Raw genomic sequence first — 72089 nt, forward strand, 5'->3', positions numbered from 1 at the left:
CAGCCTAGTACTATAATCATAAATTAGTGGCAGGTGTTTATTTCAAATAACACCAATAAAAGTTTGATAGAAGTAAAGTTTAGAATCACAGTATTGACTCATAGTACTAAAGTAATAAGACAACAAGGCAGAGATTAAGAGAAATATATAGACAAACAAATTGATATTTTCAGTGTTTAATGTTTGTGGCTAATGACTTTTTAGTCGGACCGTCCTGCTACCTTCACACAAACATAATTTCACAACTGTATGTTTTTTCTTATTATTCAGGCAGTTTGACATGATTGTTTATAAGCTTAATAAAAAAATTGGAACATATCCTGAGAAATGTTCACAAATACACCTAAGATTTGTTGAAAAATGGAAGATATACACCGGTAGTATAGTGGGGTCACGCTCTGTCGTTCTCAAGTAACTGTTTTTCTGTTTTAACATGTGGACATTGCCAGAGAAAAGAAGGGGTAATGAGATCTAGATAACCATATAATTGGAATACCGCCCTCATCAGTGGCTGGATATGGGTTTTGACGTATTGCTCTAGCAAGGCATTCTGGGGCGCCAGTCAGCCATCTTGTCTGTTATGTTAGGTTAGACTAGACCGTGGACACTCGTTCATGACTTTTTTGCTACGTTTTATCTAAAACTAAAGTCGTCGCCTCGCTCCGATCCGGAGCAATACTATAACCGCGTACTGATCAGCGAGTGCCAGAGGCACGAGCGACTGTGATCGCTTGCTGTATCTCCCTTTCTATTACTTATTCATGATGTGACATCATGGCTATCGTGTGATTTGCATACAGATCACTCAACATTCAACGCGCGCATATACACGTACACCGTAGCGCAAATTTGACCCTGTAAATGTATTTTGATGGTCATATCAAGTAATTTACCTTTCCAATCTTTCTTTGTGAAAGCCTGAAACCGTGTGTTTTTTTTTGACAATTGTAAATGACGTCGTTGGACAACCTCGATGCCCAACATGGCAATTTCATTGATAATGTCATGCTCATATGCTCACTTAGTCAATGTTGCCGTGTACATGTAGGTCGCTGCGAGTCGATGGGGCTTAATTGGCTCCAACTCATGGACTATTATCATGCATATATTTTTTCTTTTCTGAAAGTCTTTCACGTATGAATATCTGTTAATATCCAAATTTCTCCAGTGCGTCTTGATATGTTAACTCGCTTGGTGACTCGGGCGACACCATGTTCAGTTCAGTCCGATTACATTCCTCCACTACCTGGAGAACCACATTAAAAATGTGGTAAAAAAATAAATAGATAAATAAAATAAAGGTAAAAAGTTTACAGTTTAAGTGTTGGTGTACAGGGCAAGGTTATGTGGTAGTCTATTGCTTCATTGGGATTGAGAGTTGCATGCAGCGTTTGTGGTGAATTGCAAAGCACATTCCTCTTGAAATGGTTTCAATTTGGTTGATAATGATTTTTCTTTTTGGTGAACTTGTTATTCTTGAAATGGTAGTAACGTCAAAGATGCGTTGAAGGAGAAGAGTTTTATTTTGATACAGTTCATCTCAATATTCTATGTCAAAATTATTTACAATTATTAGTTCCATTTTTTCACTAGTGAAGCACGTATGTAGTTTCTGTTGCTGGGCAACTACCGGGTATACGGTACTATGGTATAGTATAGTATAAGTACATAGTATAGTCTAGTATATAGTATAGCATAGTATAGTATAGTATATTGTATAGTATAGTATATGGTATAGTATAGCACAGTATATAGTGTATGGCATAGTATAGTGTGGTATAGTATAGTATATTGTATAGTATAGTATATGGCATAGTATAGTGTATAGTATAGCGTAGTGTATAGTATAGCATAGTATATAGCATAGTATATTGTATATCATATTATAGCATTACCAATTCCAGTGAATTTTGTGACCGCTGCACATTATTACTGATAATGTACTCCGTTATTGGGCATCGCGGCCCCGGAACGAGCATAACAATACACGCTTATGTCCGTGTACGTACGTGCGTCGCTATGATTAGTATTCAGCTTCCGGGCCGAACATGGCAGACGATGTTCAGCGCTGTGTATATTATCCGTTGTTTTGCGTTTCTCGGTCTACAAATTCACTGGAATTGGCAAAACTATAAAATAATAACAATAATGTACGCCCTCCCAGTCCATAATGGACTCAAGCAAACTTTGCACTCCATAATGGGCTCGGCTGTCGCCTCGCCCATTATGTCGTTCAAAGTTTGCTTTCGTCCATTATGGGCTGGGAGGGCGTACATTATTGTTTAAGTATAGTATAGTGTAGTTTATAGTATATAGTATAGTATAGTATAGTATATAGTATAGCACAGTATATAGTGTGTGGCATAGTATAGTATATGGTATATTATATTATGCCAGTATATTGATGGCGCAAATCGAGAGATCTGATTGGTCTAGACATCGAACTAGCACGTCTAAAACGAGCGATAATGCACGGTTGGCACGCGGCCAAATTTTGTTCGTCTAGCTACGTGCGTTGAGTTGTAGTCCGCGTGATACTGATAGTGAACTCTGCGAATTGTCAGGATTGAGGAGGATTTTCTCTCAATGAGACAATATTTTATCAGAAATTATGAAGGAAATTTCGAAAGCAATCAAGTCATCGCGTATGTGTACAAATCATCGCCTACTACATGTACTAAGGTCAAGGCATGCACGAGATCGGTCCCAGCCGGCCTCGGCGCGGCTGGAGTAGAAACATTGGTGAGCTGTCCTGTCCTGTCCTGTCATAAAATGAAGCAAGTGTAAGAGCTTACACTGGCTGACTTACCATTAATCTAAATAGAAATTTGTCTGGGATCCTGTCCTAGAGTATCAGTCATCAATCCGAGAGGGAAATCCTCAAACCCGAAAATCTACTGACGTAACTTCCAGTAATATAAATACATTGTAAATATAAACCTGTCGCCATGTCTCACTTCACCGAGTCGCGAATTCGGCCGGGAACGATCGAAGCACGCTGTATTCAATAAACCACTTCAAGTTTATACCTTGAGTCAAACAGGTTGTTTATTCATCACTGTGCACTTTTAATGAGCCGATCAATGTACAGATTATCCCTATAAACGACTAGCAGATAAAATAAATCCAGTCGCTGCACGACGTTCACATCATGGTTGAGGCCAAGATCAGCTGTCTTGAAAGCGGCGTTATTGTTTTGCAAATTAGTCACAGAGGCGCATATGAAACTAGAATCTTGTTTCCGATATTTTCAATATACTAGTATAATATAATAGCGATAAACCACCCCCTGGGGAAGGTATACAACTCGGTTTTGACCAGTGAACTCAATATATGCACTCGCTATCGCTCGTGCATATATTTCGTTCCTACATTGCTACAAAAGTAAGTATGAATTTCATTTCATTCAATAAAAAAAGTTATGCTGTATTAATACTGTTTTTTTTTCATTCACTTCAGGATGGCGCCACGGAAGCTGGTCCGAAGACCGGAAAAACAGATGAATGGAAAGCTGATGTGAAGACCCAAGACAGATGACTGGATAAGAAGACCGAACACGTGATTGATGCCAGATGCTACAAAAGTAAGTATGAATTTCATTTCATTCAATAAAAAAAGTAACGCTGTATTAATACTGTTTTACTTTTTAATTCACTTCAGGATGGCGCCACGGAAGCTGGTCCGAAGACCGGAAAAACAGATGAATGGATAGCTTATGTGAAGACCCAAGACAGATGACTGGATAAGAAGACCGAACACTTGATTGATGCCAGATGCTACAAAAGTAAGTATGAATTTCATTTCATTCAATAAATAAAGTTATGCTGTATTAATACTGTTTTACTTTTTAATTCACTTCAGGATGGCGCCACGGAAGCTGGTCCGAAGACCGGAAAAACAGATGAATGGATAGCTGATGTGAAGACCCAAGACAGATGACTGGATAAGAAGACCGAACACTTGATTGATGCCAGATACTACAAAAGTAAGTATGAATTTCATTTCATTCAATAAATCAAGTTATGCTGTATTAATACTGTTTTACTTTTTAATTCACTTCAGGATGGCGCCACGGAAGCTGGTCCGAAGACCGGAAAAACAGATGAATGGAAAGCTGATGTGAAGACCCAAGACAGATGACTGGATAAGAAGACCGAACACTTGATTGATGCCAGATGCTACAAAAGTAAGTATGAATTTCATTTTATTCAATTAGTAAAGTTATGCTGTATTAATACTGTTTTATTTTTTAATTCACTTCAGGATGGCACCACGGAAGCTGGTCCGAAGACCGGAAAAACAGATGAATGGAAAGCTGATGTGAAGACCCAAGACAGATGACTGGATAAGAAGACCGAACACTTGATTGATGCCAGATGCTACAAAAGTAAGTATGAATTTCATTTTATTCTATAAAAAAAGTTATGCTGTATTAATACTGTTTTATTTTTTAATTCACTTCAGGATGGCGCCACGGAAGCTGGTCCGAAGACCGGAAAAACAGATGAATGGAAAGCTGATGTGAAGACCCAAGACAGATGACTGGATAAGAAGACCGAACACTTGATTGATGCCAGATGCTACAAAAGTAAGTATGAATTTCATTTCATTCAATAAATAAAGTTATGCTGTATTAATACTGTTTTATGTTTTAATTCACTTTAGGATGGCGCCACGGAAGCTGGTCCGAAGACCGGAAAAACAGATGAATGGAAAGCTGATGTGAAGACCCAAGACAGATGACTGGATAAGAAGACCGAACACTTGATTGATGCCAGATGCTACAAAAGTAAGTATGAATTTCATTTCATTCAATTAGTAAAGTTATGCTGTATTAATACTGTTTTATTTTTTAATTCACTTCAGGATGGCGCCACGGAAGCTGGTCCGAAGACCGGAAAAACAGATGAATGGATAGCTGATGTGAAGGCCCAAGACAGATGACTGGATAAGAAGACCGAACACTTGATTGATGCCAGATGCTACAAAAGTAAGTATGAATTTCATTTCATTCAATAAATAAAGTTATGCTGTATTAATACTGTTTTATTTTTTAATTCACTTCAGGATGGCGCCACGGAAGCTGGTCCGAAGACCGGAAAAACAGATGAATGGAAAGCTGATGTGAAGACCCAAGACAGATGACTGGATAAGAAGACCGAACACTTGATTGATGCCAGATGCTACAAAAGTAAGTATGAATTTCATTCAATAAATAAATAAAGTTATGCTGTATTAATACTGTTTTATTTTTTAATTCACTTCAGGATGGCGCCACGGAAGCTGGTCCGAAGACCGGAAAAACAGATGAATGGAAAGCTGATGTGAAGACCCAAGACAGATGACTGGATAAGAAGACCGAACACTTGATTGATGCCAGACGCTACAAAAGTAAGTATGAATTTCATTTCATTCAATTAGTAAAGTTATGCTGTATTAATACTGTTTTATTTTTTAATTCACTTCAGGATGGCGCCACGGAAGCTGGCCCGAAGACCGGAAAAACAGATGAATGGAAAGCTGATGTGAAGACCCAAGACAGATGACTGGATAAGAAGACCGAACACTTGATTGATGCCAGATGCTACAAAAGTAAGTATGAATTTCATTTCATTCAATAAATAAAGTTATGCTGTATTAATACTGTTTTATTTTTTAATTCACTTCAGGATGGCGCCACGGAAGCTGGTCCGAAGACCGGAAAAACAGATGAATGGAAAGCTGATGTGAAGACCCAAGACAGATGACTGGATAAGAAGACCGAACACTTGATTGATGCCAGACGCTACAAAAGTAAGTATGAATTTCATTTCATTCAATTAGTAAAGGTATGCTGTATTAATACTGTTTTATTTTTTAATTCACTTCAGGATGGTGCCACGGAAGCTGGTCCGAAGACCGGAAAAACAGATGAATGGATAGCTGATGTGAAGACCCAAGACAGATGACTGGATAAGAAGACCGAACACTTGATTGATGCCAGATGTTACAAAAGTAAGTATGAACTTCATTTCATTCAATAAATAAAGTTATGCTATATTTTAATACTGTTTTATTTTTTAATTCACTTCAGGATGGCACCACGGAAGCTGGTCCGAAGACCGGAAAAACAGATGAATGGATAGCTGATGTGAAGACCCAAGACAGATGACTGGATAAGAAGACCGAACACTTGATTGATGCCAGATGCTACAAAAGTAAGTATGAATTTCATTTCATTCAATAAATAAAGTTGTTCTGTATTAAAAATGCTATAATCCTTTTTGCCGCCACCGCCGTCAACTACCTCGCGTCGCGTCGCGTCGCAAATTTCACCATCTCCGTCAGCATCCGCGCTGTCAACTACCTCACATCGCGTCGCGTCTCAAATTTCGCTGTCTCCATTTTCACCGCGCGCGTGTCTCCGCCAGCGTCCGCGCCCAAACATACAAACTATATGTTTGTATGTTTGAGGTTATAGGGGCCCATGCCCTTATAACTTAACACTATTTGCTGTCAAGCATAGTGTGTGTGGAGTTGCCACACCCCCTCCCCCACCCCACCCCTCCCCTGGTATATGGCATCTCAAAGAGGCTACATTGAGTTGCTTGGCAGCAATGACACCCCTAGCTTTGACTAGATAATATAGAAATTAGACTGTTAGAATAATGTTAGTATACATTATTCTAACATCGAATTTCTAGGGGACCTTATGCCAGAGATATGCCATATCATAACCTGTTTACAGCGCTCACAGCAAATTCCATTTTATCTTCAAGGATGGGAATTTAGCTAAAATGTAATGTAAGTTCCATAAACAGTCTATACATAAATTAACCAACTGAAAGTACTGTTGTCTGGCTGTTGTGGATGTCAATCAAGGCAATGGCTATTATATCTACAGCATATTAAGTGTACATCAGCTACACCTGACGGCTAAGAGTGGTAAGTGCCATCTATAAGTTACTCACTTTATGTTATTCATCTACATTTGATATGCAATGATGATGAATGTAAAATAACTTTTAATTTATACATGCTAACATAAGTGACACATAAGGCAAGTAACGCATGTGTGAATATAAATGATGCACACATAAGACAAATGATGAAAATATGAAAATGAATTACACACGCATAAAGTAAATGGTTCATCATAAAAATAAATGACACATTTAAGGTAACTGATGCATGTGTGGAAATAAATTACACATATAAGACAAATGACATGCCATGTAAAAAGTGATATACAAAGCAAGTGATATACGTATGAAAGAAAATATAACGCTTAAACACACAACTACGACTGCTTGCTGGAGAGTTTGATGTGCCCTCTACGACAGTTTTCCAAGTAATACTGCATTATATAGTAGGAGGGTCGGACGTACAAACATTGAGTACTTTAGATGTCTGACTAAATGTTACAATACGAATACTGTGTAGGCATTTTGTCAACCGTTACCAAATTTGAAAGAAAATGTCATGGTAGGTAGGATGGAAGTGGTTGAGGGTTCATCGAGGGTTACAGACTTAGGCAGTATTTTGACAGAATCAGGTGAAATGAGTTAGGTTTCAATTGAGTCTAGTACTACCCCAGTGTCAGTAGCCGGCCCTCACTGGCTAGACTACTGCCACATTAGCTAGCCATTCCTCGCTGAAACATCTCGTGCCACTACTAAAATACCTCGAGCCACGATATATCTCATTTTCCAACTAATAAATCACACAAAACTCTTCAAGCGCATAACCACTCAAAAGAGTTTTGAGCGGTGGTGTCGTTACACATGTTGACCAGTATTATTGAGCATATGCATGACACCTGTTCACCCTGCATGCCTGTCCAAATGGCTGATGATGGAGACTTTTTGAGTGGTTGTGTGTTGCATGAGAAATGAATAATTGGTGTGCATTTGTTATTTTAAGGGAGAATGGAAGAGGTTGAGGAACTCTGCGTAATTTATTTGTTGGGAAATGCGTCACAAGAAATAGCGCGGGTGGTGGCACTAGCTGTTCCACATGATTGCCTTTGAAGACTCGTACAGAAAATCAACTCTCTAATGCTCCCACTACCAATTACACAACCATCAGATGTGCTGACTTTTAATAAAATGCCATGAACATAATTCAACCCTATGTGTAAAGAATAGTTTCTGATACATGATAGTGCTACTGTCTTGTGAAAACACCATATTGCTAATTACATGATTACTATCTTCTACAGTTTGGAAAGCATATCTTCCTGTTATAGTGGCTTTAAAAGTCAAAAAGGTCAGAGCTTCTTGGGAGAGAACCTTACCCCCCTCATCCCATGATATGCGTACATATCCCAATCTCAAGCTTTTTTCCCTAGTTTATAATGCCAAGATGCCATTAAGGTTTTCATTTGCTCATTACATGATGTGCTGTGTGATAAAGTATTACGATAGACTCTCTCACAGTCCTCGTAGCTTCACATAAATATCTAAAACTTGGGTTGTTTTGTATGTACGATATCTACTCTATATAATAGTACTTGAATATGTCTGTACTGTGTGCCCTCGTCATATAGGGCTGACCTTTTGTTAATGTGTTCACACGAACCCCTAGCCCCTCTCAGTTTGAGTATAAAAGCCCACATGGGTGTAGAGGATGCATCTATTACACTATTTAATTTAATAGAACGTAAGAATGCGTACATATGGATTCTTTTCATAGACTTCTTTTGGTACATTCAATACTATAAAGCCATACAATCTATTAAAGTATTTGATTGAGTTAAATGTTAATAATAACTTAGTTCTTTGGATCGGTGACTCTCGTAAGGATAGACCTCAGCGAGTTTGCGTTAATGGTTAAATGTCTGATGAAATTGTACTGAACGTTGGAGTCAGACAGCTTGTTAGAAATGAATGTTACAAATACAAAAGAATTAGTTGTAGCTGGATGATGTCCAATATGTTGGTACTCCATGACAATTCTCCTCGCGCCTAAAATCAGTTGTATCAGAGCTAACTAGCCTTAAGATTGGTGAGATTGATATCATTCCATCTTCTTCAGTTCGGAATCTAGTTGTGATTCTAAATAGCGATGGCGCCATGTCTAATCAAATTGGTCAGATATGTAGAAATGGTTATCATGTTGCACATAATTGGAAAGATTTGTTGACTTTTGGACAAAGCAACCACTGAAAAATTAATCTACGCATTTGTAACATCCTGCCTCGATTACTGTAATACTCTCTTGTACGGAATAACTAAAGTTCAAATTAACCGTCTACAGACTCTTCAAAATGTAGCTGCACGTCTTGTCAACTGCCCATGCAAGTTTGATTACATCACTCCAGTACTTGTCAACTTGCACTGACTTCCAGTTTAAGTAAGGATCAAATTCAAAATTCTGGTAACCACTTTTAAAATAATAGATCATGCTCAATTTCTGTATCTGATCGAACTAATTCGATTGTATGTTCCTACTACAGATCTTAGATTAACCTTAGATTGATTTTCAGATTAATAATGATGACAGCACATAATGTACATTCTAACCACTCAGTTACTTTTCACGTTGTCGCTGTCTTTCTTGTTCAGGAAAAAACAGTTTCAAAGTCAAAGTAAATGGCCGAAGTGTGTGGACATTGTGCTTGGGGTATCCCGAAAAGCGTCGAGTATCTTCAAACAGAACTCTTGGAAAACGTTGTGGTCCGCTGTCAGAAGCAAATTTCGACCCCACCCCCCTCAAGACGAAGCAGACGGAAACAAAAATGATAGTAGGGCTATTGATTGCGATATTGTTGGTGGTATGATACCTTCAGGTGATCGTGTAAAAGAATCTCATGACTGTAAAAACAAAGTTTGTTGTCAAAGAACTTCACACATATTTCTTTAACACTTTTATGTGAAATTATTCGTTTTCATCAAATGTTGCATAATACTAACCCGAGTTCCATGATGGTTACAATATTCCAATGAACTAAATGTTCAGAAAGTCATCTTTGTCTTAGAATGTCGACATCATAATTTTTTCTCCTTCAGTTTACAGATATACCCTTGTCCCTTACGACAGTTGGGAAATGGTTGATGTAATTTACAGTGGTAGTTTATATCTGTACATAAAGTTAAATATGACGTGAAAATTACGTCGATGAAACGCATCAAACTTGGTCATGAATTGAAACTTGGTGATATTCATAATGAATTGACCTGTGGATTCTTAAATCGGGTCGACAAAAAGGTCACTGAACCAAAAACAAGCTGACCCCCCTATCACTTAATTCTAAAACATGATGATCCCCCATATATAATATTTTATCATGACTCGGTGTGGTTTGCTTGACTGTCTTGCAAATACTTTATAAGATCCCAGGATAGCATTATCATAATTATAATTATTGACTACACAGGGTAAATATATTCCAAAAGGAGTTTAGTAGCACCTTTGCAGTGAAAGGTAGGGGGAAAGCTTGAGAGGGGAATATGTACATCTCTTATGGGGGAAGGGTCCTAGGGGGTCTTCCCCTTGAAGCCCAGGAGGTTTTTAGAATAGGGTGAAAGTATTTAGGGAAAGTTTAATACCATTATGACTGTAAAAAGGTTGTTGGTGCATCTGATTGTTGATTGAATGCATGAATGACCTCTGGGGTGGGGTTTTCCCCCTGGCATATCTGGAGTTTTTTGCTTCTATTTAGGCAATATTTAGATTATTCATAGCCTGTGAGGTAATATTTCCAAGCTTCGAAAAGCTAATGTAAATGTAAGTTTCACATAAAAATGGGCCCATGACATTGTTATAGGGCACCAATATTGCATGCATAGTAAAGTCATCGGTATGTTAGAGAACTTTAGGTGGTCATACCTCGTGTATAATAGAAACTGGAATCTGATGAGATGTGGTGATTTGTGGTGTCAATAACATGTAGTTTCCAAAATAGAAAGTGTATTAATCTCTTCTGACAAGTTCAGAACAATTTAGATTATTAAACTTCTTTTATAAACTGTCTATGAAAATTACCATTACGAAACCTTCAAGTTCACTTTTGCCCCAAGTTACAATACAAGTGAAGCATTGATTGTGGAACAGCCAAGCATTTACATGACATGTTCTGTAACTAGTGTGGTAGCTAGGTAATACATGTATATGTATAGGTATATATTGTTTGAACTAATAAGTAATACTATTAAAGAATTCATGTAAGAAACAGGGACAAGTTGAACAAATATTTACATGTACCACATTTCAGATAAGGCTATATGCCATTGTAGAAAAGGATTTTTTTCTTCCATCACATTCCAAAACACAATGACCCCCCCCCATCCACAATTTCCAAAACAGCATGACCCCCTACTGCTAATTTCAAAAACAGGGTGACCCCCTACAAATCCACCCCACCCCCCAGGCCAAAGAAACTGACTGGTCCCCTATAGCAACACAACCGCCGTTTATACTTCCTCAACTCCATTGCAGCGTATGCATGCAAACACATATGAATCAAACGATTCGAATTGCGAACTCTATCCTACAGGTCCCCATTTATACAACTGGGTTGACTCAGGCACAATCTAGAACTTACCCAAGGAGTTTAGCCATTCAGAAACAAACAGCAGCGATGAGGCTCAAACCTGTAACTTGTAGATTCAAAACCACTCGGCGACCCACATGACATTTTCCTGTCTTCAACTGGAAATGTGTCACGAATATCGTATCTACATGTGCGCCTAAATTTGATTAAATTTTGTACAATAACGGTTCATCATTATTCTCTCTTTAGGGATATCACTTGTGACGAAAGTGACAAGTTTACTCATTTGTACGGAGTAGCCACCAACATATTTACAGTATCCATATTTATGACATACATTTCTGGTGAGAAAACATTAGGTGATATAATCTATGACGAAAACTTACAATTGAGTTGGTGACCTGTGACCTTATGACATCATCAACATTTCATGAATATTGAATTTCATTTTCAAGATATGTGAAATGACAAATATGTATTTCGTTTCTTTTTTTGGACAAACAGGTTGACTACACTGTCAGAGTTCGGTTGGCCATACCAATTTTGAAGTCCCTTCCCAGAGAAGCCAGGTCTTTTCAAACAGTAAGTTGAGTTATACAGAGCAGTCTGCACATTGTGTTCGCGTCTTCTTCACATAATTGTGTTCAACCTCTTTCAAATTCACATCTCATCAAAGAGGGTGTTGTCACCAACAGTATCTTGTCTCTTGGCCTGAGCACAAAACAAAATTAAATGTTCACCTGACTATCCTATTTTTTGAACTCATGTTTATCGGAAACGAACTTGTGTGTTGTTTTTGCCCAATTCAGCAAACAATTAATTCGGGTTTTGTTTGTAAATTATTGGTAAAATTGAGACATTTGGTTTATAAAATATCCGAAAGCGACCTTTCTATTTAAAAATGACGCCTAAATCATGATTAGCAATTGCGTATCTGTAAGTTGAGAACTACTGTATATATCAAATATTAACAGAAAAAAAGTGGGAAATACAGAAGAAAGACACGGTACCGTTTGAAGATTTGGTTGAACAACATTTGTGTATTCACGATTTACAGGTTGATGGTGTCAAATTGACGCTATGTGATTTTGGATTTTCTGGTTGTATTGGATAAACCGATAATATTGGTAATGGAACAATGCAATACGTGGCGCCTGAAGCAGTCCTGATAATGTGTGAAACTTTACAGCCATCGCTTGACATATGGTCGATAGCAGCAACTATTATAGAAATGTTTATAGTAGACCTGCCATGGCCACAAATTAAAGATGGCGATGATATTGAAGTCATATTTGACCATTTTACTCAAGAAATATTCTAATGTACACCTCACTGGATTCAACCAAATTGATGGTTATACCTTGGTCGAGATACTAGAGTCATGTTTATATACCCCTAACATGAGAGCAGGTCTGGGAGAATTAATTCAGAAGTTTGAAAAGTTAATTGTCGAGTATGAGGATGAACAAGATTAACAGAATTATTTGTGTTTAAATTTTGAGACTTTATTGTAGTTAAAGTAATAAAGATTAATTTGTAACGTTTTTATTGTAATTTTGATGGACTGTGTATCAATTCTTGTCATGTCAAGAAACTGGTTTAATACCATTGATGATGTTTCATAAAATCACCATCTGTGTGTGTGTGTGTCTGTGTGTGTGTGTGGATGGATGGATGGATGACTGCAAGATGGATGCATGGATAAACGCATGCATGCATTGATTACGGACTAGCAGTTTTCCATAAGGACCAGCAGCATTATGCTACCTGTCGGTCTTTATGACCAGTAGTCGTTTTCCTTTAATTTCACACACTGACTGGAAATGGAGCTTGATATGTAGACTTAGATAGAAGGATAGCTGACTTAGGGATTCTCTTTTAACCTGAGATAGAATTTGACTACCTAGGCACATCATCTTGGGTTGATGCCACAACTTCTGCTTCATATATGATTCACGCATTAATCTTGGTGCCAGTGAGAATAAGTCAACGTTCTTGTTCTATTTTGACTCTCGAGTAAGATATAAAATGCTATGACAGGTACTTAGAATTGAGTAGTAGAGGGGAAGTCAAATTGTGATTATAAATAGTAGTAGTAATAATAATAATACTTTTTTATTCACCAATATAATAAAAATTACTTAAAATTAAACTAGATACATATACAGAATACATGGCAGAGTGGATCAAGAAATAGCAAAGCTAGTCAAACTTGTATCCCCTTAGTGACTAACAAGCATACTCTTACTTTTAGGTGTATATATACAACATTACAGATTGCTATAAGAACTATCACAAATAAGAAACATTTAAAAAAAGACAAAGCACAACAAACAACAATGGAACAGTAAAATTGATACACATACAATTTCCACTATCAATTTACGAAAAGTTGTACATGACATTACAGTTATACATATTCTGAGAATACATGTAACAGCTTTTTAACTGTCTTTTTTAAAAATTTATGCATGAACCAATAGACTGAATCTCAACAGGCAGATTATTCCAGGCTTTGACGCCAGAGTATGAAATGGAAGATTGACCAAATGTTGTATGATTATATTCTAGAAAAAGTTTACGACTATGTCTTTGTCTTGTATCATAGGGATGATCTATAAGAGTAAAGTAATCTGTAATAGAGTGTGCAGACTTGTGATACATCAGATTATGTATAAAAGAGCTAACTTTAAATCTGTAAAGTTTGAAAATATTAAGGATTAGTGGAATAGGTATTTTCAACATTTGCTATGGTGGCGCTCTACTTCCTGTCTGTATGTATCTTGGGGGTATACATGGTATAGGTTACTTGTTGCTTTCCTCAATGTCTGAACAATATGAAAAATATCCCTGATTTACACTTCTATAGTCGATTTTCCGGTTCCAAGATGCATTGCACGAGAGGACGTCGCTTATGTTGTTAGATTTAGTCTTTATTACATTTGAAATAACATTTTCATCAGGAAATGATGGTAAGACATGTTGACCTCTTTAATTATGGGTGATTTTACAGAACAAAGACTGAATGCCATCGATGACAGAGTTGGATTTTACTGGAAAACCCAGGGTATGGTCAGGTGACAATCATCCCCCTCATTAGCGCGTGCAAACCCCACCTGTGCATACAGAATACATGGCATTGTATAGAGAGACGCGCAATGAATCTTGGAACTGGTAACAGGTCCATTGGATGATAACCCCAATTTGAGTGAGGGCGCTGTATTTTCAATTTCCTGTTTGCAGTCTGGAATGGCCTATTGAGATTGCATGTACCACTGATGTTAGTGAGTAGTGTGCAAAAAATCAAAGAAGTTAAAAGTACTTCTGAGAATGTCGAACCACAGCATACAAAAAATAAAACAAAAAAAGAAAACCGACATTTGTTATACAAATGAGTTTATTGAATATTTCAGTGACAAGAAACAGACAAATTTTGAAATATACACAGTATTATATCATTCAACCTTTTCATAAATTTATTACATTGTCTTTAATATATGTCTAAAAAACAGCTAAACCACCAAAAACACACAATATTTTCTTCCATAGTGTCAGTTTCATGGTATGATATATTTCGGATGAATGAGTCAGCTGATAGGATATATAGCATGTGTTGTCTATTAATAACACATAGAGTAGTAGCACATTAAAATACAAACATTTGTTCTGGTTTAAAGCCACTGAAATTATGAAACAAACAAAATAAAAAGTCCTGTTCAATTTTTTCTTCTTATATATACATACAGTCTTCAAAAAATATCCTGCACAATGGTCTTTGCATATCAATTTATGGACGATTTGATAATTTGTAAATGTGTGATTATATGGATGGACTTTTCGACAACCTGGTAATACACATTTTTTGTGATAATTCAGAAAGTACTTTTTTCTTTTCTGGTTTATGGTTTTCTCCACTCAAACTTAGCTAACGGATAAATAGCATCACAGAAAGCGATGTAATTAACGTCGTCTTTGTCGCCGATTTTAACATGGAACTGTTCATATAGAAGTTGGAATTCTCTTTCGCTGACTAAACTGTTGAGCTCCAGTTCACTGAGGACACGTCTGAATTGGGATCTAGAGACTGTACCGTTATGTACGCGGTCATAATCTTCAAACAGTGGGAACAACTGCATACTCCTTGTACGAACCTACCAAATATACAAAACAAAGGATTGATTTTAGATGCATGTAGGCTGAGCAAGATAATTAATAAAATATGCTCTGCACTTTGATATATTTTCTATTATATCATACAGGAGCCAAGATGTGGGATATATACTCTGGTCGTTCTACATCACGAGAATGCATGTCTATGTCACTAGTTCTGCTGTGTTCAAAATATGAGTCAAAAAGTTCAAAATTGCTTTCCTAATTGATTGTGTCAGATGCAGGTATCATGTGTCGACAGAACAAAAAAAGAATAAATGACAATACAAGTAGGTGGTAAATAACAAAATTTTGACCAGTTCCCTACATCAGATTTTAATGAGATTGATTTGCACCCAGACTGCAGCTGTACTAGGCAAATGAGATAACCACTCCCCAACTGATAATACGCCTTTCCAAAAATTTGCCATGGTGTGCTCTACTTCCTGTGTGTGTACCTTGGGGGTATACATGGTATAGGTTACTCGGTTAATCATAGAGCACTGCTGCTTTCCTTGATGTCTGAACAATATGAAAAAATCCCTGATTTACATTTCTACAGAATACCAAGGGATAAAGTTCTTAATAACCAGTACTATGAGGTGATGATACGCTCAATATGAGCGAGGGCGCTGTATTATCTATTTCCTGTTTGCAATCTGGAATGGCCTATTAACCATTAATTAAATTGATTACATACCCTATTAGCTAATCTTTCCAGTGTCTGCTGCAAGCACATTTTTTCTTCCGGAGGGAGAACATTCTGTTCCACTTCTACGGGTACACGGTATTGTTGTGGTGTTAACAACAGTGCCTTCTCTAAATTCTTCACGGTAAAGATGCCTTCTATCTCATCATTGAATTTCAAGTATTCCACATAGTTGGGATCTACTGGAGACTGGAAACTGAAGGAGTAGAGATGAATAGCGATTAATTGTCAGTATTGTAACTTATTGCATTAAGAATTTACCATGCTTGGGGTAATGGGTGGCTGAGTGGTTAAACCACTTGCCTCTTATCACTGCGGCCGGGGTTCGATCCCATTCAGGGTTTGATTAAATTTACCACACTGTAAGAAGAGTGTCGTTCAGTTTGACTCTACCGAACAACGCAGGCTTTCCTCAGGTACTCTGGTTTACTCCTACATTAACACTGAACCCATGAGGGATGGCCCTCACTGGACTTCTTGGGAGACAAGTGTTTATATACTTAGATGTTTATGATATCGATGGTCTATCTATTCACTACTTGAAGGTCCTTAATGATTTCAATGATGAACGTTTCAATGATGTTCGTGTTACGTACGACTGTGCATTCGTCACTATTTTAGATGTCTTAGTTTGTTGTCTTGACCAATCAGATCTCTTGATTTGCACCATCAATATACTGGTATAATATAATGCCATTTACTAGTATTTCATTTTGCCAGCCATCGACAAAATCAGAGAATGTTGAAGGTATAGTTGAAATGAAGTTGAAACGTGAATTTTTATAAAGGAGGGCACTCTGATGAGCAATATTCACATGAAGTTTGTTGTTCATAACCTCACTGGATCAACTGTAGCAATGTTAGTCTATGTATAAGGTACCCAGTGACAGAGCACCCTCACTCATCTATAGTGTAGTTGGAGTTAAACATTGAGCATACTTACGCTTGTTCAAGAATGGCGACCTCTGACCCCTTTAAACCAAGATTGGCAGGATCCAAAGCACGACGGAATGTCTCCTTCTTCATGCGTCCTGTACGAAGTTTGTCGTAATCACGTAGGAATTCCAAAATACGAATCCTCTCTTTCATCACCTGAGAAAATAAGAACAGATGTTAGAATTTTCAGAAATCATGTCAAATGATAGACTTGAATTATTTTAAATATCCAAGTTCAATCATAATGTACATAACAACTGCCGACATCAGACCGTGGACAAACGGAAACTGTTACAAACAGGGAAAGTAAACAAATGAATTGGATTAATAATACTTGGCACAGCATGTTGGAACAGCAGAGACTTGTATTACATTTCATGGTTTAATAAGAACAGTTTTATGGCCTCTTTATGTGTATGTGATTTGTTTGTGAACATAAACTATTGCCAGTTATGTGACATGGCCATAAAATTGTATTTATTGGTTAGAATTTTGAGATTGATTAACAAAGACATGATGTTAATGACTGTGTGGGTGGCTGTGAATGAATTTTAAATTTCATCTCATGCATCTCAGGACTTCTAGAGTAACAACTTTGACATACTGTGAGTGGAGGTGTAAATGGTAACGATACTGTATAGGAACTAGACTGTGAGTGGAGGTGTAAATGGTAACGATACTGTATAGGAACTAGACTGTGAGTGGAGGTGTAAATGGAAACAATACTGTATAGGAACTAGACTATATCATACTGGAAAAAAATGGTGTACATCATGTAAATTGAGCTTGTGGAAGTTTTCAAGAAAAAAAATGACAGGTTCATTTACTCTTAAATAGTAGTCCCTGTTGTATTAATACTAATACCAAAATATTAAGATATAAGTTATAACACAGACTGATATTTTTATAGTTCATGTATTAATTTGCAGGAACTTCATTTTGTCAGTTTGTTGCTGATTTCACTCACCTTGGACTTGATTTTGGTGAGAACACTGTCGACGTCTGTGCATGCATTCTTCTCTAGATTAACCACTCTACTGTTGACAGCGTGTAGTTCAACCAATCTTTCCTGATACTTCATGTCTTGTTTGACACCTGGTTGTAACTCTTCTAAGAACCTCAAATAATTAAACCCAAAATTATCTGCAAATTTCATTTCCAAAGCAATCATTTCATCTTCTGTTGCGGTGAGGCTGAGATACGTCAAACACTGACGAAATTGTGAGTTGGTCACGTGGCCGCGATTATGACGATCGAAGTCCTGGAAACAAGGCTTTGCGAGAACTCGTCGTTGCATGGCTCTCCATTACGTTGTCTACGATTGAAACCACCATTCCATCGACGTTGTTCCAGTTTGTTGTACCAGGTTTATCCATTAAGAAGGTGTCTTGTGTAGGAACTTCGTTTGTTGGGGTCTTCTCTAAGTTTGGCTCAACTTGAGTAAACACTGGTAATAGATAAAAAGATCCACAAACCATAAATCCTACTTAAGCAACACAGGAAACAGTATTTTTCTGTTTTAACCAAGTGTTGACATACATTTAGCTTTATCCAAGGAATTCAAAATAAGTTTGACAACTTCTCATTTTGATATAAACGCTGATTTCTAAATATCAAATTTGAATCAAAACACTAATGAAAAATGAAGTTACTAATTATTAGTTCGGTATTCACAGAACATCAAATTTTTATTTTCATGTACATTAATTTGATAAAAGACAACTAATTTTGAATAAATTATGACATTTATAAGACACAAATATTTCTCTGTAATTAATGCGATCTAGCAAGTTGGTCAAATACAGTTTTAATAATAACAATAGAGTGAATTTATAATGTGCCTGTTTTTTGAAGAGCTCCAGTTGCAGACACAGAACTACTAACAGAATGAGAGGATACAGAGAGACAATTTGAAAATATGGTAAGGATGCAGAGAGAAGTGTGTAAGTGAGTGAGAGTTAAGATTGAAATGGGTAGGTTTTAAGGGCAGAGTGGAAGGAAGACTTAGAGTTAGAGTGACAAAGAGCGAAGACTTCAAAACTGAAGCAGTGTAAGAAAGGGAACGCTCACCGAGCTTCTTTAGTGACAAAAATTGCAATCTATTTTTCATCTTGATGTAAAAGCCCACATTAGATTAGGATTTTTAAGTTTTTCACTTTAGTACAGTCACTATAGAAATCTTATATCATATTATTATTACTTTTCAATATCTTAAAGGCCTATGTTTCAATCCTAGGCCATCACATCAGTGTTAATTATCTTAATGAGGATTAATTGAGATCATTCTTTTGTTCTAGACCAACTTTTTGAGGCAAAAAAAATAATTTTCAAACCTAAATTCAAATCCTACTTTGCAGTGGGCCTTTACACATCTAAACGAAAAATATATTGCAATTTTTTTTAACATTACATGGACACTGTTGCTATAGTTACCTGTGTCGACATCTACTGAAGTTTGGCCAGAGTACTCTACCGGGGTGTTTAGGATCATTATAGTAAGCACACAGAGCAAGAAACTCTGCCTCGGACAAGTTACTCAAACCCATGGCTGTTAGACCAATACGGAAACGGGTCTGTGAGATTGAACCATTGCGTAGCGGATCAAAGTCTTGGAAGTATTCATTCACCTGAAAGATAACGAAGAATTAGTAAATAAAAAATACCACATAAATAACGTCATACTAAAGTACATATATCTATCACACATTTTGATTTTAGTATCCGGTAGGTTTTTTTCCAGTGTACAAGTGTGTATATATTTTTTATGTAAACATGTACACATTATTTTCTTGTGTACAAGTTTATACATTGTTTTCTAGTGTACAAGTATGTATATTTTTTCAAGTATACAAATGTATACATTTTCTAATGTAAAAGTTTCACTTTGTACAGAGGCTGGTACTTGTTTTCAACCACACAGTGTGCCCTCTAATGATAGCTAAAATTTGTTGTTGTGAGTCAAAATGAGAAAAACCGAGATTTCTTGTGAGTCACCACATAGTATAAAGAGATAGGGGAATGCCAAATTTTGGTTCGTCACTAGATATTGTGTGCATCAGTGGCGTGTCAAATTGGCTGAGAGGACACACTAATCACACATACATGTATGTTTGTACCTTGAATTTTTTTCCCTTCTTTTGCAGTGAACCATCACTTAGCCCACCAGTGTACTGGTGTACCTACCACCGTTCCTTTTTACATCTTAGATAAAAAAAATAAAGTACATGTTCCTACCCAGATCCTATTAACTAATGAATGATGTCGTATTCTGCCTAAAACTTCTTCAAAGTTGACTTTACTGATATCAACAGGTTTCTTGGTCACAACAGAAGCATCTCCTGCATCTTTCATTTCATCACTTCCAATAGTAAAGCCAACAAACTCTGCAATAAAATAGACAATGTATAACAATCATTAACAAAAAATATGAGTGTGGCAGACAAATCTCAAATTTAAAGTTTAAAGGACTATGTTTCAATCCCAGGTCATTGCATTAGTGTTATCTTAATAAAGTTTGCATGAGTTTTTGGGTAAGGAACACAATTTGAAAATGAATTATAGAAAGAAAACAAATTAACTTATCATAGTGAAGAAATCATTTTTTTTTACCCTTTCTTCTTCAACAACAACAACAACAACAACAACAACAACAACAACGACAACAACGACGACGACGACGACGACGACGACGACAACAACAACAACAAGGTAATATTAGATATGTACCACAAATTACTTGCACTGGTGCACACACATACTAGTGGTATTTTCACTGCAGTGCAATATCAAAAACATTATTGCATACCTAGCTGTATACAAATGATATACAAGTGAGGACGCAATCGTTCACTACACACAAAATCATGTGATTGCACTGTATGATTTTTATGGAAATTTGCCATATCAGATAAACATATATAATAACAGAACCCCATGCCACATGAGTTCCAGTGTGGGTACTCAGGGTATCTGCACTCATGCTTTCTGCTGCACTTTCACAAGTGTGGTGAGTGAAAGTGCAGGTGCAGAAAACACTGCAAGCACTCATACAAATACACTGAGTACGCCACACTACACTCGCTATGCTCGTGAGAGTACGGGCGCAGAAAGTTAACTGAAGTAAATTTCTGGATTGAATGATTGTAACTTGACAAATCAGATATATTACCTCTGTCCACAGCTTGGACAAATGCTGGATAGTTGACATCTCCACGGCGTTCTGGGTCTTCAAATTTACGACAAAGTAACTTGAAGTCTTCTGATTGCACATTGAGACTCAAGAAATGTAAGATACGACCAAACTGGGAAAATGTGATGTTTCTTGTATTTGCTTTGCTCTGTTGAAAAGACAGAAATTAACTTGTAATGAACCTCATGGTTCTTTGAACTGGGACTGAGTGTCACAGAGTTTTGAAACCTACAAGGCCTTAAAAAACAACTTGTTTGGTTCCGGTTCCCCGACCCCACCTAGTTTTTTACGCTGACCCTAAACTGTTTTTAATGTATTCGAGAAAAATAAAATAAAATCGCGAAAATTGTGAAGTCTCGCAAGAAATAGTGGATGTGGAAAATGACATCAACTTAAAAAGACAATATAAAACTGTTCTTCCAATCTGTAATGGCTGTACATCTGATGAGATGAAGCCAATAACACAGAGAGAGACCATATGGAAAACTACAGAAAACATAACTACCTGAACTAGTCACACATGAAAAAAAAAATCCAAAAAAAACTCCCAAAACATCTACCTACCCCACCTATTCTAAAATTGAGTGTAATCGGAACCGCACAATTTTTATTTTTAGGCCTAACACCCAAGCAAAATGATTTCACTTATATACCTGATATTCATGCTATAAATGATAGTGGTACACACTGAATTTGCTTTTCTGGGATGTAACAGATTGTATTGTCTATAGATAGACAAGTATTGAAAAGATTTTATAATAGGCCTTTCCAAAATTTGCCATGGTGGCGCTCTACTTCCTGTCTGTGTACCTTGGGGGTATACATTGTATAGGTTACTCAGTTAATCATAGAACACTCCTGCTTTCCCCTATGTCGGAACAATACGAAAAAAATCCCTGATTTACACTTCTACAGAATACCAAGAAACAAAGCTCTTAAGAAACGATACTATGAGGTGATGATACCTCCAATTTGAGTGAGGGCGGTGTATTCTCAATTTCCTGTTTAAAAACTAAGCCTCCTTCAAAAGAAAAAAAAAAAGAGTTAAAAATTGTACATACTCTGTCATAGTCTTTGAAATAGGCATACATCACGATACGTCGTTCTTGTACGGTTACTGACAAATCCATCAATACCTCAGCTACTCTGGCTTCTTCTACATCACTCAATGGATTGAGATATCTGGACAAAGCACCTAGTGGTGGTCTTTTCACTTCCATTGTTGGTTTCTTCTCCAAGTCTGGGTCATTAAATGCTGCAGATACAAACAAGTGAAATGATGACGGTATCCCATGTTATTTATCAATTATATATATAGATACATGTAGCAAGTTGATTGGTAAGAATGCACCATAAAATTAAAATATATACACCAACATTTTATGCTATGCTCCTTTATTTTCTTTAATACAATTGTCCGATTAAAATTGAATTTCAAATCTATTTTCGTCAACAACTTGCAGAATTGTAATTCCCCCCCCCCCCCCTCCCCCCCTGGATATGGGTGGGCAGGGGGCGGATGAACATTTTTTTTTTTTTTTTTTTAAATATTTTTTTTATTTTCCAAAAGATTTTTTATTTAGTCATCTGACAAGAAAGCAATCAATATGATCCAGTTAACTGCCTCGTCTTCACTTGTCATTGAATGGGTTTACTGTGTTTATACACTCCTACTTATCCCTTCATGAAAAGAGTGAAGAGAATTTTCATCAAAGCTTGTCCCCTTGTGCTTGGCAGATGTTACTGAGTTAGCTTATGTCTATATTCTTACATTGAAATTTTACCTCCCTCCCACATACAATCTTTTTTGTGACGTCACCTAACCATTTCACTTCATTGATCTCTTTCAACAAGACTTACCATTTTCCATCAGGTCACAGAATTCCTTGTATCGTACTCTGCCGTCTTTGATTTTGTAGTAATCCACCACTTTCTGTATATCACTGCGTGATAACTGTGCCTCCTTGCCCACAGCCAATGACAGACCACAGATGAACTGGTTCTCGGTGATAATGTAGCTACGTAGTCTGTCGTGATCATGGAAAAATTCAGTGGTACGGATACCATTTTTGTACACAGCTGTACGGATCTTGTCAAAGACATCATCAACGGACCGTGGTGCTACAGTCTGAATTAGAAAAAAAAACACATTAAGACTTTTATAATCTTGATTTGATCACTGAGCAATATCAAACCTTCTGATTTTTTGATTTTTTTTTTTTTTTTGGGGGGGGGGGGTAATTATACCAACCCCTAATCTACACAATTCATTGAACCAATATAGAACCAAACAACAGAAATCATAGTTGATAGAAGTAGTTTGCAAATGTGATATTTTCCTATAACTAGATATTATGCCCCAATATTTTTCTTTGTTCAGCCAAGGAAAATACAAGTGACCTCAGGGCACTTGTTACTTCTCGGCAAGTGACTCATAGTGACAACCCTTAGGTCATGAGTATTTTCCAGCTGAATGAAGAAACAATATTGGGAATAATATAATTATACCATCGCCAGTGATATAAAAGTAAAATTGGGGAAAGTAATGGCACTTTTGAAAGTTTTTACTCATATTTCGAACACAGCAGAACCAGTGACATAGACAATGTGTTGTCGTGACATAGGCATGCGTTGTTGTGAGGTAGAACGACCAGAGTATATATTCCATATTTTTTTATTGAACCTGGCTTGCGCATGGTACAATACTACATTTTATCTGTCTCAACTACCCATTTCGAGTACCACAGGAAGGTCTTGTGTATTGGTAATAGCCAAACGATGTAATTTGAAAACAATCTATTGGATGACTAATTTTCTTCTTCATAACAGACATTTCCAATGCCTCATCAGCATCACTGATGAGACAATAATGATAAATTAATCCTCTGGGGAAAATACATCAAATCAGAAATTCCTACACGTTGACTTACCTTGGCTGGTATGTTATACTCAGCTTTAGCTGGGCTACCTGGATATTCTAAATCCTCAACCAAGGTGTCTTTGATAGCCTCTACATCATGGTGGAAATTCAAGTAGTTACAGAGACTAGCTTTACTTGGATCCAGGTATTTCTGAGCCAGTGTTTGCATCTCATTCTCTGTCACGTCTGGTGGACCAGGAAAACTACGATAGAACTGTAACACAAATGAAAATAAAGTTCAACGTCTGACCGAAAAAATAAAGATCTACAGATAGGACGATATTCCAACAGAAAATCCTCGCATCAATAACTATACTATACTACGCTGTTTTGATTTGTGATATGTAACTATATCAGGTATCTATGTTACACTGTGATGTAGCGTTTAAAGTCTAATTTCAAACACAGTATGTATGTCACATGACTGTCACATGATGTCCATGTGATTTCTTCCTTTCATGACTTTCTGTGACCAACCCATTGTGGTGACTCTGTCAAAATCTTCATAACACATTTGTCATGTGACTGTCACATGATGTCCATGTGATTTCTTTCTGACATGCCTTTCTGTGACCAATCCATTCTGGTGTCTGTCAACATCTACATAACACATTTGTCATGTGACTGTCACATGGTGTCCATGTGATTTCTTTCTTACCTGGCTTTCTGTGACCAATCCATTGTGGTGTCTGTCAAAGTCTTCGTAACAAGTTCTGACATTGATTCCATGGTATTTATAAAATGGTGCAATTCTCCTCAGAATATCAGTACATCTACTACGAAAGGATGGACTGAGAGGACGTTGAGAGCGATGTGTCCCCAGACTAAAGGATATAAAGAAAATAACGTTTTGGAAATGTGTCACATAACAACTATATAAAATCTCGACTGAGAGCAATAAATATCAATAGCGACTTCACAATAAATGTCAGTATGTGTCAGATGATAAACACATCTAATTGCATTTTGGAAAACAACAGCCACTAGTATTGAGGGTGATAAATATTTATAACGACCTTATAATAAATGTGTCTAAAAGATAAACATAATTCTGAAATTGTCACTGAGGGTAATAAACATTAATAATGACTCCACAATATCCCATGGTGATTACATCAACAATATAAACTTCACCATATCCCTTCATAATTATAACAATAGCAATTTCACTATATTCCAGGGTAATAATACCAATAATGACTTTGTCATATCCCACTATGATTATATGAGTAATAACCTCATTATATCATTAATAACTTTGTGACATCACAGGTTTATAATGCTACTTATGAAATATTATCATACCAGGAGAATAATCGATATAATGACCCAAGAATTTCAAAAGGTTAACAATACAATAATGACTTTGTGATATCTGGGCAATATATTTCATTATCTCATCTGTAATAAGTATTCAATAGCAAAGTGATATACTTACTATTCTGTGACTTCTACTTTTCTTGCTTGTGGTTCAGTCTTCAAATCATTTGGTTCAAAAACTGTGAAAAATACAATTTTAGATAAAAAAGTTACCACTCACTTTTAAAATAATGTCACATAAATTGTTCTAAAATTACTGTCAATCAATCAATCATTCAATCAATCAATCAATCAGTCAATCTATCAATTAATCAATCACGCAATCAATCAATCAATCAATCAGTCAGTCAGTCAGTCAGTCAATCAATCACTCAGTCAGTCAGTCAGTCAGTCAGTCAATCAATCAATCAATCAATCAATCAATCAATCAATCAATCACTCAATCAATCAATCAATCACTCAATCAATCACTCACTCACTCACTCAATCAGTCAATCAGTCAATCAATCAATCAATCAATCGAGTGCCTGTATCCAATACAAAGTAAAGTTCAGAGGCACTGTACAGTTAAATATTGAAAACCTTCGCGTTTTAAGGTTTTTCCTGAAGGCATTGACTGTGGGTGTCTGTCAGAGCTCCGGTGTCAATTTGTTTTAAAGACGAGGTGTGGCATGTGAGAAAGCATGGCCACCAAAGGAATTAATTTTAATATTGTCACTGAAAACATTTCATTTTTAGTGACTCTCATAATGTCAGTAATGCAGGTTTAATGAAAAAAAAACATACATCGACAGGACAACATCTTTTGAACAGAAACATGTGACTACTCCAAAATTTGTGGTCAATATGTGTTATTGATTTTGATTTTACTAGTTCATAACCCTGTTACCCAATTAAACAGATATTCTGTGTACTATCCCAGAATACTCACCACAATCGATGACATCAGAGAATTTACGATAATTAATCATTCCATCGTTTTTATCTTCGTATTTATCTGTCAGTGCCTGCTCATCTTCGGGGAATAGTTGTATTCCAAAGCTTTGATCCAGAACACACTTAAATTGTGATGCTGTGGGGAAAAAAATGCATACTTTTAATTACAAACATCTGTTCCCAATGTAACGTTCGATAAAGATGCACACAGACACTGTAGCTGAAGTCATCAATACCAAGTTCTTTTATTTCCAAGTCCACATTAAATAAGGCGAAATTCAGTAGTACATACAGTAGAAGAAAAGACCTGTGTATAGGAAGTACAGAAAATATCCGTATAAATAATACAGCTAGGCAGTATATTACAATACAAGCAATACAGCAACAAATTCAATGTATTGTTACATCAGAGAGATCACATGCTGAGCAATGAATAGACTAGATGACTACACCATTACAGCATTACAATAATATAAAGATCTGTTGATTGCTTACTAATAATACACAAAACTCACCCTGACAGGATGCAACCTGAATCTGTTATCCTAAACAATTCTCTGTGCTTGTCACACTAAAACACCTGTTTAAGTAATAAACAACAATGTCAGTGTCTTACAAAATTGTACAGAACACTCCATAAATCGTACAGAACACTCCATAAATGCAAGTTACATGTGCGTGTAAACATAAAATTCATCTGACGTGGCCTCACTAAACGTACGCTGATGAAACTATCCATAGAAAATACCTTTACATATGGAATGGCTATGACTGGAAGTCACTTCATAAATGGTACTAGACTTGAATTTATGTCAACAATAACGTGAAATATCAAAGTTGTAAAATTACTGTGGCGATGAACGGTAATAACTGAACAATAAACACTTGTCTGTGCGTCGGCAAACTGCTGTGCACGTACACAGTACAATAGCATAGCTGCCGTGCACACAAATATGCATCTAACAATGTAAACCAAAAACGTTCATAAAATTGGCTGAAAACTATTACAAAAATCTACAAATATAACCCAAGGACGCTTACCAAGCAGGGATTCATGCAGGTTTTCCATAAGTTGTGGCATAAGCACTCAATTCTGTGATAATTTGACAACAAAACTTTCAGTGAGCGCGCCAGAAATCACAGCGACCAATAGTTTAGTGATATACGCATGCCCGGGATGCATGCACAAACCAAAGTGCGCCCTCAACACATGGATGAGTAAATTTGCAGTCTCACACACTTCCCTGCTTGCTGGTTGATGTCCCAGCAACCATTTTAAACAAAAAAAAATCAATTCTGAGAGTTTAATAATTGTGTCATTAATAAATGTGATTGAACTAAGTTAGCTAGAACTTGTGGATCAAGTTTGGGCAGTGTGTTAGTATTAACATCACCAGAATTTGACTCACTAATTGCTGATTGTGGTAAGTGATGTGGGTTTGAATGTAACCCAGCGTTCACCCTTGTTGATCGCCTCAACTGTGTACAATCATCATCTGTCGAAGATTGGTTGGGTTCTGCATCAGAATGTTCAGGCAAACCTGTCCTGGAGGGCTGAGGTGACTCTTCACGGACCATCAAGGTATCGTCCTGACATTCTGTCCTTGGTTTGTCACCTTTGACATCTGTGGAGATGCAAGTGGGTGCTATCTGTTCCTCTGGTTGGCCCAGGATGTGATCCAAGCTTTTACTGTCTATGCAAAAGTCATCATGGTCATCTTCGCTATCACTGTCCTCCGTCTGTTCATTCAGGGGCACTGTTTCCTGCTTACAGCTGTCCATGACACCCTCATCCATCTCCTTAATCATGTGTCTAGCATCTAGCAACTCACGTCTGTGCACAGTTCTCACTGGTCGTTCTTTATCAAAGGGTTCAACGACATAAGTGTGACCACCCGTGTGCAACCTATTGATTACACGGTATGGCTCGGAGTCCCATGTATCCTGTATCTTGTTCCTGCCTCTAATGGCTCTGTTCCTACAGAATACAGTTGTGCCCACAGGCAAATCAGTTTCATCTGCCTTAGCATCATTCCTGTCACGCCTCCTTTTGGCTTCTCTCTCAGTGTTTTGTGATGCCACCTCAAAAGCATCTTTCAACCTCTTCTGGTGTTCTAAAACCCAATCATCCATCTGGCTCTCTGTGCTTTCACGACCCTCTGTACCAAGCAGGTGATCTATTGGAAGGGTAGGCTCTCGGCCAAAGAAGAGATAGTGCGGGGAATACCCAGTGGATGAATGTGGCGTTACATTATATGCGTGGACAATCTCTGGTAAGTGCTCTGGCCATTTCCGTTTCTTCTCCGGAGGGAGAGTACGCAGCCTATCATGAAGTGTACGGTTATACCGTTCACACTGTCCGTTTCCTTCTGTGGTATGAGGTGGTGTGACTCTTCCTCATGCCATAAACTTGACACAGCTCTTGTATTACCTTGCTTTCAAAATTGCGACCCTGGTCGCTATGGATCCGTTGTGGGACGCCAAATCTCACAAACCAGTCTCTAACCAGAGTACGGGCTACAGTAACAGCTTTCTGATCTCTTGTTGGGATCGCCTGAGTAAATTTTGTGAATATGTCGGTAAGTACAAGAACGTTCTCCGTGCCATTGGAACTGGGTTCGAGCATGGTGAAGTCCATTGCAAGTACTTCCAGCGGTCTTGAAGCAGTTAAGGAACCCATGGTAGGACGCAATCGCTTCCCTGCTTTGGCCAAAGTACACCGCGGGCAGGTGCGACAGTAGTTGGCAACGTCAGCTATCATACCAGGCCAGTAACACCTACTCCTCACCAGTGCAGTAGTTTTCTCTGCAGCCTGATGTCCAACTTTGTCGTGAACAGCGTTCAGAACCTTCCCTTTCAGAGCATCTGGAAGTATCAGCTGGTTCACTTCCCTCCCTGCATCATGCACAACTCGATAAAGAGCACCATCCTTTTCTCGGATTCTCTTCCAATTCCGCAGAAGTTTGCGAACTTCTTTTGGCTCCTTCATCAGTTGGCGGTTGGTTGGGGGATGTTTAGACTTCCAATAGAACCACAGTCTACCCACAACATCATCAGCAGACTGCATCAGTTTAAGGTCACTTTCTTGTATCAAGGGGAAAGTAGAACTCGCTTTCGGTTCTATTTTGCTCGACTTGGACCTAATTTCGTTGAGCAACACAGTGGCTGTCTTCTGTTCAGCTGCAATACGGACAACACGAGGTACAGCAGTAGACAATCTAGCACTTGAAGTGTCCTTGGTGACAAAGTCTATGTTGGTTTCTTCTAGTCTAGCACACCTTGCCTGATCAGTGTGTCTTGTTTTACGACTCAATGCGTCTGCGTTTCCATTACTTCTACCAGACCTGTACTTTATACTAAAGTTGAACTGCGCCAACTCAGCTGCCCATCTTGTCTCGGTGGCCCCTAGCTTGGCAGTGGTCATGAGGTAGCTCAGTGGGTTATTGTCTGTGAAGACACTGAATTCGGCACCAATAAGCAAATCACGATATTTCTGGGTAATAGCCCAACGTAGCGCTAACAGCTCAAGCTTCATGCTAGAGTAGTTTGACATATTTCGTTCGTTAGGTTTTAGACTCCTGCTGGCATAGCTGAGAACAACTACTCTATCACCTTGCCTTTGTGATAATACAGCCCCTAATCCATGGTAGCTCGCATCTGTCTCCAGGATGAAAGGTGATTTAAAGTCTGGATACCCTAACACTGGTGGCGACACGAGAGCTTGCTTCAATGCTGAAAAGGATTTTTCGCATGTCTCATCCCATGACTCGGTGATCATCCTGTGTAAGTTTCGCCTGTTGGTGTGCACTTTCGTTCTCTTTTTCTTACTTGGTGTGTCTTCTGGTTTCTTCAACAAATTCTGTAGAGGTGCAGCTATCTTTGCATAGCAAGGAATGAACCTCCTATAGTAGCTAGACATTCCTAGAAATCCACGCAACTCACGCTCTGTTTGGGGTCTGGGCCAGTCTTGTACTGCCTTAACTTTCTCAGGCAATGGAGCTGTACCGTCTGCACTCACAATATGGCCCAAGTAGCGAACTTTGTTGTGGAAAAGCTGGCACTTTTCTGGTTTCACTTTCAAATTGAGATTGGATAATCGTGACAGGACCATCTCAAGACGCTCCAAAGTTTCCTTGAAGGTCGATCCAAACACTAGGATGTCATCTAGATATACGAGAAGGGTTTGAAAGTTTTGATCACCAAACGCCTTGTCCATTAGTTTCATAAATGTAGCCGGTGCTCCTGACAAACCGAACGGCATCTTGACGAACTCATAGTGGCCACCCGTGCCAGATAGGAAAGCAGTTTTCTCAATGTCTTTTCCAGCAACTGGTACCTGATGGAAGCCATGGGCGAGGTCAAGACTACAAAAGTACTTTGCCCCATTCAACACGTCCAGGGCCTCCTCTATTCTTGGTAGCGGATATGCATCTCTGCGTGTCTTGGCATTCAGGGCCCGATAGTCCACACATAAACGCAGTTTCCCACATTTCTTACGAACCAAAACGACAGGAGAAGCATATGGACTGCTTGACTCTCTTATAATACCAGCATCCAAGGATCTTTGGAGGTATTCCCTAACCTCATCCCACTGGTGTGGTGGTACTCTCCGATAGGGTATTTTAACTGGAATGTCATCAGTAGTGGCTATTTCATGTTCAACCAGATCACAGGATCCAATGTCATTTTCATGCCTACTGAAGGTTTGACAGTACTTGCTGACTACTTCATTCAAGTCACTCTGTTCTGCTCCACTAAGTTCACCAACATCCATTTTCGATACAATGTCCTTCACAATGGATGCAGTTGTCTGATCCTCACCAGACATTCTTACTTGGACAGAATTCTCATCAATCTGGTGAAATGTGACAGTTGGCTCCAGAGCAGCTGACCTAGCAACTCCAACTGGTGTACGGGGCTGCAAATAGAGATCAGTATCGCCGAAATTGGCAATTTGCATGGGAACTCTGCCATCACAGCCTACAGACACATATGATGCTCCAAGGGTCAGTCCATTCTGTAGCTCAGCCACACGAGTTTCATGTCTTTCTATTAGGGCATGATATACTTGTCCTTTAACAGCAGGCCGGACAGAACCTTCAACAACGTTGATCGATCGAGCTGGGACTAAAATAGGTTTCCTACCAGCAACACGAACAAGGTGCACATCGGAAGATGTTGCAATTGTCTCTTGATTCATTGCCAGTGGTCTATACATTTCTATTGCGTGTAAAAGTCTGATCTCACCATCGCTTGGTGACGCTGACAACTTCTCTCGGTAATTCTCACCATATTTATGCACTAACTTTTGCCTGATATCTCGTAGTACATTAGATCCAATCACGCCAGGAACTCTCTTCTTCCGGGCTTCAACAGGGGTATTGACTGGATCTCGCACCACCAGGAATCCAAAACCTTCAAATTTAACACCGAATACAGTCACAGAAAGCTCCACATACCCACTGTAGGGGATTTCCAACCCTTGCGAAGCTGTAATTGTGATGCACGAGGACACATCTACCAATTCTCCTTCCTGGGTCAAATGCTCCCTGAAGAATCGGTCTGTTATAGTTGATACCTCTGCACCAGTATCAATCAAACATACTGCCTCTGCACCACCTAACTTCACCATTGTCGTTGGACAATCACCAATTGCTTTAAGTATGATTGAGCCTCCATTAGTTACAGTCTCGCCTACCACATGGCTCGCGGTAGTAGGCTTGTCTAGTTTGACTTCTCAGACTTGGTTTTCTCAGCAGAAATGGTAACATTTCTGCCACCCTGATTGGTCTTCTTAGGGCACTCCCGGCTCATATGACCAACATCATCACATCTCCAGCAACGCCTTTTACCATCTGCAGACACGGTAGGTTTAGACGATCTCGTCCCGGTGTTTCTATTTTGTACCATTGACGTTAACAACTCCAACTGTTTTTGTTGGACTGCAACCTGCTCACCTTGTTTGATGATCAGAGTGCGCAAATCTTCCTCTGCTGCCATTTCACACAGAATGGCACCACGCTTTGCCCTTGAGCGTTTTTCATTCCGTCCCATCAAAGTCATGACATGGTCTCTAGCATCAAAGAATGACAATTCAGGCTGGTCAGCATTCAGGCGTCTGAGTTCAGTCCGTAAGCTGTCATCTAACACTGCCTCGGCTAGTCGACTTTTAAGTTGGGACTCTCTACCCGGCTTGAATGACGTATCCAACTGGATAATCCTATCATACAGATTCACCAACTCTAGCGAACATGCAACCAAATCTTCGCCATCCTTCTGGTGGTAAGCAAAAAAACGCTGCTGTAGTTGCGGCAGTGTATCACCATCACCAAATACTTTAGTCAACACACTAAATATCTTATCGGGATCTGAGCCTATTGTACTACCTCTACCCAATATTTCACGTCGCGCTTTGCCAGATAAGTTTTCAATCAGAAAAGCTGCTTGTTCATGACTGGCGAGACCCCTTGACGCTATTACTGCTCTTGCGTCTTCAATCCAGTCTTCAATGGACAGTCCTGATTCACCCTTGCCATCAAACCTATCCATCTTCCGGTTTGGCGACACATATACCATACGTGCAGCTGCATTTTTATTGGCGTCGCTTGAAGGTGACTCAATTTTCGGGGCAGGTTGATGTCTCTCAGAAACCAGTCTCTTGATTTCCTTTTCGGCTTCTCTTGCATCAGCAACTGCGGCTGTAGCTTCATCATCCTTACGAGCTACTTCCACCTTCAGGGCTGCTATGGTATCCTGTAACCGTTTCAAATCATGCTCAGTGACCTCTTCCTTCGCTACCGCAGGGCTGGCCATTGTGAACATAAAATACTTCACCTGAAAAGTATACTAGTATTACATATGATTATCACTACACAGGGATCGATAATGACATTAACATTTACATGCAATGACTAAATCTATCATGCACAGTTTAAAGCATTCCAACCTATACTTAGGGTTTCTATCAGTGTTAATAGTAATATTGTTCAATGCGAGCAGTCACTGTAAAACAGTTCTGTATATTCACAGCACGGCAGCACTTCTCCCTCAGTGGCAATTCGGCATTACAGTTCGAAACAGTTCAGTAACACAGCATAATCTGTTCTTCCATACAACAGCAAAACCTGGATACAGTCAGGGTCTTTAATGTGGACGTTGATGAGGAAATCCTGCCGACTACGCCATGTGTAACGTTCGATAAAGATGCACACAGACACTGTAGCTGAAGTCATCAATACCAAGTTCTTTTATTTCCAAGTCCACATTAAATAAGGCGAAATTCAGTAGTACATACAGTAGAAGAAAAGACCTGTGTATAGGAAGTACAGAAAATATCCGTATAAATAATACAGCTAGGCAGTATATTACAATACAAGCAATACAGCAACAAATTCAATGTATTGTTACATCAGAGAGATCACATGCTGAGCAATGAATAGACTAGATGACTACACCATTACAGCATTACAATAATATAAAGATCTGTTGATTGCTTACTAATAATACACAAAACTCACCCTGACAGGATGCAACCTGAATCTGTTATCCTAAACAATTCTCTGTGCTTGTCACACTAAAACACCTGTTTAAGTAATAAACAACAATGTCAGTGTCTTACAAAATTGTACAGAACACTCCATAAATCGTACAGAACACTCCATAAATGCAAGTTACATGTGCGTGTAAACATAAAATTCATCTGACGTGGCCTCACTAAACGTACGCTGATGAAACTATCCATAGAAAATACCTTTACATATGGAATGGCTATGACTGGAAGTCACTTCATAAATGGTACTAGACTTGAATTTATGTCAACAATAACGTGAAATATCAAAGTTGTAAAATTACTGTGGCGATGAACGGTAATAACTGAACAATAAACACTTGTCTGTGCGTCGGCAAACTGCTGTGCACGTACACAGTACAATAGCATAGCTGCCGTGCACACAAATATGCATCTAACAATGTAAACCAAAAACGTTCATAAAATTGGCTGAAAACTATTACAAAAATCTACAAATATAACCCAAGGACGCTTACCAAGCAGGGATTCATGCAGGTTTTCCATAAGTTGTGGCATAAGCACTCAATTCTGTGATAATTTGACAACAAAACTTTCAGTGAGCGCGCCAGAAATCACAGCGACCAATAGTTTAGTGATATACGCATGCCCGGGATGCATGCACAAACCAAAGTGCGCCCTCAACACATGGATGAGTAAATTTGCAGTCTCACACCAATAACTATCAAATCTACAGAGTAATCTACCGTTATGGTTCAATCAATACCAGCTGCTAACAATAATGATACAATAAATATGATAATATCTCTTAAATAAATAGTTCAATATGTACATCATTTCTTATAAAAACATTTCAATTTTAATGGTTCATACAAATATTTGTGTATGTTATGATACATTTAGATGAATAACAATAAATGTGACTCGCATTATTTCTGTATTATTCATTGCTTAGGCTTAAAAATGAAAATTATGTGGTTCCAATTATGCTCAATTTTAGAATAGGTGGGATAGGTAGATTTTTTATGTTATTTTTTATATACCGGGGGTATATATTTTTTCATATGTGAGTGTCTAGTTAAGGTAGTTATGTTTTCCACTGTTTTCCATATGGTCTCTGTGTTATTAGTTTCTTCTCATCAGATGTACAGCCAGTACAGACTGGAAGAACAGATTTGTATTGTCTTTTTAAGATGGTGCCAGTTTTTGCATCATCCACTATTTCTTTGCGAGAGATATCACAATTGTCCTGATTTTTTCCCTTGAATATGTAAAATAATGTTTAGGGTGAAAACCTATAGGTGGGGTTCGGGTAACCAGAACCAAACAATTTTTTTGCCTTACAACAAGTCTATAGGTTTTTTGCTTTGAACTCCCTATCAGTAGAATGAATAACAGACTACGTTACTTTAAGGAGAGTTTAGCCTAGGAAATAGTCATCAGGGATTTTTGGCTCTTGTCTATGTAGGGAAGGCAAGAGCCAAAAATCCCCACATGACAGTCTAGAAAATTGATGATTATGTGGAGTTAGTGATCTGAATACATAACGTCATGCTGACCATGTTGGATTTATCTACATTTTTATTTGCCATCATGTGAGAAATATGTAATACGTAGAATAGCAATATAGATATGTTTTTTAATAATAATTTTCTGAATAAATGGGTCAATCTGTTGACAAAGACTGAAGTACGCAGTCAAAAATATCAGATAACAATTTTCAAGTTTGTGTTTGGATCAAAAGTTTAAAAATTACCAACACTGAATTACCAACACAGATGAACTTTCATTTAAAGATGTTTTTTATTGTTCAACTCAGGCAAATAATTATGATATCAACTCTTTATTTAGTTAATGACATTAACAGTAACAGCATGCACACTACTACAATTACACTAGACATGAGGTATAATTTCTTGAAGTTCAAACAAAATCCATGGTCAGCAATCAACTGAACTGTTTCTTTCATGCAGTTACTGTTCATATCATTAAGTTAACTAAATAAAGAGTCTACACTGTGTATGTGATATTTGTCTCTTATCTTTCTTGTGTCTATCTCAACATGAAACCTTGTGATCAGACTCACTGATCTTAATAGTTCATTTAACAGCTTGGGCAAGCTTTTCTGCAAAGAGCTGTAATATGTGGTATGTAGAGAGTGAAAGTCCCCACACTTCTGAAACTGTGTACTGCAATGTATGTTATGTAGATTATTTCAACTTACTTGAAATGTAACCAGATCTGAGTCTGTCATAGTCTTTGAAGAACTCGGTCACACGAGCTCGTCTGGAGAGAATCTTAGTTCGGATCTGATCCTCCAACACATTGATAGATCTTTCAGACATCTTGAATGATGTCCAGTTGTGCCCTTGTGGTCAGATTCACGTCAACGGTTTTCCCTTTTTATTCTAGTAAACATAAACAGAATAAATACATTGATAGTTCTTTCAGGCATCATGAACGATGTTCCATTGTTTTCCCTTTTATTCAAGTAAACATAAACATAAACGAATAAGTATTTGGAAATAGCTCATTAGGTGATGAATTATAAATATGCACAAATTTTGACAATAAAATTGAATAATATTATGAAATAAACTGTTGATCTTTCTGTATTACATTCAGCTCAGAACAAACAAAATATTAAATGGCTATCATAAAGCTGAACATCGTTGAGATTTGAGACTGTTTTTAGTATGTTTTCCACTAGTAGTTTTTATCACTTTTGTAGTGTTTCAGTGCCTATGGACTTTTAGGATATATGGCGCTTTACAAGTGATATTATTATTATTGTTATTATTATTATTATAGATTAGTAATTATGCAACAATTTTAGTAAAAAAAATATGTGAAAAATGTGTGTTTCGATCAATCTCGCCTCGATGGTGTACGTCCTTGACCTTGTTGCGATCGGCTTTGTTTATCTTCAAGTTGTGGGTAAGGCCATGGAAGTATAACCCACGATAACACCTATATGTTTGTTTTGACATGCCTTCATTGCTTCATCATTGGCAATATATTACAATGGTCACCGTGCGTACGCGTGATTACATATGAGCAGTTCACTTACAAGGTAATGTTTACAGTGATTTTTTTACCTGTCTTGTTTCCAGAGTTTGATTACGTCTTGCCGACGCCTAACATGCTGTGGTAGTTGCAGTAAATTAGTTTTGAAAATGTTGCTTTCAGTCTAGTCATTGCTTAGTTATTTTGTAATCCAGCATATTTGTTTATGGTCAAGTTTTCCCGAATAATAGTTGTAACATTTGTTTATGAAAAGCCGGCGGAACGTAGTGCATGCCGGGGCAGTGACTTTATTATATGCAAGTTGTCGTGAATTTATTACAGGTTCCGGGGCCATGCGTGAAGCAAGTAACTTTGCACTCTAGACTAGAGCCTGTTCAGAAAATGTATCGGCTGATATAAATTTACCGGTTTAACTTCACACACACACTTAGGCCATTCTCATTTTCGCGCCTTTTGCAAGTTTCCAGTCACGTAAAACACTTTGTAAATACTTGTTAGTATGTGTCAAAAGTATTAATTGTTGCATTTTTGGTGTGCAACAGTACATTCCATACATGAGGTTTATTTTCAGTGCTTCTTTTATTTGTCATACAATAAACAGCTATAGACTAGTTAGTACTGTTTATTTCTTTTTATTTTATAAAATGCTATTTTCAGTCAATCTTGAAGTGTCAATTTTAAACAAATGTTTATGGCCCCCCCCCAAAAAAAAATAATTAAATAATTAAATAATTAAATAATTAAATAATAAGTATATAGTAATAATAATTTTTATAATAATCAAGTTTATTTCAATACTAACCACCCTACCTGGGGTAGTTTTGTATGCTGAGTTCAAAATAGGGGGTCATTTTATGAACATCTGTTGCCATGGTAACCAAAACCACCATAATATGTTAACCATTTTTTCCAAAACTTGACATAAAACATTGAAAAAAAAGATAATACAGTGAAAAAATGCCCTTGTATTAGACATGTATGAGTTAGTGCTACCTGATGTAACATAAATTGTATAAAATTGGATAGCTGTTTCCATGGAAACGTATGGTAGACGTGAAAATTATGTTTTCATTATATACACATACATCTCACAAACAACATTCTAAATCTGATAAATATCTTCTTATTTGCACATTGACCCTACTACCAAGGGTACTTTGTCATGCTGAGTTCAAAAAAGTGGTCATTCAATAACATCGATTGCCATGGTAACCAAAATAACCATATAACGTGAATTTTTGACAAATAAAACACTTTAAACATTTCAAATTTAGGAAAAAAACATCATTGCTGTTGGAATGTATGGGTTGGTGATATCTGTTGTAACAAGGTTTCATGATTTTTGAAATTATCTGTATCAAACCTATGCAATTCTAAAAGTAAAACTCTAAAAATCGAGGTATGTACGAGGTACAAAATATGCATGATGCGAGTGAAAGTCGCGAGTAGCAAATGGCGAAATACACCACTTGCGAGTGGTGAAAAGTGACGCTTGCGAGTGGTGACAATGTATCACTTGCGAGTAGTGAAAAGTGAGGCTTGCGAGTGGTGAAATGTATCACTTGCGAGTAGTGAAAAGTGACACTTGATTGTGAGTGGTGACAATGTATCACTTGCGAGTATAAAACCGTGTCTCTGTGGCACAGCTCTCATATCAACCTCCTTCCAAACACAACAACCATGGCTTTCCTCCAAGACTCGACCGATCCATTTGATATATTGTTGAATAGCGACCTCCGTGCGAAAAATAAGAAGAAGCGAAGAAGAGAACGTACAGAAGAACAACCGAAAACTAAACGGTGAGTCGTCCTAATCTCATAGTTTATTTTGAACCATGACACGGTACCTTTGTTTTGCGTACTAGTATCTCACATGCAATGGAAATTGATTTATTTTTTGTGTGAGTATATCGTGGTTAAAGAAAGACTATCATGGCGATGTTACCGAGTAAACTTGGGATCGAGTTCAGGTTGCGATACGCTAGGCTGGCTATCAGGAGAAACCGGCCACACATCGAGAGCGACCCCATACGGGAATACTCCGTGTACTGTACATGTTCAAGTTTTGCCCCTAAACACAACAAATTTCACGTTAATTGTCAATATATTGCAAATGTTTATGGAAGGAACTTTAGCAAATGCCAACACAGTGTGTTTAGAGGCAAAACTTGCTACATGTAGGCTGTACAGTGTACATCAATCGCTCGCTGGGGTCGTCGTTTAATTTTTAGGTCGGCGACGTATGTAGAGTACACGGAGGAGGGTGACGTCGATACCGATCTTTCAAGAATATCGTCAATCCCTATAATAACGTCATTGTTTTGTATTAGGACCATTATAAATAAGAATAAAACAATTCAGGAAAGGAATACTAGCTTACAAGTGACTGTGACGTGACACGTAGACGGCGAGCACGATCAAATTATCTGCATGATCTGCGTCGGCTTCACTCAATGGTTTATCAAAGTTTATGCGCCATACTAGTCGGTAGAAATACAGTTACAAGTATAGCTTGAAATGAATGCACTGTGAACTTGTAAAAGGGTTGAATAAAGCCCAAGTGTATAAAAAGGGTATTATATCGAAATTGATTGATCGATTGCCGTGTCGTAAATGCGGAAGTAAGTAACACATGAACCCTCCTTATACGCGAGACTTGAAATAAACGTAAAATGCGAAATATGGCATCAACCATTTTCCGATGAACTCGTATGTTTATAAATGCTTTAATCACTGATTAGGACTCCCTGTAATCTAGCGATTCGGCTATTTACGTTCTCTTTGTGTTCTTTCATTAATAAATACTAAAACAGTCACATGTAAAACGTTGTTTGTGTTTTGAATCGTTTTACAAAATTTGACAATGTCAAAACAGCAGACCCTTCTCGACCTTGGGGTCAAGCAATCGTACATCGTCTGATGAAATTCGATCGCGGAACAACCAGCACTAAAGCGTGATATAGCATGGATCATAGAAGTATAACACAGGATTTGTACTTCCATGATTGGATGTACTAGTCATGGATATCGGATAGAGGGACTGTGACTGAGGCTGATTTCACAAAAACTTGTTGGGGGGGGGGGGGTCGGGAGATTTTTTGTAAAACCATAATTTTTTTTCAAGTACTCCCCCACCCTGCCATATTCCAATTTTTTTTTTTTAAACTTCCAAGAGCTGCAAATGTAAAATGTTGTCTGTCATATTTGTCTGTTATTTAATACTAGTAAGAATTTACATGAAAAGGTTACATATCATTGTGATTACCACAAACCAAAACACAGTCATGTCACAAAGAATATTTTCAGTACAGTGTAAAGGTAATTTCACACATTAAATGAACCAAATTTCAGTAGATAGTAGTGTACATGAATGACACTGGTATTTTCAGACAAAAAACAATCTGTACCACTCAATTTTCCCATTTCAATTTATCATTACATTAACAGTTTATTAAAAGAAAATTAAAATTTGACTGTTTTTGTTTTTCATTTTACTAACATGTGAGCAACTGTTTGTAGCTGCTGTTTTTGTTGTTGTTGTTGTTGTTGTTGTTGTTGTTGTTGTTGAAAAAGGAAGACCAACATTTTAAAAGCTTATTTTCCCATGTTTGAAAAGTCATGATGTCAATTTATTTTCAGGTACCCCCCCCCCCCCCCTACAACCTATAACATTTTTTCAGGTACCCCCCCCCCCCCCCACACACACACACACACTATCCATATATTTTCAAGTCCCCCACCTCCCCCCAAGTTTTTGTGAAAGCAGATTAACAGGAAAAAAGTATCGGTTTCAAAAAAATTTCAAAAAGATATAACCATGGCTAGTGTTCGATGAAGAAAATGTACTAAAGTTCCTTTCCAAATAAAACTGATCTGACTTCATTTTTTGCCATAATAGTAATTGTCTTATTCAATTCATTTTTCAGCATGGTTACGAGAGAAAGTATTTGCAGTCCAAGTGCATCAGATGAATACATAAGGCAGTTAAAACTCACTGATCAGTACTGGAAGCTTTCAAGTGGTGATACCTATGTTGTTGTAGATTGCAACAAGTTTGGCATCATTCAAAAGGGCAAATATTGTGTTGTACAGTGCAACGTGTGTTTCACATCGGTCACCAATGAACAGACGACAGTTATTGTCACCTGCAGTTGTCAAGAGGGTGCAGTACAGGCTAAAAGGTTGAAGCAAACTGTGAAGATCATTGAACGAGATTTTGATGATTTCGTAGCAACTGAGAAAGGAAAATTTTGCATCCATGCAGCAGCAGTTGACAGACTGCGGGATAGTACAGCCAATGTGACAGATGAGTCGGGTAAGCTGTGTATACTTTTGCTGAAAGGACTAAACAACAATTAGAACATAATTATCATATCTAGCATTTAGCCTGAAAAACAGATTGTTTTTGTAATATTGAAAAAATTCCCAAAACCTCTAGCTGTAGCTTTTTTATAACACTTCATTACACATTTGTCACAGGTGCTCATTCATACCCCATGATAAATTATTTTAAACCTGGTACTTGTCCTATTGGGTGGAAATTTCAGAAAATGTTCTTTTTAATAGCATTGGAGGCATCTTTTTGGTACAAGCTGGGGACAAGTTGTTCATGGATAATTCAAACGTGCTGATAACGAATATGTCTGTCCCCTAAAAATCTTTCCATATTAAATTTTAATGTCAAAATGTACCTAAACCATATAAACCCTTTGTAACACCACTATTTAATAGTGTGTAATATTGTCTTGTTTTTTTTCTATTAATAGCTCCTGTGATGGTTGATCTGCTTAACAAGGATCCGGTTTTAGGAGCAGTAACCATGGGAGCCTGCGTTCATCTCATTCATCTGAGAAGTAAGCAACGTGAAAAGAAGTTGGCATGCATTACGTGTAAATATGGTGCCACTGAGTGTGAGTGTGTAAGCAAGTTTCGAACATGGTGTGACAGCACAGCAGAGTTGGTGGTATCAGAGACAGAAGAAGTGGAGCCACCTATCAGCAAATTTAACTACATTTCATACAAGCCTATCCCCTATCCGAAAACACCAGCCATGTCATCAATATATACACAGCATCAATGTGGGCAATATACATTTCCAGAGTATCTAATTCCAGCTATACCAAATTCTGATGATGTCATGCACACATGTGAACATGGTTATGTATGGGATGATGCTGATCCAGTCAGCAATAGGTGGTTTATCGGAAATGGAGTAATATACAAGGAAGGTGGAACTATATTGGAGGTTTCCCATCAAGGTGAATTCAAGACAATAAAGGGTAAGTCAATTTTGCATTCCAAATGTCCAAACAGAGGTTGAAATGTACATCTTTTAGTATACTTTAGCTGAATACGCTTAACTGGAGTGTCTATTTTCTCCTTCACAGTGCATGGTTCGTTGTAGAAAGAGAACAACGTTACACCACTATTATATAATACTAATTTTACACAAATATACACTTACTGACAAAATGCAGAAGAAAATATACTTTTTTGTAGTAGTTTTTATTTATTTTTAAAACTTTTATTTTTATTGAATTTTATTGCAGTTTGCTTCCGCCCTTGCACTGGCCCATGTAACTGCCGCCTGTTTTATGATGGCCAAGAAGACTTGCTGTTTAACTTAAACAATAAGATTTGATCCATTATAGTTTACTGTACCCATACTTGAACCTGATGATTCAATCTAGAAACCCCTTGGCTGCATTTCATAGGTATGTTTTATTTTACAATTACATTTCTTTTAATGTAACTATTTACTTGCTATTATGTATTACTATTACATGTATGTACATGTACTCTCTTGTTTAAAGGGGTGTGGTTTTTATTGGTATAATCTGACAAAACAATGATAAACTCAGAACCCATGAGGGGCTTGAGAGGGGCGATGCACTCCTCCATTTGTATTGGCCACCCCTCTAACTCATATCCCACCCCACTGTTTGGTTGCACCGCCCCTGTTTCCAAATTGACTTCATATATACTTATCATATATAACACTAAAACAAACTCTCTGTCATTCATTGAAATGTGCACCTTTAAAACTTGGCATGTCTCAGATAATCATTGATTCTTATAATTATGTCGTCTCTCGTTTCACTCTACAGTGTACCTGCTTAAGGCTGAAGTGAAAATGACTTTTCTTTAATTTGTATTGTATTTCAGAGCTTATGCAGACAACCTAGAATCACTGTATCGATCTGCCTCTTCACAAATTCAGGCTGGCATGGAATGGCTTTGCGAGACTCCTAGACATTTCTTGGGATAGTGCTTTTTCCTGCAACGTATGTGGTGATATGCCAGACGTTGTTATCTGTGATGGTACAGCAGTTGGAATGAACAAACAACTCCTGAAGTGTTTTGCATCAGGTCAGAGGGATCTTAGTGGTTTACCAACAATTCATGGCAGTAAACACAAAGATAGAGTTTTCATCCCGAGTCCTCAGGCAAGGAAGCTTTTAATGCAGTTTGCTGGCTTACATACAGAACATAAACACCAGAGACAATTGTCTGTTGATCCTCTGTCAGAAGAACAGTACGGCCAACTCATCAATCTATTAAAGAAACATGAACATTTGCTACCACTTGCTGATGTTATTGAACGAATAGGGGACAATCGAGTTGCACCCTCAACATATCAATCATTCTTACAAGATCTGTCAAGAAATTCACCAGCGTCTTCACTGTTGCAGATTGGTGAAAATTCCTCAGTTCGACATATCATAAAAGAAATTGCGATTTTGGGAATCAATATTTTTCTCAGTTGCCATCAAGAAAAACTGGAAATCCTTCAGCGAGAAGCACCAATTATAAGTAATTTTGTTGAGGCTGTTTACACTGAGGGCTGCCTACCAGTTGATGTCCGCAGGTTACTTCGCAATTTGTTGCAACGATGTAAGCTCAACGTTCCAGAGCAGTCTTCACAACAGTATCTACCTCCCACACAACAGGAGTTATTCAAAGATTTGAGTTTCTTCCCAAATCTGCCTGAAGTACGAAGGTGAGTAATGTTGTTCATACTTGATCCCTATCCCAACGCTAGGTTTGCTGATAAAAGATACTGACACATTGTTGATACACTGTCATAGGTGATCAAATGTTTTTTCTTCTTCAGAAGTTAAAATAATATACCATGAAAATAATGTGTATGTCCTTCATCAGTGATGCATATTTCTTGGAGAGATTTCCCTTGAATTTAATTATCACATTTTTTGATAATTTACAAATGTAGACACTTGATCATGTGTCACTCATTCTCACTTTCAGACTTTGCCATGTACTTATTCAGTGGGTTTAAAACTTCTGTGATTGAGGAAAAAATAGAGGAATTTTTGGAACAAAGATACACAATATTAGGAATGAAAAGACTTCATTATTTGTGTTACTGATACTCCTTTTCTATCATATTTCCAGTATTGGCAACTATGTAATTGACAGTGATGCAGAAAACAGAGCATGCAGAGGGCCAGATACATGTAATAAGTTTTCAAAGGGACATCCTACCCTGTCTCCTGGACTGTTCACCATGCACTGTCCACATAAAGTGTGTTTTGGATTTCATGTTATGGATGCCCATGAGTCACCAGCTACCCCTTTTCGAATCCTGATGACACGAATGAGAAAAGCACCGAGAATGGTCATATATGATAATGCATGCAAGCTGCACCAGTACTGCCTAAATCGGTGAGTGATCTCACAATATCCCTGACTGTCATTTTTTTGGGTATGTCACTAATATCAGTGACTACTGACTTTGCAACATGGTAGTCATACATGTAGCTGAGTGCTCATGTCAAGCTTTCAATATTATAGTTGCTACAATCACTTACAGAGTAAAACTTAAAAGTAAGTTGCAATTGAAAAAGTGACAAGTAGAGTGAAAAAAATACACCAAACTCCTTTGATTTCATAAGAACATGTTTTATTATATAAATAAATTCTGACTACCAATTTGCTTGGCTGGCTACCAATTTATAAATGTGGTAGTCAGAACTGACTACAAGAAAAAAAAGTTAATAGATAGATATCAGGGATAAATGGCAGTTATTTACACAATTAACCTATAATATACTTTTGTTGTTTTACAGTGAGCCAGATTATTTCAAAAACACAATGTTTTTGGTTGACAGACTGCATTGGAACAATCACACTGGGTAGGTTAAGTTTCCTGATTCTACATCTCATTACAAAACTTGAATACAAACAAATCATTTCAATATTTTCCATCAATATTGGTATCATTCTCTATGTGTGTCATATTTCACTAATTAATGTTACTTGTATGTATACATGTATGGTCCACTTTTACATAAAAATTGCACAATTCTTGTGATTAAAAAAATGAATAGAAATCAACATTTTTTAAAAAGTGGAAAAAGTTTATTGCTCTTAGGGCCTGTCATTAATGGATATCCAATGATCGTGATGAGAGATGTCTTTGTAAAAACATTGTGTCATTGTAAATGTACTAGTATTTGATTTTGCATGGGTGAATGGGAACGATGATAATTAATGTCCATACTTAAAAACCAATTTTTTATCTATTCTGTAGGTGTTCCAGTGGTTACAGCATGAATACCTACAATGCAGACAGATACATAGCAGGACTAAACTCACAGGCATCAGAACAAAGTAATGCATCAATCAGCAGAATCAAAGCCCAGTTGTCATATATGCTACCAGACAATTTTATTTTTCATGCTGCTCTTTTCATTGGGGTTACAAATATGAAGCTAAAGAAATCAAATTAGCAAGGAATTTCAATGAGGGGTTTATTAAAATGCCTCAGATAGAAGAATATAACATGACAGATCAATAGCTCCCAGATCAGTGTAAATATGAGGACAAACACTAGTTCATTACATTCAAAGTTAATTGGTGTCAAAATTTCAGTTTTAGTTCTTCTAAATGTGATATTAGGCATGGCAGGAATGTGTTATAATTGTTTTTTAATGAAATATAGGGTCATAATGTTTTTATGTAAGTTGTAATCAGCTGGTGTTTTCTGTATACAGTGTTGCTTTCAATAATGATGACATTCTATTTCTAATTCAAACGATTCTATCATGTCATGAACCTACCATAAAGTTCAAAGTTCTTTTTATTATACACACACTTACAACTGATAATCATAACAATGTAAATAAATGGTATTACTGAATTGAAATGTAAATAATTTAGTGAAAAATGAAAGTGAAGAACTTGAATTGAATACAACTGAATTGAAGAGGAATGTAAATAATAAACAGTCAAAGTTCACTGGCTATGTCCGAAATCACTTGCTGCAGTTATGTATCTGACGATGTTGGATATCAATGAACTTGTGACATAAAGATACATTTACTAACAGTCAAACTTAGCTGGTCGTCTTCTGACTCGTCTGCTTCTGACAGAGTTTGATTGTGAGGCTCTGGTACGCTTTGCGGGTGGTTCTGGTTGGTGATGTTGTGGTGGAGCAGGTGACAATGTGGGTTGATGTGGTTCTGGTTGGTGATGTGGTGGTGGAGCAGGTGACAATGTGGGTTGATGTGGTTCTGGTTGGTGATGTGGTGGTGGAGCAGGTGACAATGTGGGTTGATGTGGTTCTGGTTGGTGATGTGGTGGTGGAGCAGGTGATAATGTGTGTTCTGGCTCTTGGTGAAATGGCTGAGGTGATGGGCTACAGATTGTTAAATTTGACTGGATAGATGTGTTTCTCGTGGTCTGCTGTACTGTTGGTTCTGGTGTGGATGTAAGGATGCCTGTCATAGAAAAAAACATACATAAAAATATAATTCAGAATACATTACACATGAAAGTTCAAGTCATTGGAACACACTTACACACCATGCTGTTGGTTCAATATGTAGAGCAAAACATTGTATCTTGATTAACTACATATGTATTGAACAACAACATAGCATGGAAGTGTGTTCCCATCACACAAAGTTACTTCTATTTCAAACCCATTGTAATATTCACCTCCCACAAATATATACAGTTAAAAGAAAAGTCATGGGGAAAGATTTTCTAGGACTTCAATAAAACATTTTAAGAAAAAAAAAGATCATTAGAATTTAGTGGGTAAAAAAGGTGATAAAAAGTGGGGCTTACAGCTAGAGCAGGTAGATCGAAAGAATGAATAATATAACTCAATCTTCAAAGCCCTCCCCCTCCCTAATTAAAATATAAAATGTTCTGTGTACTCACCCATTACTTGCTGAATAGAATCCCCATACTGCTCCATAATATATTGCATTGCGTCTGGCATGTCATGTACATCTATGGTAACTCTCTCCTCAGCTTCCATATCATCACCTGCAAGGGAACACCAGTTTTAGAAAATGATCAGCATATTAACTATTTAAACACAATAATAACCAAAATGTGACATTTAACTTAATCTATATAGTCACAGAAAGAAATAATAAAAATTCCTTGATACTTAGCTGACAACGAATCGACAGTGTTGCATATTGTTTATACCCCATCGGTTCAGTGTTCTTTTCTTATTAGTAATAGTATCTTTCCTGTCAATTCCTTTTTTGTGTACACCGGTAATAAATTAATTGAAATACTAAGACTTATGACTATTTTGGTGATATATCATAAAGTAACTGTGGATGAAATCTTGAAATCCGGAGAAAGTAAGATGCTTACCAAGTTTTCCAAGTTCATTGAAATGGCCGTAGCATGCTCTGATGGCTGTTCTCATATGATCTGTCCAGCCTGGTCCACCATAAACACCCGGACGACTGGGACTTACGTATGGTACACTAGCGGCAATTGCCACCATGTCGGTTTGTTTTCAGTGCGTCCCCAATGTGGCTCTCCTTGCAGCGACAGTCTTACACATCTAGTGAGGAGCTTACATACTCTCGTGTGGTTCAATTTGCTCAGTTGTTTACCGGCCGATCGAAGATCTGGTAGGATAACGCCAGCGTCGTCTTCCGTCTGCTGCGGGGCTGGTACAGTTGTTAATACCGCTCGTGGAGGTTGTGAGGAAAGCAAATTACTAGAACTGTCCATGTCTGCCGACAGGGACTTGGCCAGGAGATCGGTCCCGCTGGTTAAATAGTGCCGCTTTCCCGTAACTTTATCGATATAGCTAGTGACTACAGCGACTTCGAGCTTTGTCTTACTGTGGAATGATGCTACCTTGCGCTGAAGGACAGCCCAAGCTTTCTGCTGCGAAATGGTAAGGTTCTCCATGGTACGTTCACGTTGGAAACAACGAGAGAAATGATCTTCCTCACCCTACAGTCAAACTTTTATACCATTTCTTCGTTATCACCCGGAATAATAGCGTAGTTGTTTTATAAATTGGCATAATAACATTAAAAAAATACCGCAGAGTTGACTATTGTCTGCCGGTAGCTTTTTAGAGGTTGGAGGCGTGAATGGCAATTCTTATATTGTTTCACTAACTTTCATGCAACCGAAACGTAAATTATTCCGTAGACAGAAGACCCTTTTACTCTCTATGGTTATTCAGACAAGAAGCTTGGATTTAAAAAAAATAATTAAAAAAATGAATAATTATATCGACGCTGACAACACGGAACTTCGGCTGAAATTCAACTGCGGTCGTACGTGATCAAATAGGTCACTTGAGGTCATTTGCGTTCCGACAAGTTTTACCCATGAGTTCGTGTAAGCATGGAAGTATAACCCCACGAGGTTTTGAAACAAATATTCGTGGTCTTGTAACAAAACGTAGAGTTTATTTTCGTCATATTCTTAAAGTCATTGTCTGTCTCGTCTCACGAGTCACATCAAATAAAATCGTCGAACAAACTCGCACATGTACGCATCTCTGTGCTCGGCAGTAACACCGACTGGGAGCTGTTAATTGGTGGTGTGATAATTGATATTATCAATCATCACACCACCAATTAACAGCTCCCAGTCGGTGTTACAGCCGAGCACAGAGATGCGTACATGTGCGAGTTTGTTCGATGATTTTTACACCTCCTTTAGGCGGAGTACTTGACACCTGCTATATGAAAGTGTCCTTTGACAAAAAATTATTTCGCGAGATCAAAGAAATACCGCAATTTTGAAGTCAAATATGATTGGATTTACCGATCAGATACTCGAAACTGGTAGTCAACGTAGTGGATCGAGTACATTGATTAGCCTGTTCCAAGCTTGAGTGTTACCGTTCGTACCTCGAACGGTAATTAGAACAGGCTACGAGTACACTGACACACTGTACTGGTCATGTGTACCACTGTCAAAACTGCAATGTAGTACTTCTTTGAATCATTGCTAGTTTCCCGGGAATAAACCATCTTTCATACACGGTCGATAATGACGAATTTTAATATTAAATAGAAACGGAAACTCACGCTGTGAAAAAGGCTACAATAAACTTTCAATTATTTTCATTTTCAAGTATATTAGAAATATACACAATTTATACAAGTTACAACATCGTCCAGGCACCGTCCTCCATGAAGGTGGTAGAGACGCTTGCAAGTAACATATACATATGTACATTGACCCAGATGCAACTACAGTATTGAAACCGTCGGTTATCCGAACATCGATTATCAGAACTGTTTAGTCATCCGAACTACCATGTCAATGCATGTACAACCCCTTTACGTTTCAAGCCGAATGGCATGATAGCATCGTAAATATAGTGTAGAGAGAACTAAATCTATATTTGTTCAATTTATCCTTATCTGATAGAATCATTGCCGACCATTTACAATTGCCGACTTCCATGTCATGTCGACGAAGCCTTAGTTGATTGACAGACAGCTGCCAATGTCATGGCTTTTTCTATTCGTTGAGATCATTCACACTCCCCTTTGACGGTATGCCGTGATGAACCAACATGTCTCTATGTCAAGCCGACAGTCTGATTGTTGTTACGTCGTTGTCATCATGTCAGATAGTTATCACGTCTTTAGAAACATTGTAGCAAACAATGGAACGACGACAACAGACTTAACTAGCGGCGATGTTGTTGTTGTTGTTGTTGTTGTTGTTGTTGTTGAAAAAACTTTATGATTTGAAGTAACTTTATAGTAAGACCGCCAAACACTGGCCGTAGTTTAGTCAAAGCAGTGTATACAATGAATAAAACTTGGGAGATACGAAGGCCTTGCCTTGGTGCGAATTGTCAATCGACTACTTGATCGCGATAAAACTTGAGTGGAGTTCGTGGAGTTGGGAAGACAACAATTTTGGACATCAAGAAATTAAAAGACAAGTTACATGCATGTACGTGAATTCGCAACTAAGATGGAAATGACCATACATGGCTAGAACTAGCTCTGGGTGTACGCTGGGTTTTTCGACACGTCTCCAGAGCTACAGTAGAACCATGGATGTATTAGTGAGATACATCCATGGATGTACAAAGCCCAACGGGTCTTGCTCCGGATGTTTACGCAGCGTTGATCGACTCGTGTAGCGTTGAGCTATCGAGTAGCGTCGTAAATTCATTCAGTGTTCTTGGTCGAACGCGACTACTAATACTTTCCCCATCCATAGGAATTTCATTTTTTATTCATCTAAAAAGCATGTCCCCCAAGACGTTCGGATAATGGACGGTTTACACACGGTGGCTTCGGTAAGTACAACGGTAACTACAACGTTACTATCGGTACTATCGTACTTACCAAAGCCACCATGCATTGCTGCTACCTAGCTAGCGAGGCCACGATCACTGGTAACTCTGTCGATGTCATGCCATCACGATCATCAAACATCAAACCTTTAACCATTAGCCACTCGCAAGTGATACATTGTCACCACTCGCAAGCGTCATTTTTCACTACTCGCAAGTGATACTTTTCACCACTCGCAAGCGTCACTTTTCACCACTCGCAAGGAGCACATTTCGCCACTTGCTACTCGCAACTTTCACTCGCATCATGCATATTTTGTACCTCGTAGATACCTGAAAAATCACCAGAATAAATTGTAAATTTACTAAATACCTAAATACCAGCAGTCCTTGAGAATTCGAACTACACTTGTCAACTTGGTTCAGTCTTTCATCACAAAATCTCCAAATGTGTACACATACATTTGAGTACAAGTTGACATAAGCGACTCCATACTGTATATCGTTTGTTTATGGATAGAAATTCAAAATCCGACAGTTTCAAAGATCGTCTGCTGCTCCAGCTGACACTGTAGTTAGTATTGTGAAACTTGATGTGTGTACATGCGTATGTACGTATTTCTGGGTCCCAAATTCAGACGATAACATACACCGATATCATTCATGTCATCGGGGACAAGTGACATCACGGTAGCATTCATTGTTACAGGAATACTTATAAATTATCCAGAAATTCTCGATCATAAAGGCTTGCGAAGTGTCGAGTGTGAGAAATGGCGTCCGTTACTAATACTACTGTGTGTGCGCGAGGTGAATGACGTCACTAGAATTGAATACAATGTAGCAAAGTGCGTTACACTAGCCCCGTCTACACGGCACTAAAAATCCTCCCTGAGGTAGGATTCAGGATAGTTTGAAGCCCGTGTAGACGCAAACGCGTCCTGAACCTGTCCTGAAACCGTCCTGACTTAGGACACCTTTGAGAGGTTTCCTGAAACCCTCCTGACTTCGTCCTATATGTATGAGTCAGGACGGAACGCGCGACATCCACGCTGTAACCTTCCTACGTGTAGACACAAATCTATCCTACCTCAGGTATGACTTGGCCCGGCTGCCTCAGGTAGGACGACCTACGTGTAGATGGGGCTATTGTCGTATGTTTGCATATGCGGTACCGCGGTACACACATCACATACAAAGTGAAATAGACAACGATAGAAACAAACTCGCCAGCTTACAAATGTATTGTTTACATGACTTTGCCGACGATGAGGAATAATCATCATTAATTTACATTAAACTTAGTTGCTAAAATTATGGATGAGTTAAAACAACAAGGGACATTGCATATATTTTTTCCGACATTTCATAGGCGAATGTTAATATGCAGTGTTTTTTCGGAGTGTCTGTTGAGGTGTGGGATATTTATGACATCAATTTGAGGAGTATTTATATGAATAATAAGTACTGGTTACCTTTGATAAACAGTTGCCTAATAAAGTACACTGAATCCACTGATCTTTAATGATGTCTATATCGCGAGCAAACGTGAAACTGAGATGATGTGGGGGAACGGTTATTTACGTATACTTTCTAGGGAATTGCATAACATACATGTATATCCATGGCCGATACATGTATTTGTCCTAAAACCTGTTGTTCTGTATCTCTTTGTAACGTCGTTATTGTTGCTGTTGTTGTTGTTGTTGTTGTTGTTGTTGTTGTTGTAAAGATTCAGTTTGCTTCATCGTACATTACAGTATAGCAAGTATAGTATAGTATGACAAGTTGAGAACTACACGACACGTCTGTTTACATGTAATACAGGCTTCAACATGTGCCTTATGCAGGAGTCAATGTCACCCCCCCCCCCACCTCGGGGCATAGTGGGGGATTTGGAAATTAGTCTTATAAAATTTGTCAAATTCCCCACTCCCTGGGGCAAGACATTCTGGAAAATCACCACCTAAAAGAAGTAATACTCCCAACATTTCTCCCACCCTAATGGGTGGGGCATTCACAAATTCTGACTGACACACAACCACTCTTTTACGTCCGTGAAAATGACTAGGGGGTGAATATGAGGCAATTGCCCCACCCCCTCGGGCATTGTTTCATGGCAAACACATTTGTCTCGAATCGCCCGAGGTGGGGTCCCTCGGGCATTCATACATTGACTCGTGCATTAGTAGGAGTACGTTGCGTTAGACTGGTTAGTACCTTGCCTTTACCACGTTTCCAACCCGAATTAGCAATTACGATTTTATGTGCATTTCACCTGTTTCTATTTCAATCGTGCACAATGAACCAAGAAACACAACACTCTAAAAAATATACACACTATACTTGCCAATGGTCATCACAATAAACTTTACCGATTCAACGAACGTTTTGAAGGCCAGCAGTAAATGTAACTGGTTCCCTGACCAATTAAGTAGTTCCCCGCTTGTGGCTCATGATCAAAGTGAAATCGAAAATTGTGTTTGAACTGATATAAAGGCAAGTCAGCTTCATGATGATAGCAGACTACCGAGAGTTGATTGCTTTTATTTTGATACATAATTATAACATGTATCATTGTCGAAATCAACATAAAAAGACACAACGCTGTACTGATGTTGCAATTCAGTGTTGCCATATTGTTGTGTCTACCTGGATCATGGCAAACACAGATTCATATAACATATATGGTCATAACACAGTACAGTCAATACGTCAAAACAAAATGATAAATAGATAAAACAAAAATAAGACATTCCTAGCCATAGTTCTCTTCAGCATGTTCAAATTTTATTTTACAAGACAAAAATAGTCATAGACGATACACCATGCCACATGTACAGTGAGTCTTCAGTACACGCACGGGACGGGAAGTTTTTTGAAAGACAACGAAAATGCTTCGTGTCACTCTGTGGATGGTAATGAACGCAATCAAGAGAAAATCAAATAACGTGAGTACATAGTTTTCAAGGTGGCTGGTTATCAGACAAAACTAAAAAGCCCAAAGTGTAAAATAAGATATCTAGAAAATATTTGACGATTGCGCGGCAATCACGAGCGAAAGTGTTCTAGGTGAATTTAACCCTTGACCTATTTTCATAAGGACGTCGAAGTTAACGAGGTCAGTGTGACATCTCAAGCATGATCAACAACGTTTGCATGAGTGAGTACAACTAAATGTTGTCTAAACTTTAGTGGAAGAGAAATTCTGTTGATCAGACACAGACTATTTTCAAATTCTTACAACATCTTGACGATAAGAAGCAAATGTGACACTGACAGACAGGCCAGTCCGTCCGTACACCATACAGGAGGCACAAACATACCACATGTGCATCTGGTTGACTGCGATTGATTGTGATCACGTAATATTTAGCACTAACTTTATGCTGTTGCTTCCAAATATTATTGAACTGCAATCTTTCTAAACAAGTCATGGAAATTGCCAGAAACCTGATTAGTTTATGACTGAATATGTTACGATCATAAATTCCCTTACTTTCAGTTAAATTTTCTGATGGGAAGCATTTAGTGTGAAATCTGATGAGCGACATTGATGGGTACAGTGACGTAATTCGTAAACAAATCTAACGTTGGTAACTTTTATTTTTGTAAATGGTCCTTAAATATCAAGTACACCTGTCTTCATAGCAAACAGAAATCTGAGGCCAAATTTTGCCACGAATGGATACATCATTTGACTCCACAATATAATAAGCACGGCAATAGCTCAAAAACCTGGCTCAAATTTTATAACACTCGCACAGCTCAGAGCGCCTGTAGGGTGTCGGAAAAATCGATTATCTTTTCAGTAAACTTTGCAACACTGTATTATCAAAATTTTGTACCTGTCAATGTACTGCTGCATACAATGTAGTAGAAATACTACTACTAAACACTTCATGGAATATTTGTAACAGTATGTTGTGAAAGTCTACGATGATTTGAAAACAGCAGTGGTTTCGGAATAATATTACAAATATTGTGAGACGCATTGCAAATATTGTTTTCAGGGAATGTCATCAGCAACTTTATAAATCATTACAGAACAATGTATTTGTCTGTACCTTGCTCGGTCGTGATGCGAGCTGTTCAGACAAATATCGGGGGGGGGGGGGCGGGGGCGGCCTCCTCTCACACAGTTAGGGGTTGGCCGATGGTTGAGGGCGCCCCGTCACGGCGTACCTTACAGACTAAGCTAATATATGCTCAAACGGATGCATTTTATTGACAATAGGACCAAAAGGCACCATTCCTCTAAATTGTTTCTCACACAATGCTTTATTATTATATACTTTTTAAACCCCTTCACTTGTAATAATAATAATAATAATAATAATAATAATAATAATAATAATAATAATAATAAATAAAAACATCACATTTGGTGTAAAAATATCTAAGAATAAATCTAGGTTTTCTTGCACCTAGAAAGTTTGAAGTACTAGTGTGTGTCAATTAAGCAACATAATCCTAATTTAATCATAAATTGACAGTTTGATTTGCTGTATTTTATTTCATCGAAATAGATGAAAATAACCAACTGCCTTGCTACATCATCCATTAAATCCCCATTTCAGCATTCTTGAGGAAACTAAATTTGTCCTGTACTCTTCTAATGGAAAGTGTGTTTGCTAAGGGTTTGGAACCCTGGTAACAATTCAAGAAGTAGTAAATCTGGTAAAACTGACAGTTACCCCATACACTATTTACAAGGATTGTGGTGGGATGGGGAATCCTGGTAAAATGAAAGGGGAACTCAGGTAGATTTTGCCTACTTACCGCCCTTAACAAAAAACACTGAAACAACACTCCCACAGCTCTGTCTCCTTCCTTTTACCTGTGCCAGAGCCTCTACATGTAGGTTATGAAGTATGTAAATGTTACCATTTTTCTCACACATTTACCATATATCTTGCTAAAATACAAGGGCAAGGTTCAATTGGTAAATCATAAATGACTGAGCATGTACAATTGCAGGTCATTCATTGAAATAAATTGACATTTGAAAAAGTTTTTTTTTGTTTGTTCTGTGCCTGAAAAAAAGGGGTGGGTGCTATTTCAATGTTTCCAAGGTCTGTCTATGTAAAGCCATATATCAAACATGCAATGGCCAATTTTATTCAAAACCTTGATGATTTCACACCCAACATTTGAGAATTTTTATTTACACACCAAAACCAGTCAAATGTCTCTTGTTGAGAAAAATGTGTTGATCACTTTTGCAATTATTTGTAATTTGTGATGTAATTTTATTTGAATTGTCGATGATATTCTTCAGTGGTAAAAATATCAAATTTAGTGTCATCACTGGCTGCATCAGAACACTACATTGTGAAATCTTTGTAAATTAACAGCTCTAGCAAAAAAAAGGTTATGTCAGTATTGATTGTGTGTGTATTGATTGTATTTTTTCACTTTATTTAATCATAGCATTTTGAGTAGTGCCTGACCATTTCTTGTTTATTGTCAATTATGTTTTTTTTTGTTTCTCTTGCAGCCTGCATGTAGCAGATCCATGGAGTATTGCACACTTGTTTTTTAGAACCTACATGTGTTTCTCTATTCATTTCCTATACCAAGCTGAACATTAGTAGGACAGGTTGAAGGGGTGAAAAAAAGATTATGAAAACTTATCACTTGTCCAGTGAGTCCACATAGTTGATAATTTTTGTGGTCTAAATATGCACCTTTGCAATCGATTTATATTTTCATTTGCTTATTGCCATTATCAACAAATATTACTCAGCAAGTTTCTGTAGGTACAAGACAGTTCTGTCCATAATATACCGGACTATATTAATTGTCATGGCCTAATTAAAATCAAAATTATTATATTCATATATAAAAATAATATAGCATAACATGATTTTTTTGGCTCATGATCAGTTATTATAAGTAGAATCACATTATATTGTGACATGTCAATATGAAGAATTTTTGTTCTAACCTTTATATAAATATCAATATTATTTTTTTTAATTTCAACATTTATATAAAATCTTGCTAAATATTTCCTCTTGTGCATGTCCCATGTCAATATATTTCTTTTACTTCCACTTGCACATCTACTATATTTCCTCCAGTCACTAGTGTTTGTTTCTTTTTTCACAGAACTATTTTAAAATAAAATCATGGAAAAATTTGCAGTTGATTCGATGACCTAACCTAAGAAATCATGCAATTTATTATTGACCAGTGATGAATGATGTATGTTTTCTTGATAGACTAAAGCAAGATGTATCAAGGACAGCTGGTCCAAATTGTTTCTCGAAAGACGTCTCTCTAACTGCTACATTGTTTATAGTTTTCAAGACTTGTTGGCACCATACCATACAATGTAACCAAAATACCATCAGACACGTGAATAAACACATACTTGGGTCCTTACATTATTAATCTTTCTACTAAGTTTCATGTAAATTCATTGATAATTCTTTGAGATATTACTGCAAAGTAAACAAGCCAAGGTGAAATGATAATCTGTCTAGTCAGCATATACTTTTACTGTATTGTTCCATAAACAAGGCTTTTTCCCCCATGTCTTTCATTGTGCCGTACTCAGATTAGATGGTGTTATTGTGAGTGTAAGATTGATTGTTTCAATAGATTTCAACCGAGTGGTGTTGCTGAAGAAGTTGTTTAGAGCTCAGCACCTCCTTGTAAGTTGTACACCCATCAAGATCGCTGTCCAAGCTATGTCTCGTCTAGTCTCGCTTCACTTCTCGGGTCATTTTTGCCTTGTAAATATTTGGCATGAAGGAAGGGTTTCGTAGCCGCCTCGCAGCAAATAATCAGACAGACTATTTGTATCTCAAGATTTAACGAATACATTTGTACTTCTGAATCAGTAAACAATTATGGATTTTAGTAATTCCTTTATTTTTTGGCACCAACATTTAATTAGTAATAAAGACATTCCCATCAACTTTTGAGGTACATTGGAAATATTGTTGTGACGTGTTTTATGTTTGTGTGCTGGTTATATGCCAATCTTATTAAAATCCGATGTAGATGTCGGCTAATCGTTCATTGCTATTTTACATTCGTTATATTGCCTGAATTGACCTTCATGGTACATGTTTACGTTTTTATTCTGGTCGCCTCCTCTACTAGAGAAGGCGATCAGAGGAGGCGATCAGGATAAAAACGTAAACATGCGTACCACGAAGGTACGTCAATTCAGGCTAAATAACGAAGTATTATAGCAAAATGAACGATTAGCCGACATCTACATCGGATTTTAATCAGATTGGTTATAGGCAATCCTGATCACAAAAGAAAATTCGGCCGTTGTGGGCGCTCTTTTGAACCCTTTATTATAAGGATGCCACCAGTGATGTAGTCTACAGTCTAGGGAGGGATGACGACGACGCCCCCGACGACGCATTTTATAGTCTGGTACAGTCTAATCTCGTTTACCCTGACTCTCAACCTAGGCTATGAAGTGAGCCATCAGCGGTGAGGTTAGGTAACCGAGACTAAGTTAGTCGAGGGAGGGATTATAACGACGCACCCGGCGACGTCTTTATTTATTTATTTATTTTATTCACATACCATCCAATAGGCATAGTCCAATAACAGGATGAGAAAAAAACAATAAAAAATAGAATACAAAGAAAATAGTAAATAAAATACACAAATAAAACAATATACATACACTAATGACAAAATGTAATATTAAAACGTACACACAAAACATTCTTGGGAGGGATGATAAGCACGCCACCAGCAACGCATTTTACATTGTAGGGAGGAGTGCATTTTTACACCATAGGTAGGGGTGAAAAGGGCGCCCTCAGCGACGCATTTTACAGTCTAAGTATGTCATTGTTTAGGTTTTATTCCAAATCAACACTCTTATCACTCACCTTTACTATTACAATAAAACAGTACGTCACTGAATAAAATCTATCGGACTCGTCTGGAAAAATATTAACAAAGTCAAGGATATTTGCCGTTTGTATCACTATCTCCCTGATTTCAATGAAATCATAGTCGATAAATGTCACTGTATTCCAAGATTTACACGTACCACTACATGTGGCTTATAAGCTGTAGTTGGTACATGACAATACTATCCAAGGTTAGCCAATTATCTAGACTGTAAGATACATAGTGACGTTTCGCCCTCACCGACCTCGTCTAGGTAGGGGTTGGCCGATGTGTGAGGGCGCCCAGACGGTCACGGCGTACCTTACAGACTACCAATTATCTAAAGCTCTACAAACTGTATCACACCATTATTAGGTTCATTATATTTACATGTCATGCCATACAAAAGTAGAGTTTTTAACAAACAAAGAAACAATTACCTAACTATACATAAACAAGGCTACAATTTTTTTCAGAAACCGGAGAAAAAGTGGGATTCTGAGCAAGTGTGTCTACGAATTAAAATATAATACATCTACTAAATGCAGCAGATTTCGATGAAATGATGTAAAATTTACACCTAATCTATTTGTTATTTTGATTTCTTCCACTTTTTTGATATTTTGCAATTAAAATACAACATTTCAAAACCTTGGATAACAATTATTGTTTTGCAGTAGTTTCACCTGTAAAGTGTAATATTGAAAATTATGATGTAAAATTTATCACATTGGCTGATTTCTTGGTAGGTAACAAAAATTCAAAATATATCAGAAGTGTTAATTCAAATATTTCTGGATTACACAGATATTACTAATGCCGACTGCACCTCTAATAAGTCAAAGTTTAACCACATTGTGTTATTATATGCCAATTTTAAAGTACGCATCGTCCCAGTACTATAGTTACACCAACCATTTAAACAATGCACATTATACATGACGAACGAGTGAGTGAGTTGTTGTTGTTGTTGTTGTTCCTGTATTCCTCCTCAAAAAAGAGAAGAGTTACACAACAATAAAGCAAAAAACTATCAAATCAGATCAAAGAGGAAAAGTATAAATAATTACAGAAAACTAATTGCAATATTCATGTTTCAAATAAACATGGCGTAGGGTTCGTTTCTAAATGTCCAGGCACATATGCATAAACTTTAAGATGATATCTTGAAGTAGTTCTGTGTTAATGAGGAGATTGTCGTTGCAAAAGACATCTCCTAAAATTCTGACAATGAAATCAAACTCATCTAGGTTGAATAAAGCCACAGAAAAGTCTACATTGAGTTCATTGAAGAGACTTGTCCAGAAATAGTCTCTAGCAGTGGAAGTTTGGCGACATGACGTTGTTAGATGAATGAGAAGGTTATCAGCAACGTCTTCACATTTGGAGCATTTTATATTGCATGGAGTGGCAAGAACTTTCATGATTTTGTAAACAGTTGACTTGTATTTAGGGAATTTGCGTGAGTAGGAATATAAATGAAACGGCAATATATGTTTATGTAACTGAGAGAAGAGCTGTAGTTCATCTCTAGTTGCAATTCTATCTCTCCAAAGATTGCACTCTTTCTCATATATAGCATCTTTTACAATAATTTTCCAAAGGAATTTAGGCGGAAAATAACCAGTTGCACAGAACTCGTCTAAGAAGCAAAGTAATCCGTATTTCAAAAGAATGTTCATAATGTCAGGTATAAAGCCTAAGCGTTTCTTTACAGATGAAAACTTAAATTCAAAAAGTCGTTGTAAGAATACATGTTTTCTTACTGAGAAATTATCACAGTTACATAGAGTTCCAAAAAAACGCAATTTACAATTGTCAATGTATGCCTCAATTGGTATCAAACCTACTGCGCTTAGAGCTAAATCAGTCGGAGTTTTGGAGGGAAAACCTTGAATGGTTTTGGCAGCATATCTCTGACAACGTTCAAGCATTAGAAGTTCAGTTTCATTGGGAGTCCAAAGTTCACAAGTATGAAAGGCTGCAGGAAGACACATGCGTTTCCAGACTTCTGTACTGACGATTGGATTGAGACCGTAAGGTCCAATACCAACACTGCGTAACGAATTTATCAGACACCTGGCTTTCTTACAAACAGAGAGTGTACGTTCCATCGACGATAAATTATTTGTAAATTGCATGCCGACGATTGTAATTGAATCTACTTCAGTGAGAGGACAGTTGTTCAGAGACAAGTTTCGATGTTGGCGCGAGCGTTCACGTTCTCGTGTTGTTTCACCGAAAACGAGTAATCTACATTTTGTGGCTGAGAGCTTCAGTCTCCATGTCGAGCAGTAATTGCATACAATGTTCAACATTTTTTGACATGTAGAGCGAGTTGGTGCTAATATTGAGATGTCATCTGCTAACGCAGGCGCACCAAGAAATAGCGAATCGATGTAACATCCGAATCTACTGTTCTCGAGTTCAACGAGGAGGTCATTTGCATAAATTAGGAATAGAGTTGTAGAAAGGATACTTCCTTGTCGTACACCTTGAAAGTGAGTGAGTGCGTGCGCGCGTGCGTGCGTGCGTGAGTGCGTGAGTGAGTGAGTGAGTGAGTGAGTGAGTGAGTGAGTGAGTGCGTGCGTGCGTGAGTGCGTGCCTGCCTGCGTGCGTGCGTGCGTGCGTGCGTGAGTGAGTGAGTGAGTGAGTGCGTGCGTGCGTGCGTGCGTGAGTGATTGAGTGAGTGAGTGAGTGAGTGAGTGAGTGAGTGAGTGAGTGAGTGAGTAAATAAGTAAGCAAATACTTTCATTGTACCCCTAAAACAAGAAAAACATAGTTCATCACTGTATTTATTCTTTGTTCCATACATATCCCTCTCTGTAAGGAAAATCTCAGCTATAAAATTCAAAATATATCAGAAGGTGCTAATTAAAATATTTCTGGATTACACAGATTGCACGATTGACATTTTTTTCAAAAATATTAATTATGGAAAGTTTTCCCCGACTATGTCAGCTTTCAAAAATGCCAATCGTGCTACTCGATTGACATTTTTGAAATGCAAGATTGACATTTTTGGTCTTGTCTTCAAAGAAAGCACCATCATTACACTTTTGATGTATTTTAGACTGTCAATACTGTCGATGTCAAATATGTCAAATAACGATCTCTTGTCCATAGTTCAGAGTGTAGCATGTACAGTTTCTTAATATTGGTTTCTGTATGCATGTTTGTATCAAATGAAAACAGTGAACACTAATGTGCAAAGCACTGTACCCATACACCTACGTATACAAATGAAGCAAGTTTATAACTAAACATTTATCGCGACTTTTCCCCTCCCTCTGATAACCTTTTGTGTACGTATACATCAAATGTATCAATTTTCCTTCCACAAGCTTATCAAGATTTCTCTCTATTTTGACGGTTTATTTCTTGACCATTTGAGTCTCGTAATACACGAGATCTGTGTGATAGCTACTGTTGATGCGCACACACAAGTCAGAGAACTTAGTTGCCAAGGGCAACAAAAATACCGTACGGTCACGTGTATCATCTACTATTCGTTCGATGACGATTCCATAATTCGGTTGTGAGCGAAGACGATGAAAGCGGCGGCACAGTCCTCTCTCCATATACCACAGAAAATCGTCAATTTGTAAGTACATGGATTCAAAATACTGAAAATTTACTTTCTCTTTATGTTACGGAGGTCATGAAAGGTGCATATGTCCAGGTTAGACTCGCAGTCAACATTATTTACGACTAAAAACAACTATAGATGAGCAGATTTACCATTCGTCCCGAAAACAAGCGTTACTACCATTCTCAACACAGAGGGCGCAATCCACTACGCATATACGTACGCCATACGAATACAACTGTTTTCGAGGACCGAGTTAGTATCATCTGAAAACTCTTATGACAACTACGATTGTTTCAATTTTCTATCATTTTCGTTTAACTTCATGGTGCAAAGGTTCGTGCAGCAATTGATTAATTTAGATTACTTTCAATATCCCCATCGATTAATATCCCATACCACATTATAATGGTATCCGTCATTTTATTTGCCATCGAAAACAGATTCAGAATTATCACTGATGAGGTTATGAACTTTACACTATTCACAATATTCACATAAAACCTAGCTATAGCTTCAAGTATTGTAGGATAATGTCCGTGCATACCTTTCATGACATTACAGTTGTCTTCTAACATTGCAAGAACAATTGTTTGCAAAGTATATATTTTTAGAGTATATCATTTCTAAGTAAGTAAGTATTGAGTTCTGATCAGTCAATAGCAAATGGTGGTTAGAGACGCTATCCCAGTACAGTAAGAAGTATACTACGAATACCTTTATAATATACAGCAATGTTTGAAGACAAAATGTATAAAGTCGACTTTAGCATCATTGTGCCCAAAAAGTATTTCTCATGACGTCATAACAATACGACCAACATAACTTCTTGCTTTCAGTGTGTGATATCTACTTCGTCATTGCACAGACAACTAACACATACTTGTCTGTGGTCATTGAAGCGATGCGAAAAGCCCCTAGGGGGTTTCTCAAGAAATAAAGTAAAGTTCCTTCCCTTCCCTACCCTCTCTAACGAACTTCATTCATTGACGTAATTATTTCAAGTTGATGAAATCAGGATAGATGGTAAAGATCTATCCCAACGGTGGGTTACGTGCTGGTAACCTCTGACCCCATGTTATTTCCGAAATCCTAGAATATTCAAATGTATCCCGTCAAAAGAAGATGAAATCTGGATAGATGGTAAAGATCTATCCCTACGGTGGGTTAAGTGCTGGTAACCTCTGACCCCATAGTATTTATGAAATCTTGGAATATGCACATTTTTTTCATTTCAAAAGAAGATGAAATCTGGATAGATGGTAAAGATCTATCCCAACGGTGGGTTAAGTGCTGGTAACCTCTGACCCCATGTTATTTACCAAATTTTGTAATGTATATATTTATCGTGTCAACAGAAGACGAAATCTGGATAGATGGTAAAGATCTACCCCAACGGTGGGTTAAGTGCTGGTAACCTCTGACCCCATAATATTTATGAAATCTTGGAATATTCAAAATTATCCTCTCAAAAGAAGATGAAATCTGGATAGATGGTAAAGATCTATCCCAACGGTGGGTTAAGTGCTGGTAACCTCTGACCCCATACTATTTACGAAATCTTGGAATATTCAAAATTATTCTCTCAAAAGAAGATGAAATCTGGATAGATGGTAAAGATCTAGCCTAACGGTGGGTTAAGTGCTGGTAACCTCTGACCCCATAATATTTATGAAATCTTGGAATATGCACATTTTTTTCATTTCAAAACGAGATGAAATCTGGATAGATGGTAAAGATCGATCCCAACGATGGGTTAAGTGCTGGTAACCTCTGACCCCATAATATTTATGAAATCTTGGAATATGCACATTTTTTTCATGTCAAAATAAGATGAAATCTGCATAGATGGTAAAGATCTATCCCAACGGTGGGTTAAGTGCTCGTAACCTCTGATCCCATATTATTCATGAAATATTGGAATATGCAATTTTTTCCTGTCAAAAGAAGATCAAATCTGGTTAGATGGTAAAGATCTCAATTTATTCTCTCAAAAAAAGACGAAAGCTGGATAGATGGTAAAGATCTATCTCAACGGTGGGTTATGTGCTGGTAACCTCTGACCCCAACATTATTTACGAAATCTTGGAATATTCAAATTTGTCCTCTCAAAAGAAGATGAAATCTGGATTGATGGTAAAGATCTATCCCAACGGTGGGTTAAGTGCTGGTAACCTCTGACCCCATGTTATTCATAATACCTGTTTTATCATACCTAGTTTCTGTGATGCTATATAAGTTTTGGTTCATACATACAACAGTAGGGGGGGGGGGGTATGACATCGCTACCGATTTTATAAGAATATCGCCAATACCTATAATAACGTCATTGTTCTGTATTAGGACCGTCATAGACAAGAATAAAACCATTTAGGAAAGGAATAACAGTTTACAAGCGACTGTGATTTAAAGAATATATTTGTACTTCTGAATCAGTAAGGAATTTTTCATTTCATGTATTTTTCGGCATCCACATTTAATCAGTAATAAAGACATCTGTCAACTTTTGAGCTACATTAATTGTAAATATTGTTGTGATGTGTTTTATTTCATGTGTTCGCTAAGTACCCAATCGAGAACGTAAGATACTGTTGTGTCACTCTGCCCTCACCAGCCTGCTGTGTGAGGGCGCCCATCATGGCGTATACTACAGACTATACTTACTCCTGGTCACAATAGAATAACAGGTTATGAAAGATTTGAGTTTGTTCCATAGTAAAAGTTTGTATGTCATACCAACAAGATTACATCACAGGAATGGAATCTGCTGGACATCCAAGTAAAGCGTGCACACGCAGACTGACACAGACACACAGACACAGATTGATACAGACAGACAGACAGACAGACACACACACACACACAGACAGACATGTTCAAGAAGTCCAGTTGCACTTATAAAACCATGAATATGAAGAGATGTGTTAATGTTGTAAGTTTTACAGCACATCCTAGCAACCAGATACCATGGCAACTGGTGATATACTAAAGATCTATCCCAACAAGTTCAAGATATTGAGAAATAGCATATCACACAGTATTAAAACATAATAAATGAACACAGCCATGCACATGTAATGGTAAATATGACCTTTATCGGTCCATTCTTTCACAAAAACTTCAATTTTAAGTGTTTTTAATGACATTTGGGGTTATTTTTACACAAATAACATTTTTCAGGAGTTTTAGTGTCAATGAGATACATAGAGTGATATTTGGATTTGTACCAATAGACTATTAAATTACTGGGCTGTGAACAGATTTGACATAGAATAAATAACAGGTCTTTGAAAAGTTATTTGAAATTCCACAACAGTCAAGGACTTTCCTGGTGAGGTTCTGAGGACTTTGAAGGTCTTTCCAGGAGTAGTTTGAAATTTCAGGACTTTCAAAGGCCTTTCCCGGAATGGTCTACAATTCCAGGTCTTTCGAAGAAATTTCTACAAGATGTTTGAAATTCCATGACTTTCCAGGATTAGTCTGCAATTCTGGGACATTCAACATTCAAGGAGTGGTTGAAATTCCAGGATTTTCAAAGACATTTCCAGGAGTGGTCTACAATTCCAGGACTTTCAAAGGAATTTCCAGAGTGGATTAAAATTCCAGGATTTTCAAGGTATTTTCTGGCTGACATGGAACCCTGACACATATATCCCATAATTTCACACATAATTAATTTATTGAGCTATATATTACAAAATGTAAACCACCATAGAATGCTGTACTAGACAAAAGGAATAAGCATAACAAAGTTGAGTAAATTTGAAAAGTCATTTCACCAAATGGATCATTCCCTAAACAGTTCACCCCTATCTACATGTCTATTGAAACAACCCTCCATAGCCAATGTAACGGATTAGTCCATTCTACTGCAGGAAATAGGGGTGTTAATACAACTAAAGCTATACTTTCTTAAAAATGCAGATGTAAGTGTTCTTACACTTGGCAGACTGCTTGTTATATGTAAGTCATACACAGACTAATGGAAAGAAATTTGGCCACAGCTTTCATTATTTTGTTGACCTCCCCTGTAAAACTTGAGATGAAACAATTTATTTATTGAGAATCACAGATTTAGCGCATGTAGCTAGCTCATGGCTTCTCTGGGTACCCATAATGCAATGAAATGCATTCCATTTTCACGTAACCCAAAGCTCCACAGTAATGTCATTTACAAATTACCCTGACTCAAGGTGACCAATTATGTTGTTTTACATCGTAACAACTAGTTTTCTTGCTCACTTTTCGACAGTTGCTGGTAACTTTATCTTAATCATCATAATTTTTTTTCAAATTATTATCATCATCCAAATGGTTTTTCTCTGGAGATTTCCATGTCTTTGAATTTGTAAAATTTGAAAACGTAATAACTCAACAGCAGAAATATAGGATTCCAGGAATATGACATTATGATCACAACCATATTATTATATAATTATTATTATTATTATACTTTTGTAAATTTTATACTCTTCTGAATAAATATGATAATTTGAAGGAAGAATAATTTCAAAATTTGAAATTTGATGGAGTATATACTAGACTGTAAGATACATCATGTCACTGCCCTCACAGGCCAAGGTGGTTGGTCAATGTGTGAGGGCGCTCTATCACTGCATTACTCACAGACTAAAGAGACACTGGTTATGCAGAGGGTGCATGTTAAGAGTTGCAACATAGTTTGACCCTGCAAAATAACAAAGCTTTTCCCAAGGTATTCCAGTTTCCTGGTTTAACGATATAAGACACCTGCACCCTGTTCAGTGGTTACCATATCAACAAATTCCTAAATTCATTTGGACCAATAAATGACATTATCCCTATACGATTATTATTATAACGAGGAGGTGGAATGGTTGACTTTGTTGCTGGTGATGGAGTTCATGCACAAAACTGGTTTTCCAACAGTTGTGACTCAGCAAGGAGGTTGAAAACCTTGGTAGATGTAGAAAAAGGGGGGGGGGGGTGTGTTTTACCTAAGCAATAACTGATCTCTTGATAACTGATGAATCTGTTGGCTAGCTTACTTTTCTCTGAATCGGTCTGTTACCATGACAACACTAATTTCACCTATATGGCTAAGTCTGAGAGAGACAAAATAAAATTTTAATTTAATATGCACAAACTCATAAAAGTAGCATTTGTACAAGACAGCAAGTATGCAAACACCATAGAAGTATCTGTGAACCACTAGCTAGTAGAATACATCCAATTTGACTGACAATGAGACTTCTCGGGGAATGAAATAGTACAATTTTACTACATGAAGTTCGAAAATACAAAGTGTTTGCCCTAATACTTGAATTTCTTCATGAAAAAGACCACTCAAGTGCAAAACTAGTCAAAGAACCAAACTGTTTTTGTACTGGATTACTACTAATGTAATACTCAAAGTGAATGTACTACAGTGAATGTATATATTCAATATGGCAATTTACAATTGACTTTTTGGCAAGTCTTAGCAAATATCACATTAGAACATGGCTGTCTACACCTGCATGAAAACATAAAGTCCCGGTTGGGAAGAGGGGGAGGACCTAGTGTCAAATTCTGAATATTCTATATATCTTAACTGTTTGATAGAGAAACAGAGTGAAGTGGGGGAAAGGGGTCTTTTGACATCTTCTGAAGTTCATGTAGTTTGTAAGGTACGCCGTGACAGGGCGCCCTCACACATCGACCAACCCCTTCCACCTACTGTTAGAGGAGGCCAGTGAGGGTGAAACATCACGACGTATCTTACAGTCTAAAGTTCATGTCATATTTAAATTTCCTATACATGCTTGTTTACTAGAGAATTAGTGACAAAACTCTCTCTAAACTCTGACTAACAAACTTTCTGGTCTAAAAAAACCAAAACATTTGTATGTAAATGGTATAAACATAAACATAGAATTATTCATCTATGGGTATTAACAATCACTGAAACACTGAAAAGATTTTCCTGCATGAAAATAAGAACATTGCACGAAAGTTTTCTGAATGACGTTTTTTTTTTTCATCAGTGTACACAAAATTTCACTTACACAAAATGCCCTACATATACAAGTCTGATAAGTTCTAGCCATCTGCAATGCCAGTAATATCAACATTAAATTCTGTTTCTTTGCTTGACCACATAATTCTAAATTTGTAAAAATAACCAGCTAAGCTGTGGCATTTGGTTAGGCATAGTCATAACCAGTTATCTTGGAATAAGTCTCTGTGTTGACTATGCTTTGATTATTGAAAAACAAAAGATTGTATAGTTTGGCCACTAGAGGGTGCTATTTGGAAGCATATTGTCACCCGGGAAGGGGTTGCACAAACTGATTCAGGGGTAACAAATCCATTTGTAATCTGGTGTTCCCCAGACAGGTAACTACAAAAATTCAGTGATCCTACAGCCAATCTAGTGGTTCTGATTGTTGTCAAGGTTGTCATTATTAAAAAGAAGTGGTCTGTAGTCCAGGACCATCAACCACTGGATTAGCTCACCCCTTTTCTGATTAGTATTATAGCATACTTTTCGGAAGCAATCCCTTCCCACGTTTCATAACATAAGTTGATGGCACTCAAACATTATTATCTCCTGTTGCTGATTAACAATTAAGTTATTTTACATACCTTCGATGACAAAAATATTACCCCACATTATCCCTCTTAAAACCCTTGTCTCAAAGCTGTATGCTATGTAGTCTAGATTCTATCCATGACTTTGAATCTTAAGATCTCTTCACACCATCTAGCTCAATGAGAAACTATGAATCAAAAGTTGTTCATGTAAATGAGTAAACCTCAAACTGTTACAATGATGTAAACAATGTATAAGTAGCATTCTGACCTGACAGATGTACCCTATTTGGACATTACATATCTGCCCCCAATAAACGCTAACTTATCATTGGACAGAATTCTGTGATTCATTAACAAAGACTTGATGTTAATGAATATGTGGATGGCTTCAGTTGAATACGAAATTTCACCTCAGCTCCTCATTGAGCTAGACATGAAAAGAGATTTGAAGCCACAGATAGCCTCTAGACTAAATACTACATGGGCACCAGAGTATAGCGCATTTCAACTAAATAACCCCCCGGGAAGGGGGGGGGGGGCAAACACTGTGTTAAAAAAACCCATGATTTTATGACCTCTGATACAAGTGAATACTGAAGAGTAATCATGTACATATTGTATTAAAACTATGGTTCAATATTGTACAACAAATATTATCTTGATGGTAAATGCATTCAAAAGAACAAAAAAAAACAATATCCCTTGTTATGATATACTGTGTCCATGTAAATTACAGTTTGTACATGTACATACAAAAACATGTTGTCTGCTATGACGCTTTCTCATCTTCCTGTACTCGTACTGTTATGAAAGTTCCACTGTGTACTCGTACTGTTATGAAAGTTCGGCACAGTGGACATGTCTCAACTTGCATTGCACATTCCATGCACAGCCCCCTGTAGAAAGATCATAATATTGAGTCAAATCTTGGTACCTGTGTAACATCATTTTATATCATGCTCCTAGGGAGTAAAACAAAGTTGACATGTACAGCTATAGTACAGCTATAGTAATGCATGTGTAGAATGGACGTCAAAATGTCAACTTAGAAATCAAATATTGTTACTTTTAATGACTTGCCTAGGTGGTATTTCAGTAATAAGAATTAAACCTTTATGCTGAGGAGAAACAAAAGCTTGTATAAATTAACTGAGTGTGAACATGTACAATTTCATTTATATGTTTTTTTTTGTTTTCCTCTTTTGAGTATTTTATTACGTTGGTGTTTTCACAAGTTTTGCTGACAGAGATGGAATCCCCCCGCCCCCATCTAAATCAGAGGAGTTTCTCATTACATTGGGGTATAAAAAGAAACCATTGTACATAGTACCATCAATAACTAGTAGAGAGGTAAATCAGCTAATTAGTTTTGAAATGTTTCAAGGATTGAAGGACTTACAATATTGGCAGTGTAAGCTTACAATAAATTTATTATTAAGGCTACCCAAGATGGCTTCCCTTTGTATCCCGCTCATTAACTGTCAGATGTCTTTGGCCATCAAGGTATGTCTAGCTGGTTTACTTATCATCATCGGCAATGTCGAACAAAACCCTGGTCCTCCCAAACTGAGAAGCTCAGAGGCAGCTACAAAAGAGGATATTGCCACTCTTCACGTACAATTGGACACCATTTTAGAAGAAACTAAAGATCTCAAAACCAACTTTACGTTGCTTCAAACGAGAATAGACAATGTGGAAGACGACCTGTCCGAATTAAGAGAACAAACTTCGGAAAACACTCAGAAACTAGCTGGCCTTGAAGCTTTTTAATCTGAACTACAGAATTTTACAGCTGAAAATTACCACGCAAAAAAAGTAGACGGCAATATGGCTGTTTCGGGAGAAATGTCTGAAAATTGGTTGACCTCGATTTTACGCGATATGAAAAAGTCTATTGATGTCATCAAAAGAGATAAGGATGAATTAGGAAATAGAAGCAGACGTAACAATCTGGTGTTTTTTGGTGTACCACAAGACAGAGAAAATGAAAAGTGGGTGGACTCGGAAGAAAAAGTGAAAAACATTATTCATGACCAGCTGAAAGTGGACGGAGATGTGGAATTTGAACGTGTACACAGAATTACCAACGCACCACATGTTAGAGGCTCTAAACCTATTGTTGCAGGTTTCAGAAGTTTCAAGATTAAAGAACAAGTTCTACACAAGGCCTTTAAATTAAAAGGTACCGGTATCTCTATTGGGGAAGATTTTTCAAGGAGAGTACGCAATATACGTGCAAGGCTACTAAGATATAGACAAACCCTGATAGAAGGCAACCCAAGCGTTAAAGCCTATCTACAGTATGATAAACTTGTTGTTGTAGAGTCGGACTGTAAACGAGAATTTCGAGTAAACGAATTTTCCGATGAGATAGTGGAACGATTATTTAAGCACCGAGGAGTTGATGGGAGTTTGGTTTCTTCGTAGGGGTGTGGCCAAGGTCCGAACAAGCGGTGCGCGAATTCAGTGTCATTGCTAACCTGGAATGTTCGTGGTTTGAAAAGACATGAAAATAACGAAGATGTCGTAAATTTTTGTAAAGAGTATGATATAGTTTGTGTCTTGGAAACATTTTGTAAGGAAAACGAAATTAGTTTTTTACATGGCTATCGAGCCTTTTCTTTTCCAGCAATTAGAAAGTCAGATAGGGGACGTCTTAGTGGCGGTGTTACTATTTATGTTAGACAGGTTCTGGTAGATAAGATTTTGAAGGTTGATGACAAGTCGTTAGAAAATTGCGTCTTTCTCACTTTCGACAAAAGTTTATTGAATATTGACAAGGACATCATATTGGGTTGCTGCTATTTTCGGCCGCAAAACTCTACAGATGAGATTGAAAAGTTGAGTGACCATCTAACAGATGTGCTGGGTGTAAATTTAGACAAATGTATAATCTTAGCAGGAGATTTTAACGCAAGGATTGGTCAATTGAACGATTATATAATCGACGATGCAACTGATCACATTCCTGCATTAGATAATGTACAGTATGTGTCTGACGATTTTTGTAAAGCTCGCATGTCTAAAGACAAGGCTATAACACCTGCTGGTAAGGCTTTGATTGATTTATGTAAGAAATTTAATATTCATGTTTTGAACGGCAGAATTGGGAAGGATGAAAATGGAAGTTTACGTGCAGAGAAAAGAAACAAATTTATCAGAATGTTGTGAGGGAGAAACTCAGGCAAGCTACGAAAGTTGGTTCTTCAAATATTTGGGAAATTCTGAACTCTTTTATCAAACGTAAAAGTTATGCTTCAAATGATATAAGCTTATATGAGTGGTACGAGTATTTTTGTAATCTTTATCAGCAATGTGGGGATTCA

At 37.5% G+C, this 72089-nt stretch overlaps 3 protein-coding genes and 2 long non-coding RNA genes across 5 annotated transcripts in view; all 5 read right to left on the bottom strand.

The window, feature by feature from the left end:
* Window positions 1-14874: 14874 nt before the first annotated feature.
* Window positions 14875-18711, bottom strand: LOC144437817 (uncharacterized). Its single transcript, XM_078126844.1, has 4 exons — window positions 18235-18711; window positions 17275-17423; window positions 16323-16527; window positions 14875-15624 (listed from the first exon to the last, which is right to left on the bottom strand). The coding sequence occupies exons 1-4, from the start codon at window positions 18562-18564 to the stop codon at window positions 15373-15375; spliced, it is 936 nt and encodes a 311-aa protein (XP_077982970.1). The 5' UTR covers window positions 18565-18711; the 3' UTR covers window positions 14875-15372.
* A 985-nt stretch (window positions 18712-19696) lies between these two features.
* On the bottom strand, window positions 19697-26862 carry LOC144438106 (uncharacterized). The gene is made up of 10 exons (XM_078127135.1): window positions 26805-26862; window positions 26628-26768; window positions 25815-25875; window positions 25035-25200; window positions 24387-24590; window positions 23317-23584; window positions 22518-22711; window positions 21436-21604; window positions 20502-20650; window positions 19697-19894 (listed from the first exon to the last, which is right to left on the bottom strand). The coding sequence occupies exons 1-10, from the start codon at window positions 26860-26862 to the stop codon at window positions 19697-19699; spliced, it is 1608 nt and encodes a 535-aa protein (XP_077983261.1).
* An 11-nt stretch (window positions 26863-26873) lies between these two features.
* On the bottom strand, window positions 26874-27851 carry LOC144437245 (uncharacterized). Its single transcript, XR_013481009.1, has 3 exons — window positions 27674-27851; window positions 27148-27212; window positions 26874-26939 (listed from the first exon to the last, which is right to left on the bottom strand). It is a non-coding gene; the product is annotated as an uncharacterized LOC144437245 (long non-coding RNA).
* A 6024-nt stretch (window positions 27852-33875) lies between these two features.
* Window positions 33876-34777, bottom strand: LOC144437318 (uncharacterized). Its single transcript, XR_013481011.1, has 3 exons — window positions 34676-34777; window positions 34150-34214; window positions 33876-33941 (listed from the first exon to the last, which is right to left on the bottom strand). It is a non-coding gene; the product is annotated as an uncharacterized LOC144437318 (long non-coding RNA).
* A 32452-nt stretch (window positions 34778-67229) lies between these two features.
* Window positions 67230-72089, bottom strand: part of LOC144437516 (RING finger and SPRY domain-containing protein 1-like) — a 21599-nt gene continuing 16739 nt past the window's right edge. Inside the window, exon 8 of the mRNA XM_078126457.1 lies at window positions 67230-69659. Coding sequence (XP_077982583.1) covers window positions 69533-69659 — 127 coding nt within the window. The 3' untranslated portion in view covers window positions 67230-69532. The remainder of the gene's footprint in view (window positions 69660-72089) is intronic.

The sequence above is a fragment of the Glandiceps talaboti genome, chromosome 7 (genome assembly GCF_964340395.1).
Source record: "Glandiceps talaboti chromosome 7, keGlaTala1.1, whole genome shotgun sequence".
NCBI classification, from domain to species: domain Eukaryota; kingdom Metazoa; phylum Hemichordata; class Enteropneusta; family Spengelidae; genus Glandiceps; species Glandiceps talaboti.

Bases quoted from the DNA above. Each gene is read 5' to 3' on its own strand.
- LOC144438106 (XM_078127135.1), bottom strand. From the start codon at position 26,862: ATGACTTCAGCTACAGTGTCTGTGTGCATCTTTATCGAACGTTACATT. The intron at 25,201-25,814 runs GTAAGTATATCA...TATATCCTTTAG, and splicing joins AAAGTAGAAGTCACAGAATA to TCTGGGGACACATCGCTCTC. The intron at 22,712-23,316 runs GTAAGTCTTGTT...TTGTATCTGCAG, and splicing joins CTGTGACCTGATGGAAAATG to CATTTAATGACCCAGACTTG.
- LOC144437817 (XM_078126844.1), bottom strand. From the start codon at position 18,564: ATGCAACGACGAGTTCTCGCAAAGCCTTGTTTCCAGGACTTCGATCGT. The intron at 17,424-18,234 runs GTGAGTGAAATC...TTATTTTCTCAG, and splicing joins TCACCAAAATCAAGTCCAAG to GTGATGAAAGAGAGGATTCG. The intron at 16,528-17,274 runs GTAAGTATGCTC...CTACTCCTTCAG, and splicing joins GTCGCCATTCTTGAACAAGC to TTTCCAGTCTCCAGTAGATC.